At 41.8% G+C, this 66,624-nt stretch overlaps 1 protein-coding gene across 2 annotated transcripts; it reads right to left on the bottom strand.

Annotated features, from left to right (window-relative positions):
* Positions 1-18,056: 18,056 nt before the first annotated feature.
* FRMD8 (FERM domain containing 8) lies at positions 18,057-56,377 on the bottom strand. 2 transcript variants are annotated; one of them, XM_075836938.1, is made up of 11 exons: positions 56,263-56,377; positions 52,765-52,846; positions 50,208-50,375; positions 49,997-50,098; positions 47,761-47,819; positions 44,191-44,357; positions 43,558-43,770; positions 33,204-33,327; positions 23,728-23,871; positions 23,116-23,299; positions 18,057-18,730 (listed from the first exon to the last, which is right to left on the bottom strand). In XM_075836938.1, the coding sequence occupies exons 1-11, from the start codon at positions 56,347-56,349 to the stop codon at positions 18,621-18,623; spliced, it is 1,440 nt and encodes a 479-aa protein (XP_075693053.1). In that variant the 5' UTR covers positions 56,350-56,377; the 3' UTR covers positions 18,057-18,620. The 2 variants fall into 2 exon arrangements, with proteins under 2 accessions (XP_075693053.1, XP_075693054.1); XM_075836939.1 differs by lacking the exon at positions 56,263-56,377 and adding an exon at positions 55,597-55,848.
* Positions 56,378-66,624: the final 10,247 nt, after the last annotated feature.

The raw sequence follows: 66,624 nt of genomic DNA on the forward strand, positions 1-66,624 counted from the left end.
CCGACAGTGTGAATCGGGAATGACAGTGACTTCATTTCACTCTGACAGGAAGCCTATCAGGAGGATGGTCCTGATAGGCTTCAATATGTGGCAGACACTTAGGTCATTGTTTAGCCTCCGGTCGCCGTGCTAACCATTGGCAAACCTCGCGATTTCATTGTAAGGTCTGCCGATGTGCTAGGAACCCCTAAAACGCGGCGATTGCAATCCGCTAATCTGCGACAGTGGGGAGTCAGCTGTCAGGTCAGGGGCATCGCGCAATGACTGTACGTCCTCGTGCGCTAAGACACTGGCGACCAGGATGTACAGTTGCGTCGTGGTGCACCTAGGGGGTTAAAAGAATTATAACTAAACCCGATCAAGGACATACAAAGTGATTTAAAATATTAATCCATAGACTCCTATTTTTGAAAATATGAATATTATATTTTGAATCTGCTAATCCGCATATATAGCTTGTAGAGGAGGGAGGAGAAAGTGTTTACATGTTTGTTTGTGGAATTAGCCTTTTGCTGTCACAGGAAGAGTATACTCGTCCAGAGCGGTGGGTGCTTGCCGCATTAGGACGAGCATTCTCGTTCTGCAGTTAAACTGTCACAGCATGTAAACACGCTGTGACAGAACAGTGACTTCAGCTGACATATGTTAGTGGCGGGGCCGATCATAGATTGGTCAGTCAATCAGCAAAATCTTAAATGGCATGGGGGGGGGTCGATTGCGGGCTCATTTGAATGCACTAGTGGGCACTATATATATTACAGTAGGTTAGGTGTAGTACAGTAGATTTAGGTTAGGTCTTTAAAGGCGTGTTATCTCCCGTCGTGCGCTCACGTTTCAGGCGCCGTTTTTGTTTTGTCATAAAAAGTTTAAAAAATAAATAAATAGATAAAAAATAAATTAAAATAAATAAATAAATATATATATTTGTATTGCAAGTTATATAAATTTAGTATAATCACTTAGGTAGCTTTTTTGTGCTGAGTTTTCAGGCGGGTTTCCAGTCAGAAAAATTAAATGTTGTCTGTTCTAGTATGGCTAAACAGATGTACACCGTGGAGGAGGCCTACACCATGCTGTGTTCAGACACAGATACCGCCAGTGATGATGAGGAACATTTCCTAATAATCTCCTCATCAAGTGATAGTGAAGAAACCCCACAAAAGGCAGAGTAGGCAGAGTTACAGTCAGTCAAGTGACTCCAATTGGGTGCCCCCAAATAGGTTTTCTTCCCAAATTCCAGAATTCATTTCTGCCCCGGGAATAAAAATGGACACCACCAGCGAACTGGATTTTTTAAAAAGCTTTTTCACAGAAGAGTTAGTGAACCTGATGGTTACACAAACCAATCTGTACGCATCATAATTTCTGGCAAGTCACTCCACCTCTTACTATGCAAGAAGCCAGATGTGGCATCCCACTGATGCCGCAGAAATACAAACTTTTGGGGGCTTTATCTAAATATGGGGCTTATTAAAAAAAAACACCATACGGTCCTAGTGGTCCAGACGTATTATATGATACGCCAATGTACAGGGCTGTAATGATGAGGACACGGATTGAAGCGCTGTTAAAATTTCTGCATTACACTGATAACAGCCAGTGCCCTGCCCCTGGTGTCCTTACCCACGAAAGACTATTTAAAATTAGGCCACTACTGACTCCTTTTAATGAGAAATTTTCAGAGGCATACACCCCACAAAAAAATATTGCCATCGTCACTCGTGCTGTTCAAGGGGAGGTTGGGATACCGGCAATATTTGCCAAATAAACGTGCAAGATACGGAATCAAAATTTACAAGCTCTGTGAGAGTGAAAGTGGGTAAACGCACAGATTCCATATCTACGGGGGAAAAGATTCCCAGATCTGTCCTCCAGAATGCCCCACCATCCCCAACATTAGTGCCAAAATTGTCTGGGACCTTTTATACCCCCTGCTAGGTAAAGGGTATCGCCTATACATAGACAATTTTTATACCAGCGTCCCTCTTTTCAAGTGTCTGTTTGAAAAAGTGATAGTGGCCTGTGGTACAGTAAGGAGGAATCAAAGTGGCCTCCCCAAAAATCTGGTGGATCAAAAATGGAGAACTGGCAAAAGCAGGTCCCTGTGTAATGCAAACATTATGCTGACTAAGTTTAGAGACAAAAAAGACGTCTTCATCCTCACGTCTTTTCACGTGGACAGTAGCATCCCTGCTCCTGTAAAAGGAATTAACCACAGCCCTCAAGCCTGTGTGCATACAAGAGTACAGCCAGCACATGGGAGGGGTGGACCTGGGTGACCAATTATTACAGCCATACAACGCGATGCGGAAGACACGCGTCTGGTATAAAATCGTAAAATGCATGTGTTAACGCGGCAAAACCGCACTCTGTGAACACACCCTAAGAATTTTTTTTTTGTTCAAATAAAAACTCCCCCACAGAACCCTCGTTAAACATTTTATAAAAAAACAAAAAAAAACGAAGTAGTCCAACTAATCTACGACATAGCCCAAACGGTCCAGCGGAAGCTACAAAAAAAAAAAATTAAGTTAGTAATATGAAAAAAACAAACAAAAAGAAACAAACCTACTCAGCTACAGCAGTCCTCTTTCTTCTCCCCTGCGCCGTAATGGAAAGTAGAGGCCACGTGTTTGACACTTTTTTGGTGCGTAATTAGGACACCCATTAATTATGGGAATATTTGGCGCACTTTACATGCAAAAGAATTGACCTGAAGCTTCTTTCTGCAAAACCTTTTTTTGAAAACGCTAGAGTAAACAAAGTCGCGTTGTATATACTAACTGCGTGCTTTCCCATTGATCTAAATGGGATGCTTAAATCAAGCATTTGACACGTTTTTCAGCGCCAAAAAACGCTTTAAATACGCGCCGTGTAAACCTGTCAACCGAAAAGTCATTCACCACACGGTCTTCACTCTTGAATTTCATCATTCTTAGGCTCCATGCACACAAACGTAAAATCGCCCGTAATTACGGGACCATTCATTTCTATGGCCGACGGACACCTTCCCGTAGGTCTACGGGAGGGTGTCCGTGCCGTAGAAACCTGCCGAAAAAGATAGGACACGTCTTATTTTACGGACAGTGCTCCTATACTTAATAATGGGAGCATGGCTCGTAAAAACGGCCGGCTGTGCCCGTAATTACGGGCACGGTCGTGTGCATGGAGCCTTAGCCTTTTGGTGTGCCCTATAGCTGCTGTTCTCAGCATTCTACCATTGTAGAATCATTTCAAAAATGGAGTTAGACAATACTTGGCAATTTGAAGACCCCTCATCCTGGCTTGTAGCCAAAAATAAGGAGGGGGATGAGTGTCCCTCCCACATTTACAGCAGCTGTAAGTAAAGTTGCTTTGCTTGATTCAAGGTTGCTTTGCTGTAATTCTGGGAAGTACTCTCTCTGGTGGCCAACATATGAAAAAATGTCAAATTATTATTTAATATTTAATACTTCCCACCTTGTGGAAGAAAAAAAAAACAAAAAAAAACCAAAACAAAAAACAAAAACAAAAGCCACACCAAAAAGAATAAAATAAAAAAAAATACGTAATTTACAAAGATTTTTTTTTTTTAAGAAGCCCTGTTCTAGGCCATGCATCCAGCAAGACTTACTGTTAATACAAGTGGGGTAATGCAATGCATTATATTTTCCATGGGGAAAATTATTTGTACAAAGGGAAATGTCTTTTCTTTTATGGCACTTTCCAGACAATCGTTCGATAAACAAAAAAACAACTCAGGCTTTAACCTGTCAAAAATATTTTCATATTTTCATAGATGGACCCCCCCCCCACCCATTACTATAGTTGGGGAAAAAAGCACTACTCCATGCATGAGAATTGAAAAAAAAATTGTGACTGCAGAAAGGGTTATAAAATAAAAAGCTAAATATTTATAACCTGTTAAATCGCCTGCTGCTCCAGCGCCAATGCTCTGGTGCGCTTTGTTTACATTCCAGGAGCGATGACGTGCCGTACATCCATGTGACTGCTGCATCCAATCACTGGCCTCAGCGGTCATGTGCCATATATTCTAGCATCACTGCGGAGGCCAGAGATTAACTGCAGCGGTCACTTGGATACAAGCAGGGCCGCCATCAGGGGGGTATTAGGGGTAGTGGTGTGAGGGGCCCGGCCAAACCTAACTGAAAGGGGGGCCCGGCAACTGCCGCAACATTCTTTTGGTAGGAAAAAACGGGCCCCTGTAATGGGGCCCGTTTTTTTCACCAAAAGAATGTCGTGAGCTGCTGCTGCTGCGGGCCCCCTCCCCTCGTCATGGGGGGCCGTCAAACAGTCCGCCCGCGCGCGCGCACCCGATCGCGCGCACAAGGAAACTCCCGCGCGTGCGCACTCGCGAGCGCACACCCACGAACGCCCGCACCCGCGATCGGCCGCGCGCGCACCCGCGAACGAAGCGCGCGCAGCCGCGGACACACATGGACAAAACTTACCTGGAGCCTGGCTGGAGGTGAAGGACTGGACGTCTGGACCGAAGACCTCGCCTGGAAGACATCGCAGGAAGAGGACTTGAGTGGGAGCAGCTCTTCTGACACGGTGAGTAAATTATCTCAAAGTGCTGTTTATGTATGGCCCTGTTCACACAGTATTTTGCAGGCAAAAAAAAATCTGCCTCAAAATTCCTTAAAGAATTTTGAGGCAGATTTTGACCTGCCCACACTATCTTGCCGCGTTTTTTTGCTGCGTTTTTTGCTCGCGGCGATTGAGGACAGCAGACAAAAAACGCAGCGAAAAATGCTTTTTCTGCCTCCCATTGATTTAGATGGGAGGTCAGAGGCGGAACCGCGGCAAGAAAGGACGTGCTGCTTTTTCTTTTTTCCGCAACTGGCTCCCATTGATTTCAGATTAAATCAATGGGAGGCGGTTTTGGACGTTTTTTGGTGCTGATTCTGACGCAGTGTCCGAGTCAATATCAAGGCCCAAAAACTCTGTGAACTTGGCCTTATTGTTAGGGCTTATTCAGACGAACGTGTAATACATCCGAGCAACGTGCGTGATTTTCACGTGCCTCGCACGGACCTATGTTACTCTATGGGGCCGTGCGGACTGTCAGTGATTTTCACGCAGCGTGTGTCCGCTGCGTAAAACTCACGACATGTCCTATATTTGTGCATTGTTCGCGCATCACGCACCCATTGAAGTCAATGGGTGGGTGAAAATCACGCCCAGCACTTTCGCAGCCGTATAAACTATGAATGAAAACAGAAAAGCACCACGTGCTACAAACATACAAACAGAGTGTCATAATGATGGCGGCTGCGCGAAAATCACGCAGCCGCGCATCATACGCTGCTGACACACGGAGCTGTTATGGACCTTTTGCATGCGCAAAACGCCACGTTTTTTGCGCGTGCAAAAAGCACATGCTCGTGTGAATCCGGCCTCAGGGTAGGAACACACTAGGCATGAACGCCGCGGATTTTATGCAACACATTTTATTGTGGATAATCCGCAGCGTATTACAGTCGCAGCAGAGTGGATGAGGTTTAAACAAATCTCAATCACACGCTGCAAAAATAATGGACCTGCAGTGTGGCTTTTGGCTTTTTAAGCCGCAGCGTGTCAATTTATTCTGTGGAATCGCCGCTCCTCTGTTGCGGAAATGCTGCGGTTCTGCCGCAAAAATCACAAATGAGAAAAAAAAAAGGTACTTTTTTAAATTGATAAAAAGTTTAGACTTGCCCCGGCCGTAGTCCTGGTGACGCGATCCTCTATTCTTAGCGCAGCCCGGCCTCCTGTCATGACGTTTCATCCCATGTGACTGCTGCAGCGGTCACATGGTCTACAGCGTCATCCCAGGAGGCGGGGCTACGTTCAGAAGAGAGAGATGCGTCACCAGGACTACGGCCAGGGCAAGTCTAAACTTTTTTTTCCCTGCAGGATTCCCGCAGCGGACACGCCTCACCAAACCTGCGCCACTATTTGGTGCGGTTTTGCTGGCAGAATTCCCTGCGGCTACCGGGGCGGATAAGCTGTGTAGTTTTACTCAGCATATCCGCCTAGTGTGTCCCTTATGATGTCGCTCCTGGAGCTGCTGCCGGTCTCTAAATAGGCAGTTGGTTCAGTAGAATTTGGAATTATTTTTTTTTGGGAACCAGCTTAAAATAATGCAAAACTTTTGTGTTAGGGCCTGTTCACATCACCGTTCGCTTCCGTTCCGGGGTTCCGTCTGAGGTTTCTGTCGGGTGAACCCCGCAACGGAAAGTGAAAGTGACAGCACAGCTTCCGTTTCCATCACCATTAGCGCAGTCGACTGCGCTATTGATTCCGTCCGAAAACCAGCCGGAATGGTGACGAACGGAAACCATTAGCGATGTTTCCGTCACCATTGAGATCAATGGTGACTGAAACGGAAGCTGTGCTGTCACTTTCACTTTCCGTTGCGGGGTTCACCCGACAGAAACCTCAGACGGAACGGAAGCGAACGGTGATGTGAACAGGCCCTAACACAAAAGTTTTGTATTTTTTTAAGCTGGTTCACAAAAAAAAATAATTCCAAATTCTACTGAACCAACTGCCTATTTAGAGACCGGCAGCAGCTCCAGGAGCGACATCATAAGGGACACACTAGGCGGATATGCTGAGTAAAACTACACAGCTTATCCGCCCCGGTAGCCGCAGGGAATTCTGCCAGCAAAACCGCACCAAATAGTGGCGCAGGTTTCGTGTGGCTTGTCCGCTGCGGGAATCCTGCAGGGAAAAAAACGTTTAGACTTGCCCCGGCCGTAGTTTAGGTGACGCATCTCTCTCTTCTGAACGTAGCCCCGCCTCCTGGGATGACGCTGTAGACCATGTGACCTGCAGCAGTCACATGGGATGAAACGTCATGACAGGAGGCCGAGCTGCGCTAAGAATAGAGGATCGCGTCACCAGGACTACGGCCGGGGCAAGTCTAAACTTTTTTATAAATTTTAAAAAGTGCCTTTTTTTTTTTTCTCATTTGTGATTTTTGCGGCAGAACCGCAGCATTTCCGCAACAGAGGAGCAGCGATTCCACAGAATACATTGACATGCTGCGGCTTAAAAAGCCAAAAGCCACACGGCAGGTCCATTATTTTTGCAGCGTGTGGATGAGATTTGTTTAAACCTCATCCACTCTGCTGCGACTGTAATACGCTGAGGATTATCCACAATAAAATGTGTTGCATAAAATCCGCAGTGTTCATGCCTAGTGTGTTCCTACCCTAAGGCCGGATTTACACAAGCGTGTGCTTTTTGCACGCGCAAAAACGTGGCGTTTTGCGCTTGCAAAAGGTCCATAACCGCTCCGTGTGTCAGCAGCGTATGATGCGTGGCGGCGTGATTTTCGCGCAGCCGCCATCATTATGACACTCTGTTTGTATGTTTGTAGCACGTGGTGCTTTTCTGTTTTCATTCATAGTTTATACGGCTGCGGAAGTGCTGGCCGTGATTTTCACCCACCCATTGACTTCAATGGGTGCGTGATGCGCGAACAATGCACAAATATCGGACATGTCGTGAGTTTTACGCAGCGGACTCACGCTGCGTGAAAATTACTGACAGTCTGAACGGCCCCATAGAGTAACACAGGTCCGTGCGAGGCGAGTGAAAATCACTGACAGTCTGCACGGCCCCATAGAGTAACATAGGTCCGTGCGAGGCGCGTGAAAATCACGCGCGTTGCACGGACGTATTACACGTTCGTCTGAATAAGCCCTAACAATAAGGCCCAGTTCACAGTTTTTGGGCCTTGATATTGACTCGGACACTGCGTCAGAATCAGCACCAAAGAACTTCCAATACCGCCTCCCATTGATTTAATCTGAAATCAATGGGAGCCAGTCGCGGAAAAAAGAAAAAGCAGCACGTCCTTTCTTGCCGCGGTTCTGCCTCTGACCTGCCATCGAAATCAATGGGAGGCAGAAAATGCATTTTTCGCTGCGTTTTCTGTCTGCTGTCCTCAATCGCCGCAGGCAAAAAACGCGGCAAGATAGTGTGGGCAGGTCAAAATCTGCCTCAAAATTCGGTGCGCGGTTCCAGGCGGTCGCCGGTGCGCATGCGCGGGAGTTTGCGAGTGCGCGTGATCGGTCGCACGGTGTTTGACGGCCCCCATGACGACCCCCATGCTACCCAGGGGGGGTATTAGGGGTACTGATGTGAGAGGCCCGGCCAAACCTAATTGAAAGGGGGGCCCGCAGCTCATGACATTCTTTTGGTGAAAAAAACGGGCCCCATTGCAGGGGCCTGTTTTTTTTCTACCAAAGGCAAGTCGCGGCAGTTTGCCGGGCCCCCCTTTCAATTAGGTTTGGCCGGGCCTCTCACATCAGTACTCCTAATACCCCCCCCTGATGGCGGCCCTGGGTACCATGATATAGTGCTGGACGGAGTACCGTTAACAGGCGGTGCCACGGTAGGGGGGCCCCGAAAATTTATCTGTAGGGGGCCCTGAAATTCCTGATGGCGGCCCTGGATACAAGCACATAATTGCTCCAGGAAAACAATGACTGGTGGGATCGCCGGAGAGGCAGTGGAGAGTAATGTTTTTTTCTTTTTCTTGCGGCTACTTTAATTTTTTCAACTCTCAGACATCGCCTTGTAGGTTGTAGAAGAACAAAAAAGACTGAAATTCCCTTCCCTCCCCCTTCACTTCTAATCTCATGAAGGATGCTTGCTAGAGATCGTGGCTACAATTGTTTGACAGAAACTTTACTATTCCCTCTCCAAACTACCATCAGGGAAAACACTATCAGCCTTTGAGGTCAGATTGCATTTGAGTTTCTTTTCTTCCATACTGAATGGTTGTTGTAATGAGATTACAGCGACTTCTACTTTATAATATTTAAGATAAGGCTACACAATAACTTTGATCAGGCGACAAAAAAAGAGCAGCTCAAAATATTCTTCCATACTGAATGGTTGTTGTAATGAGATTACAGCGACTTCTACTTTATAATATTTAAGATAAGGCTACACAATAACTTTGATCAGGCGACAAAAAAAGAGCAGCTCAAGATATACGAGCGTCACAGACGAGGAGGAGCATTTACGGCTGAAACGACGCAGCTGTTTTCTTCTGAAAACAGGCTGTCATTTCAGCCGTAAATGCCTGCTATCATGTGAACATACCCTTACACTTGTCAGGGATCATTACTATGTATATTGTCTGAAAAATATTATCCTCACACATATGTATATACATTTCAGTTCTTTGTGTAATATACTGATATATATAACAAGTTCTTTGTTCATGTCGGACACACCTATGGAAGACACCGCCCCCTGGAATGCAAAGAGGAGTGTGCAGAAGAATGTATAGGAAAACTTATAGGGAGGGGCATGTGTCTTCTCTGTGTGTGTTTCTTTGTTCTGAATAAAGTTCAGTTGCTCCTGGCTGACATTGAAGCTGTACCTCAGACATTTGTGTGGTGTACTTCTCTCCAGGCATGCCTTCAGCTTTCAATTTACAGAGGTGGTTATTCGGTGTGAAATACGGACCTGACACACTGACAGGTATAATGCTCTGGTATACGAAGTATACCAGAGCATTATAGCAGCGATCTGAAGATCGCACAGTAAAGTCCCCTAGTGGGACTAATAAAATAAGTCATCAATGTGAAATAAAGATTATTAATAAAAATTACAGTAAAAAATATAGAAAAACGAATAAAATAGCTTGGTCAGTAGGGCCTAAAATGGGCTGGTCACTAAGGGGTTAAAAACTTTTGCAAGTTTAAGAAAACAGTTGACAGTGTTGAACTGCCAAATTATGCAAAATTTAGCAGGAACAGAGATAGAGAACTATGCTAAAAAAAAAAAGAAAATAGCGAACAGAGGCTAGGAACGAAAACACCACCAGGCAATAATAATATTTAAAAAGCCAACATATTCTGCCACGCTTTACGATTGGGGAACTAACAAGTAAAATGACAAATAATCAAAACAAAATGAACAAGCACTGAGACAGTAGTAGAGAGGTCCCTGTCCAAATGAGCTTACAATCTAAATGGCAATTAAAATAGGACTGTACTTCAGGGAGGATTGTAACTAGAACTTAAAGGGTAAATATGTTCGTGAAAACTTCGGTAACAGTGATCACAATATAGTTATATTTTACCTATACTGTAAAAAACAAACACAGGCTGGGAGGCCAAAAACACTTAATTTTAAGAAGGCCAATTTCCCCAGGATGAGGGCTGCAATTCAAGATATAGACTGGGAAGAACTAATGATAAATAATGCTATAAATGATAAATGGGAGATTTTCAAATCTACTTTGGGTAATTATAGTGCAAAATGTATTCCTATAGGTAACAAGTATAAACGACTAAAATTAAACCCCACATGGCTTACACCTTCTGTAAAAAGGGCAATACATGACAAAAAAAAGGGCATTTAAAAAATACAAATCTGAGGGTACAGCTGTAGCCTTTGTAAAATATAAAGAGCTTACTAAAATCTGTAAAAAGGTAATAAAATCAGCAAAAATACAAAATGAAAGGCAGGTGGCCAAGGATAGTAAAACAAATCCCCAAAAATTCTTCAAGTATATAAATGCAAAAAAGCCAAGGTCTGAACATGTAGGACCCCTAGATAGTGGTAATGGGGAGTTGGTCACAGGGGATCAAGAGAAGGCAGAGTTACTAAATGGGTTCTTCTGCTCTGTATATACAACAGAAGAAAGAGCAGCTGATGTAGCCGGTGCCAGTTCTGTTAATATATCAGTTGATATACTGAATTGGATAAATGTAGATATGGTCCAAGCTAAATGACATAACATAAATGTACACACGGCCCCGGGACCAGATGGGTTACACTCTAGAGTTCTTAAAGAGATTAGTTCAGTTATTTATGTCTCCCTCTTCATAATATTTAGAGTTTCTCTAGTGACTGGTATAGTGCCAAGGGACTGGCGCAGCGCAAATGTGGTGCCTATTTTCAAAAAGGGCACTAGGTCTTCCCCGGGTAATTATAGACCAGTAAGCTTAACATCCATTGTGGGGAAAATGTTTGAGGGGCTATTGAGGGACTATATACAGAATTATGTGACAATAAATAGTATTATAAGTGACAGCCAGCACGGTTTTACTAGGGACAGAAGCTGTCAAACCAACCTGATTTGTTTTTATGAAGAGGTGAGCAGAAGCCTAGACAGAGGGGTCGCTGTGGATATAGTGTTTTTGGACTTTGCAAAGGCATTTGACACTGTCCCTCACAGACGTCTAATGGGTAAATTAAGGACTATAGGTTTAGAAAGTATCGTTTGTAATTGGATTGAGAATTGGCTCAAGGACCGTATCCAGAGAGTTGTGGTCAATGATTCCTACTCTGAATGGTCCCTGGTAATAAGTGGTGTACCCCAGGGTTCCATGCTAGGACCACTATTATTCAACTTATTTATTAATGATATAGAGGATGGGATTAATAGCACTATTTCTATTTTTGCAGATGACACCAAGCTATGTAGAAATGTTCAGTCTATGGAAGATGTTCGTGAATTGCAAGCGGATTTAAACAAACTAAGTGTTTGGGCGTCCACTTGGCAAATGAGGTTTAATGTAGATAAATGTAAAGTTATGCATCTGGGTACAAACAACCTGCATGCATCATATGTCCTAGGGGGAGCTACACTGGGGGACTCACTTGTTGAGAAGGATCTGGGTGTACTTTTAAATCATAAACTAAATAACAGCATGTAATGTCAATCAGCTGCTACAAAAGGCCAGCAAGATAGTCGTGTATTAAAAGAGGCATGGACTTGCGGGACAGGGATGTAATATTACCACTTTACAAAGCATTAGTGAGGCCTCATCTAGAATATGCAGTTCAGTTCTGGGCTCCAGTTCATAGAAAGGATGCCCTGGAGTTGGAAAAAAATACAAAGAAGAGCAACGAAGCTAATAAGGGGCATGGAGAATCTAAGTTATGAGGAAAGATAAAAAGAATTAAACCTATTTAGCCTTGAAAAAAGATGACTAAGGGGGGACATGATTAACTTATATAAATATATTAATGGCACATACAAAAAATATGGTGAAATCCTGTTCCATGTAAAACCCCCTCAAAAAAGGGGGCACTGGTTCATCTGCAGAGGCGACAAGCCTTCTCTACTGTGAATCTATGGAATAGTCTACCGCATGAGCTGATCACAGCAGGGACAGTAAATGGCTTTAAAAAAGGCTTAGATCATTTCCTAGAACAAAAAAAATATAAGTTCTTATGTGTAGAATTTTTGCTTCCCTTTACCCATCCCTTGGTTGAACTTGATGGACATGTGTCTTTTTTCAACCGTACTTACTATGTAACTAAACCTTTAATCAAACTTCTGATATGTTATAATGACGTCAGAAGTTTTGATCAGTGGGGTCCAAGCACTGAGGCCCTCACCTATCGCTAGAATGAAGCGTCAGAAGTGCTCGGGTGAGCGCTAAGCCGCTTGGCTTCTCATTGGCTTTTCTCAGAAAGCCGAAGTAGCATTGTACGGACTCCATAGAAAGTCTATAGGCCCGTACACTGGCTTTCCGAAAAAAGTTGATCAGAAAGAGCGGCTCAGCGCACACCAGAGCGCTTCTGCCACTTCGTTCTAGCAATTGGTGGGGGTCCCAATGCTCGGAGCCCCACTGGTCAAAACTTCTGACATGTCACTATGACGTATCAGAAGTTTGTTGAAGGCTTAGTTACATTTGAATTATCATCTAATTTATCATATGTGAAATCCTGGGAATGCAGATTATTGATACTGCACATTCACACATAGCAATTTACATTTTATTTTTAATTATCCTTACAAACAATTAATAAGCTTCCAAAATATATTCTTTTTTTTTTTTTTTTTTACCAACTGGTAAGAGTGGAAAAGTACTAGCATAGCTTTCTCTGTATCTTGAGAAGCCAAACACTGTCACCTAGTGGACTGATCTTTACTTGATTCATTTACCCAATTGTGCATGGGCAAGGCCTCAACACTGAATACTGACGAAGCCGGTCACAGGGCGAAACGCGCGTCGAGGCGCTCATTCACCCATCCACTTCATTTGATCCTCCACGCTCCTCATCATGTCTCTGGGTATGTGCACAGGTTTTTTCAGCCCTTTGTAGCCTCCACAGTATTGTGCTATTTCAGCTAGTCATACTTCTCTTGGCTATTTGAGCCTTCAAACTACTTGCATATGTTTTCCAGTTTAAACTTGTCACGTACTATCTACTATTTTGTATAGATTGCGCACGTACTGTCACATGCACCATATACTGTGTAGGCTACGCATACTGACATACTTTACACGTTGTTCATCTAGCTGATTACTTGGCACTATGTATGGGATTAACCTCCCCATACCCCCGGGTTTACTAACTACTTACCTATAACTGAGCGTGTGTTAGGTCTTTAGTGGACGGTTGATTCTGTTGGTTCTGGTCTTTTTCATCTGACCCTGTTGTATATATCTCCGTGTTTATTGTATCAGATCTCTTTTCTCATTATTTGTTATTGTTACTATATTTAATAAAGATTTTTTGTACTTTTATCTTTGGAGTACATTACTTGCTTTAGGGTCATGTCCCTTCTTCGGTTCGTTTTTAGGTCTATACATTAAAAGGGACCCCAGTACACGCCACTCTTGGTGTGAGGTTGTTGTTTAGGTTGTCTGAATACTGAAAAGCCAGAGTTTTTTGTTTTTTCTCCAAACCCAAGAGTGGATCCCAGAACGAATGAAACTGTAGTTTATTAAAGGAGGCTCTGTCACCACATTATAAGTGCCCTATCTCCGATATAATGTGATCGGCGCTGTAATGTAGAAAACAGCAGTGGTTTTTATTTAGAAAAACGATCAAATTTTGACCAAGTTATGACCTATTTTAGCTTTATGCTAATTACTTTCTTAATAGACAAGTGGGCATTGTAAAGAGAAGTGTATGACGCTGACCAATCAGCGTCATACACTTCTCTCCATTCATGTACTCAGCACATAGTGATCTTGCGAGAATACGATGTGCTGTCACATACTCACACATTAACTTTACTGAAGTGTCTTGAGAGTGAATAGACATCACCTCCAGCCAGGACGCAATGTCTATTCACAATCCTGACACTTCGGTAACATTTGTGTGTCACTTACTCACACAGCACATTGAGATCACGCTGTGTCATTAAGTCCCACACAAATGTTACCCACGTGTCGGGATTGTGAATAGACATTGCGTCCTGGTTGGAGGTGCTGTCTATTCACTCTCAAGACACTTCAGTAAAGTTAATGTGTGAGTAAGTGACAGCACATCGTGATCTCGCAAGATCACGATGTGCTGAGTACATGAATGGAGAGAAGTGTATGACGCTGATTGGTCAGCGTCACACTTCTTTTTACAACGCTCACTTGGTCAAGAGGTTAAAAACACGCCCAGTTTGTCTATTAAGAAAGTCATTAGCATACATCTAAAATAGGTCATAACATGGTCAAAATCGTTTTTCTAAATAAAAAACACTGCTGTTCTCTACATTACAGCGCCGATCACATTATGTAGGAGATAGGGCACTTATAATGTGGTGACAGAGCCTCTTCAATAACTAGGACTATATTGGCCTTAATGACCAAGCATTATTTTTTACGGTCGCATTCCAAGAGTAATTTATTTTTCCGTCGACACAGCCATATGAAGGCTTGTTTTTTGCAGGACAAGTTGTATTGTTCAATTGCACCATTTTTGGGTGCATATAATATATTGATTAACTTTTATTGACTGTTTTGGAAGGGAATTGAAAAAACCCCCAGCTATTCCAGCATTGGTTTTCATGTTTTACATTTACGCCGTTCAATATGCAGCGCAAATAACATCTTACCTTTATTCTATGGGTCGGTGTGATCACAGCAATACCAAATATGTATAGGTTTTTTTTAGGTTTGACTGCATTTGCACAATAAAAACCCTTAAAAAAAAACACATTTAATTTTTGCATCACATTTCTGTCAATGTAGTCGTATGTGGGCTTATTTTTTTGCTGGACAAGGTGTAGTTTTTATTGGTACTATTTTGGGGTACATGGGACTTATTGATTAACTTATATTTAATTTTTATATGGGGTGGATGGAAGAAAAAAAAAGGAAGTGCTATCCAATTCCAGCAATTGCTTGGCTGTGTAGAACAGCCGTGCTTCCTGATCTTGTTGGTACAGTACAGTGGCAGTACCCACGAGATCCGAATGACTGATACATCACGATGTGGGAACTAGCACACAAATAAATAAAAAAAGCAAAAAGCACGGCGCCACATAGTGCAGGTCAGCAGGACTAAAAAGAAGTAGAGAACGTAGTTAATATGCTCACCACGTGGAAGTTGGTAAAGGCAATAGGTAAATCCACTAGTGCTGCTGCCAGTATCCAAGCCGGTGAAACAACCAGTCACCGCTAATTAGAACACATGGAGAAAATGAAAAAAGAAGGATCCTATAGGGCGCTGCTGCGTGGCTGGAGTAGATAATCAATAAAAGTAGGAAATATGTAAAAAGATATTTATTGAACACATGAAGGGCTACGCGTTTCAACACTGAACCAGTGTCTTCCTCAGGCCGTTAAAAGCATATACAGAGGGGTTACTTATATACCTCCTATCTGGAAGGACCAAGGGCGCCAAGGAGGACCTTCCAGATAGGAGGTATATAAGTAACCCCTCTGTATATGCCCTATAGGATCCTTCTTTTTTCATTTTCTCCATGGGAACTAGCATACGAGTGTGAAGGATATTTCCATTGCTTGTCATTTAGGTGTTAAAGGGGTATTTCCATCTTATAAAGTTATAGAACATCAGATCCTGTCCTTTCAGATAAAGAAAGTCTCTCTCAAAGCAAGCTGCTTGCATAAACTGCTTCATTAGTGTAGTATGGGAGGATAGGGCCAGAAACCCTAATAAATATTAATTAGCAGCCATTTTGATTAGATACGTAGATGAAATTTAGGAGGATCGCTGTGCAAATCACAGGACACGCAGGTAAATTTACATACGGCAGATTTACATAGTTACATAGTTCGTACGGTTGAAAAAAGACATGTCCATAAAGTTCAACCAAGGGATGGGAAAAATTTCTACACATTGACATAGGAGCTGATATTTTTTCGTTCTAGGAAATTATCTAAGCCTTTTTTAGTCAATCTACTGTCCCTGCTGTGACCAGCTCCTGCGGGAGACTATTCCATAGATTCAGTTCTCACAGTAAAAAAGGCTGGTCGCCTCTTTAGATTGAACCTTTTTCTCCAGATGCAAGGCATGCCCCCTTGTTTTTTGAGGGGGGGGGTTTTACATGGAACAGGATTTCACCATATTTTTTGTATGTGCCATTAATATATTTATATAAGTTAAAGAGACTCTGTCACCACATTATAAGTGCCCTATATCCTACATAAGGAGATCGGCGCTATAATGTAGGTGACGGCAGTGCTTTTTATTTAGAAAAACAATCTATTTTCACCACATTAGGAGCGATTTTAGCTTTATGCTAATTAATGCCCAAGTGGGCGCGTTTCTACTTTAGACCAAGTGGGCGTTGTACAGAGGAGTGTATGACGCTGACCAATCAGCGTCATGCACTTCTCTCCATTCATTTAGTCAGTGCACAGTGACACTGGGTTGTTCACTATGTGCTGTCTTATACAGACATATTAACATTACTGAAGTGTTTAGACCGTGACTAGACATTCCTTCCAGCCAGGACGGGATGTCTATTCACAATCTCTGCACTTCGTTAACGTTGGTTTGGTATTTACAGCGGAGCAAAGTGTAATCTCGCTGTAACCTGTCATTTACAGCGAGATTACGCTTGTTTACAGCAGAGCAAACGTTAACGAAGTGCAGAGATTGTGAATAGACATCCCGTCCTGTCTGGAAGGAATGTCTAAACACTTTAGTAATGTTAATATGTCAGTATAAGACAGCACATCGTGAACAACCCAGTGTCACTATGCACTGACTAAATGAATGGAGAGAAGTGCATGACGCTGATTGGTCAGCGTCATACACTCCTCTGTACAACGCCCACTTGGGCATTAATAAGCTAATTAGCATAAAGCTAAAATTGCTCCTAATGTGGTGAAAATAGATAGTTTTTCTAAATAAAAAGCACTGCTGTCACCTACATTATAGCGCCGATCTCCTTCTATAGGAGATAGGGCACTTATAATGTGGAGACAGAGTCCCTTTAATCATGTCCCCCCCCCCTTACTCGTCCCTTTTCAAGGTTAAATAGGTTTAATTCTATTAATCTTTCCTCATAACTTAGATTCTCCATGCCCCTTATTAGTTTCGTTGCTCTTCTTTGTATTTTTTCCAACTCCAGGGCATCCTTTCTATAAGCTGAAGCCCAGAACTGAACTGCATATTCTAGAGGAGGCTGCACAAATGCTTTGTAAAGTGGTATTCTATCTCTGTCCCGCGAGTCCATGCCTCTTTTAATACACGATTTACAAGTACACCCAGATCCTTCTCAACAAGTGACTCCCCTGAGGACATATGATGCATGCAGGTTGTTGGTACCCAGATGCATAACTTTACATTTATCTACATTAAACTTCATTTGCCAAGCGGATGTCCAAACACTCAGTGCGTCCAAATCAGATTGCAATTTACGAACATCTTCCATAGACTAAACAATACTTGGTGTCATCTTCAAAAATAGAAATAGTGCTATTAATCCCATCCTCTATATCATTAATAAATAAGTTGAATAATAGAGGTCCCAGCACTGAACCCTGGGGTACACCACTTATTACCAGGGACCATTCAGAGTAGGATTTATTGACCACAACTGTCTGGATACGGTCCCTGAGCCAATTCTCAATCCAATTACAAACTATACTTTCTAAACCTATAGTCCTTAATTTACCCATTACACGCAGAAATTAAATTTATTGCAGGAATTTGTGAGACTAAAAATCTGTTCCATACATCTAAATGAGCTGTTTCTGCAGAATGTGCATGGATTTCTGCAAGCTAAATTCAGATCAAAGACTCCGTCGCAAAAATTTCAGATGACAGATACATACTGAGGAATGTTGAGAGATATATTGGTAAAATAATGGACAACACTTGAAAATAGCAACAGTGATAAGCAATTTATTGCAGCATTTATATATCTTTATATGAAAAGCAGGAGTGTATAATTGAAGCTGCAATTCAGAATCAATTGAATATCATGTTATTTTTACATAGTAAAAATGAACTAGTGCACCAGTTTATTTATAAATTCCTTAATGCGTCGGACAAAATGTGATGAATTTAATATTTATTAGCCTCTACATTCCCAGGTATGGTCTTATAATAAATTCTTTCACGGTTTCTGGGATATATTTTATGTATGACACAAAAACAAACACACATGAGACTACTTGAGATATATAGTAACACAATTGTTCACAGGACAGATATTTTTGCTTTAAGATCTGAAGGCACTTTCTACATAAGAAAATGAACAGCTAACGTTACAGAGTAAGTGCTACTTTCTGGCAACCTTGAAGGTCCATCCCTTTGGACATAGCAGTGAAATCATTAGGCACATTTGTTAATGTTCTTCATTTTTGGCTTGGTCCATACAGTGGATATTAAAGATTCAGTGCTTTAAAAGTCTTTTGGTCTTTGGCTTTGCAATCTACAGTATCAAAAGGTCAGTTCTGCCCGTGGGTCTCCGAAGGCTGCACAGAGGCATAGCCGTGAGTAGACTGTCGGTTGAAAAATGATGCCGCTCTTTTAGGCTTCACACGTTTAATTTCAGTACCTGAAAAGGAAAGTGAAGTCATAGTTAGTAAAACATGGCATATTGAGCATTTGTAATAGTTTTCACCAATGTACAAGTTTTATACCACAGCTCCACCGAATGGCTAGATGACATACCGGAGCTTCAATTATATAAGCATGTTCCACTCCAAAGTGTAAAAAATAAAAGTAAAAAATAAAAGTTTCAAGTAATAAAATAAAACACAATAGACCCTTTTTCCCTTATCAGAGTCATTTATTATTGAAAAAAAATAAAATAAACCATACATTTGATATCGCCGCGTCTGTAACGACCTGAACTATAAAAATATTATGTTATTAGTCCTGCGCAGTGAACACTGAGGGAAAAAAAACCAAAAAGCTACAATATACTGCCAGAATTGCTGTTTTTTTTGTAACTTTGTTTTCCAAAAATTGAAATACAAAGTGATCAAAAAGTCATATATCCAAAAATGGTTCCTATAAAAACTATAGCCCGTCTCGCAAAAAAACAAACCCTCATACAGCGGTCGACGAAAAAAAATAAAAAAGTTATGGCTCTTACAACATGGCGACAGAAAAAATAGAAAGGAATTTTATTGTGCAAAAAGTTGTAAAACATAAAAAAAAAAGTGCCATAAATTGGTGGCACAAGCTGGGCACCACATATTGGCATATCTATAGAAAAATTCCTATTTTCACTCTGCAACATCTAGTGCACAACAATTTCTTGAAAAAAAAACCTTTAGAGACGCCTCCCCTGACGAGCTAGTGGGAAAATCTGTCAGGGGAGGCGACATCTCTATAATAGGAAGCAAAAGGGAGGATCCTATAGGGCGCTGCTGCATGGTTGTTTAAAGGTGGTCAATGATGATAGATACGAAAATATATAAGTAGATATTTATTAAATCATACAGGCTACGCGTTTCGACACTGTACCAGCGTCTTCCTCAGGCCGTAAAATATACATACAACGAGGTTATTTATATACTAACAAGGATCGAACAAACAGGAAGGGAATAAAGGTCATACAGGGGAAAGGTCAAAAGGTAAAAGTGACGTCATAGGTAGTACAGGTATCGGGGGATTATTTTAAAAGTTGTTAGCAAACAAATAACTGATTGTACCTAAGGGGAAGGAGATGAAAAGGATATTGATGTTGGTACCCTGAACAAATTCAAAAAATCGACATTCATAATTTAACATACATATAGTTACGATTGCGGTTAATTACAATCCATGTAGTGCGTCCTAAAAATGCCATTTAAAAAGTTATTTGGAGATTCATTAAAAGAAATTCATTTGCAAATTCGTTGAAAATACGTAACTTATGGGAACGGGAACAGTAATGGATGATAAAAAAAATATATATAATTAAATAAATAAATAAACACAGATGAATATATAAAGAAATTGCCAAATATTAGTATAATAAATAATTAATGAACAACAAAGTGACCTGTCGAGCAGGGGTTTTACTTAGTTTGTATGTTGTTAGAAAGAAGAAATTTTATGTATAATAAACAATGAAACCACTCAGGCACAAAAAACGGGTAAACGTACACGCAAGGTGTGACTGACAGCCGAATTCACCCAATGTGCGCCCTCACAGCCAGGACAGCAACGCGGGGCGAATGTACAGGCATCCACCAATACTCAGAAAGGATGGTTGTTGTATAAAAATATAATTATATATGAATTAAAAGTGCTTAAAAAAGAAAAAAGTATAAGAGGATCTTCACAGCTTCCGTTAGTAATTTGTTGGGATAGCACGGAAGTTGTCCTTGTTAACGGGATCAGAAAACAGCGATGTAAGTCAGGTTCACATTATTAACATTAGCGGTAGTATTTGTCTGTCATAAATAGCAGACAAATAAGAGTATTTTTAAAAAAGAATTATACATGTATAAAGGGAGATGAGATGATTATATCTCCCTGGCCGTTCTATATTTGGACAGCACTTTTGGGCGTCTCTGTTATCCAGACAAACACCCGTGAGGTAGGATCCCGATAATATGTTAATAGGAAAGTCGTATGCACTGTTACTTTGAGGGGTATAAAGTAAAAAAGTGCTGTCCAAATATAGAACGGCCAGGGAGATATAATCATCTCATCTCCCTTTATACATGTATAATTCTTTTTTAAAAATACTCTTATTTGTCTGCTATTTATGACAGACAAATACTACCGCTAATGTTAATAATGTGAACCTGACTTACATCGCTGTTTTCTGATCCCGTTAACAAGGACAACTTCCGTGCTATCCAAACAAATTACTAACGGAAGCTGTGAAGCTCCTCTTATACGTTTTTCTTTTTTAAGCACTTTTAATTCATATATAATTATATTTTTATACAACAACCATCCTTTCTGAGTATTGGTGGATGCCTGTACATTCGCCCCGCGTTGCTGTCCTGGCTGTGAGGGCGCACATTGGGTGAATTCGGCTGTCAGTCACACCTTGCGTGTACGTTTACCCGTTTTTTGTGCCTGAGTGGTTTCATTGTTTATTATACATAAAATTTCTTCTTTCTAACAACATACAAACTAAGTAAAACCCCTGCTCGACAGGTCACTTTGTTGTTCATTAATTATTTATTATACTAATATTTGGCAATTTCTTTATATATTCATCTGTGTTTATTTATTTATTTAATTATATATATTTTTTTTATCATCCATTACTGTTCCCGTTCCCATAAGTTACGTATTTTCAACGAATTTGCAAATGAATTTCTTTTAATGAATCTCCAAATAACTTTTTAAATGGCATTTTTAGGACGCACTACATGGATTGTAATTAACCGCAATCGTAACTATATGTATGTTAAATTATGAATGTCGATTTTTTGAATTTGTTCAGGGTACCAACATCAATATCCTTTTCATCTCCTTCCCCTTAGGTACAATCAGTTATTTGTTTGCTAACAACTTTTAAAATAATCCCCCGATACCTGTACTACCTATGACGTCACTTTTACCTTTTGACCTTTCCCCTGTATGACCTTTATTCCCTTCCTGTTTGTTCGATCCTTGTTAGTATATAAATAACCTCGTTGTATGTATATTTTACGGCCTGAGGAAGACGCTGGTAGTGTCGAAACGCGTAGCCTGTATGATTTAATAAATATCTACTTATATATTTTCATATCTATCATCATTGACCACCTTTAAACAACCACGCAGCAGCGCCCTATAGGATCCTCCCTTTTGCTTCCTTTTTGTCCACGTTTGATTAGCGGTAACCGGTCTGGTTTATAGGCTTTGGATCCTGGCAGCAGCACGAAGTGGACTGATTATTCTCTGCCTTTATCACATACTTACAAGGTGAGCATAACCGATCATGTTTATGACTCTCCTGTTATCCCATTGACCTGCACCTTGTGGCGCCGTGCCTTTTGCTTCTCTATTCATTTCTATAATAGGGAAGCCTATTGGATTCTCTGACTGGATACTAGTTACCCCCAAGGGGTTAAATTGGAGGGGAGATCTCCTATATCTATACTAGATATAAAGCTTGCCTTTGAAGGGAATTTTTTTTTCCTGTGTGTAATTTTTACTGACTGCTTTCCAAAATGAGATATTCAAAATAATTAAACCGACAAATTCCATCTAAAATGTATGTAATATTCCAAGGCTTTTTTGTATAATTTTGCATGTCAGTGACATAATTTCTTATATATATATATAAATTGTATCTCCAAGTGTAAATTAGATCCATTACTCAGTAATTTTTTAATAATATTTATATACCTTGGTTATGCATATTTAGAACCTAAATATACATATTAATTATTTTTTGTTACATTTCTTTGTCAATTGATATATTTTGCAACTTCTTTAGTTTGAAATTATATTTACCTACTGGTCTGTCTCTTAAAGGGGTTTGTCCATCAGAGATATTTATGACATCCATAGGATACCTCTGGTACCCGAACCCACCTCTAGAACGGGGCCCCCTAAACCCCATTCTACCTTTATCTGTTCCCACTGCCACTTGTAATTTCCAACCATTTAATCAGAAAACCAGGGGTTAGCAACCTGCAGTTGTTGTAAAATTGCAATTCACAGCTTTTGCCTGGAATAATAAGACCATTGGCTGTCAGAGCATGCTGGGAGTTGAAGTTTCAGAACAGCTGGATTGCTGAAGGATGCCGACCCATAAACTACACAGTAGGGAGTCTGTCAGAAAGGCATAGGTTAGCGATTTGCAAATCTTCAACTGTCGAGTCAGTAACATCATGCTGTTGTGTTTGAGAAGCCTTTTGTTAAAAATAAAATATTAGGGAATGAAGCAGTTTCCAAATAATTTGTGAGGAGTGCGGCTCCAGAGTTGAGCTGCACTTCACATGACAAAGCTGAGACATGGCAATAAAGAGGCACAGTAATGGCTAACTTTTGACTTACCATCATCCACATAATCTATTGTAGTAAGATTTTTAATGCGATTACACAAGACACTTTCCTGTCTGCGTAGCTTGGTGCGTTTCTCAGAAACTTGTGAATTCCCAGGAGTTGAGTCTGGAGAGGGCAAGTCAATACCTTGACTTAGCTCTATGCAATAATCTATCAAGCCACTCATCAACTCCGCCTGTAACAAAAAAAACAAACCCTAGCGTCATTTAATTTTTTAATAGAATATGGTTAAAACTATCTGTTGGAAATAGTATTGAATTTCAAACTGCTATAAAACCACAAAGTTATATATTAAATGCCCTACTTAAATGGGTTTTCTCATCATCATCATTTATTACCTATACACGGAGGTTCCAGAGTGCCCAATGTGAATAAACCTGTACTGCACATGCTCGGTCACCACCTAATTCACATTCTGTGGGGATGCCAGGACCAATGTGGGTCCCAGCGGTCAGACCCAAACCAATCAGACATTTACGGCATAGCTTGTGGATATGCTATAAATGTCGGTCGTGACACAACCCCTTTAATACATCTGTAGTTGATTATGAAGAATCCCCTGATCTAAGCCTAGATATTACTGATATTTCAAATGATTAATACCTGCTTAGAATATATTTTCAGTAATTTATTTACTGGCGTTCCTTCATTGTCTCCATCAAATTCAAGCCATAGAATGTGTTCTTCCTCATCTGGATATGTGTGATCCCAGGACAGCTCGGAAAACTTCAAACTTAGAAGGACGTGCTAGAAGACAGTAAAATCCAAAACTCAGAACCTAAAAAAAAATTATTTAACGAAGATAAAAACGGATGGAAACAATAGGCGAAAATATGGATTAAACATGCCAATATTGTATTTCCTCAATAGAAATCTCACTGTGCCTTACAAGCTTTGATTTTCTAACCTGAACAGTAAGGCCCCATGCACACGACCGTATTTTTGTCCACCCGTAAATACGGGTATTTGGTCACCCGTATTCCACCCGTATTTCCGGGCACGTTTTTGGCTGCAAAATTGCACTGCACTAATCGGCAGCCCTTCTCTCTATCAGTGCAGGATAGAGAAGGGCAGCCCTTTCCGTAATAAAAGTAAAAGAAATTCATACTTACCCGGCCGTTGTCTGGGTGACGCGTCCCTCTCTTAACATCCAGTCCGACCTCCCTGGATAACGCGCAGTCCATGTGACCGTGACAGCCAGGACGTCAACCCAGGAGGCCAGACTAGAGGAAGAAGCAGGGAGTTCTGGGTAAGTATGAACTTCTATTTTTTTTTTACAGCTTTATCTATATTGTGATCAGTAGCCACTGTCCAGGGTGCTGAAACAGTTACTGCCGATCGTTTAACTCTTTCAGCACCCTGGACAGTGACTATTTACTGACGTCGCCTAGCAACGCTCCCGTAATTACGGGTGTACACACGTAGTCACCCGTAATTACGGGAGCCCCATAGACTTCTTACGGCCTGAAATAGGACATGTTCTATCTTTTTCAACGGCACGGGCACCTTCCCGTAAGCATACGGGGAGGTACCCGTGGCCAATAGAAGTCTATGGGCCCGTAATTACGGGAGTTTTTACGGTCATGTGCATGGGGCCTAAGGCTGGGGTTCAGAGAGTGCAGATTTTGTAAGCCAAAACCAGAATTGGATCCAGGAGAACAGACCTAGAAGGCTTTTATTTATATATTTATTTTGGTTCAGTGCCATTCCTGCTTTTGGCTTAAAAAAAAACAACACGTGCAAAATCTGCAGCAAATCTGCACTGTGGGTACCTAGCCTTAAAATTTTCACAAGTAATTTTACACATACGATGTCAAAGAGGAAACATTCCTCGGAATATATCCAACAATTCCCTTAACCCTTTCACTGACGCGATAATTTTGACACTTGACAAATACGCAAATAAAGCCTGAATTATAAAATAAAAAAAATCATAGGACATCCCATACTCATATTTTCTGGAAGTAGACACCCGACACATTGTGAAAACGCCACCCAGCCCTTTACAGTCACGAGCGCGTTTATGCAATTTTGCATCAAAATGTAATGTTTTGTAAAAATTGCATACAAAATTCAAGTTCATAGCTAAAAATTTGGCCTAGGGGGGCGTGGCTTAGCGGCGTATGTGAGAGGAAGCAGGAACCGGAGCTCCCGCTGCCGATACCCTGGAAATCATCCTGAGACTCCACTATACTAACGCGGACATACCTGTAGTGACAGGGGAGAAGACGGTGATCCTCCAGGTACAATTCTGGAGCTGATTGAGGCTGTTATGACCCGGTCCAGGAAATCTAAGGCGGCAGAGGACGGTGAGCTGGGGCTGCAAGATGGCGCCGACATGTGCTCGTATACAGAGAGCAGAGATGTGAGAGGGGCGGCAGCATCCAGGCTGGAACGCTTTGCCAGGAAGGCCCCTATGAAACCTGAGGCAGCTGGAGGAATGTTGGATGGAGGGAAGGAGCAGGCTGGCAGCTCAGGCTCGAGATATGAGCCGCTGCGAGCACAGATGGAGTCAGAGGAGGAGGAGGAAAATGGAGGAGACGCTCCAGGAGGTTCAGGAGGAGGATTGAATGGAGGCACGCAGAACTTGGACAAGTCGGGCCCCACGCTGGCAGATGTTTTTTCGGCGGTAAGCCTGAGTAATACTACGCTGGCTAAGCTTACTTGCCAGGTGGGGGGAATCAAGGAGGATTTGTCTATCATACGCCATGATTTGCAGAAGGTGGCAGAGCGCACAACAGCGGTGGAGGGCCGAGTCAGCAACTTGGAAGATGGCATGCTGCCCATGAGACGGGATGTAAATGCGGTGGCGGAGGATGTAAAGTATCTCTTGTCTAAAACTGATGACTTGGAGAATCGTTTAAGACGAAATAATGTGAGGATGGTGGGAATCCCTGAAAAAGTGGAAGGGTCTAATCCGGATTCCTTTTTTGAAAAATGGCTATTGGAGGTCTTTGGAAAAGAGTCACTGACCCCATTATTTGCAGTGGAAAGAGCTCATAGAGTACCCACACGTCCTGGTCCACCTGGGCGGCCACCGAGACCTGTTTTGGTAAAGCTGCTCCATTATAAAGATAGAGACATAATTCTTCGAAAAGCCCGGGAAAGGCAAGATATTCGGGTGAACGGTGTGAAGGTGTCTTTTTATCCGGATTTCTCTTCAGAAGTTCAGAAGAGGAGGATGCAATTTCTGGACATAAAAAGGCGGCTGAGGAATCATCGAGTTCCATATTCTATGCTGTATCCTGCAAAGCTACGGGTGGCGGCATTGGGATCCGTGCAATTCTTTGAAAGTCCGAAGGATGCACTCAGATGGCTGGACAGTCATGATGATCGCCTACGGCACGATCGAGAGGAAGCGGCAGCGTGATCAACAGGCGGATGGTTAAAGAAGGGACTCTGCTATGAAAAGAGGAAGATGAGTTACATGAGGGCATAAGGCCTTGTTTTTATGCAGTTTTATGTTGGTCTAAGGTTAGGCTGCAGTTCATGTGTCATTGATGGTTGGAGGGGAGGGAAGTGCTGTCAGTTCAAGGGCAGACTGAGATGTTGGAGTCATTTAAAAATACTAACTGTTTATTGAGGAGGAGGTAGCGGGAAGCTCTCGGTTTTTGAGGTTAACACAGTAGAGGGAAAAAGAATGTGTTTTTACAAAGTGAGTGGGAAGCTGTATAGAGGTGAAGTTTTCTTCACCAGCCCGGGCCCTCTTAGAAGGGTATGTTTATGGATAGTTGGGGGGGGTTAGGGTGGGGGGAGGGGAGAGGTTTTGGAGGGAAAGGGAGTTTGCAACGCAGTACACTCAGATAGCCACTGGAGGTAATAGGAATAGCCACTGTCAAAAGCAAGAAATGTCCAGATGGGGGGTAGGGTAAATCTGTTGTCCTGGAATGTGAGAGGTATGGGGGAGGTAGTTAAAAGGCGGGCTATATTTGATTATTTGAAAGGGAAGGCCGCTGGAGTGATAGGCTTACAGGAAACTCATCTTACGGCGGATACGGTGCAACAGATACATAGGGTATGGATACGACACAGCTTTCATTCTTTTCATTCTACATACTCGAGGGGGGTTAGCCTCCTAGTGCATAGAGATGTACCGTTTAGCTGTTTAGATTCCTTTAAAGATAGGGATGGGAGATATGTGGGGGTGCATTGTAAATTGTTTAATTGGGAATGTATACTTGTGGTGATGTATGTGCCACCCCCGTACTCTGTGGTACCAATGAGAGAGGTGTTGGAGAAACTGGCTGGCTGGCCTATGGTACCGACCATATTGATGGGAGATTTTAATAATATAATGGATAAAGGGTGGGATAAATTTCCAAACGGGGGGGGGGGGGAGATGTTTGTCTGACAAGGTTTGGCAAATACATGACGGAAGTTGGGCTCACGGATATCTGGCGGGCAAAGTGGCCGCATACTACGCAATACTCATGTGTATCATCTACATATGGATCGCTGTCCCGAATAGATTTAATGTTTAATAATGGAATAGGGATGGAATGTGTGGAGGGGGTGGAATATTTGTCACGATCGCTGTCTGATCATTCTCCAATGTTGCTAAAGCTCCGAATAGGTGTACAGACGGGGGGGGGGCTGAGAATGCACTGGAGGCTCAACCCATTTTGGATACGCTTGGTGGGGGAGGAGACCATAACTATGAGCTTGAGAGAGTACTTCGAATTTAATAAGGGTACGGTTCCTACAGACATTCTGTGGGATGCTATGAAGGCGAATATAAGAGGGGTGTATATAAGGGAGATCACCCACATAAAAACTAAGACAAGGCGAATGGGTCAACATTTGACGGATCGGGTGACAATAACAGAGGTGAGCCACATTACCAATAACAATGCGGAAACTTTAGCTCAATGGAAGGCGGCTCAAAAATTGCTTAAGGAACATCAGATAGAGCAGGCAGCTAATAAAAGATTGTTTTTGCAGCAAAAATACTATGAGGAGGGCGAAATGGCGGGTAGGTTGTTAGCAAATATCGCACGGCCGGCGCGGGAGAGTGCGTTCATACATCAGTTAAGGACAGCAAGTGGGGCTCTGGTGGAGGAAACAGGAGATATACTAGGAGTGTTGACATCATTTTATAAGGAACTATATCGCACTAAGGTGGACTATCCGGAGGATCTTCTGTCAGCATATATGGCAGAAATGACATGGGTTACTTTGGGAGAGGAAGAGAAGGAGGGGTTGGAGGAATCTATTACTTTAGAGGAAATACAGGAAGCGGTGAGTTCTATGGCAAATGAAAAGGCCCCAGGGATAGATGGTATACCCACTGAACTGTATAAAACATATGGAGATGCGGTTCTGCCAGAGTTACTGGAGGTGTTCCAGGATAGTTTCGCCAGAGGGCGTTTACCGCAGACAATGTATGAAGCTGCTATAGTTGTGATTCCTAAAGATGGGAAAGATCGGACACAACCTGACTCTTACAGACCGATATCTCTGTTGACTACAGACATAAAAATCTTAGCTAAAGTGCTGGCTAATAGGTTGTCGCGAGTAGTGACTACAATAGTAGGGATGGATCAGTCGGGATTTATGCCAGCACGTTCTACAGCAGTTAACTTACGTAGACTTTTCTTAAATTTGCAGACAGATGCTCCGGATAGGCGGTGTAGAGCAGTGTTGTCGTTAGATGCTGCCAAGGCGTTTGATAGTGTGGAATGGAGCTACTTATGGGCTGTATTGGAGCGGATGGGCTTTGGAAGGAATTTTATTAAATGGGTACAATTATTGTATAAGGAACCGGTGGCTCGGGTAAGAGCAAATGGAAGGATGTCGGACTCTTTTAGGTTGGAGAGGGGGACGAGACAGGGGTGCCCACTTTCTCCGTTACTGTTTGCGCTAGCGATTGAGCCACTAGCAAATATGATAAGACAACATCCGGGGATAGAAGGGTTTCGTTGTGGAGAGTTGGAGGAGCGTATAGCACTATATGCGGATGATATACTGCTGTTCCTGGGGGAAATAGATCATTCACTACCAGTGATAATGGCGATATTGGAGAGGTTTGGTAGGTTTTCAGGGTTGAAAATTAATTGGAGTAAGTCGGCGTTGTTACCACTCCAGCCAGTGAATACACCATTGATGATTGGAGGAACTGAAGTACCGTGTGTACGGAAATTTAAATATCTGGGGATTACGGTATCAGCGAGGGTGCAGGACTTTGTTGAGTTGAACGTGATACCATTAATGAATAAATTAACAGATAGGACCAAAGTCTGGCTTGGGTTGCCGCTGTCAGCACTGGGACGAGCAAATCTCATCAAAATGATCCTGATGCCCCAGGTTCTCTATATTATGCACAATGCCCCAGTGTGGTTGCCTAAATACTGGTTCAGGAGAATACATAATTTGTTTAGGGACTTAGTGTGGAAAAGGGGGGTCCCCAGGATAAAAATGGAAAAGTTACAATTACCAGCAGAACAGGGGGGGTTAGCTATTCCAAATGCGTGGATATACTATCTTGCAGCCCAAATACAACACTTTAAAGGATGGAAGAATAGGGAGGACTGGAACTCTAGTGGGAAACTGGTATACTATCTGGGTCAAAGAACGAATGTATTAGAGGCCATGGAATCGCATAAATTACTGAGGGAGGCGAGAGGGAAACCGACTCTGCTACTACTACATAAAGTTTGGTGGGAAAGTAAGAAGATATTGGGGATTGCAGGATGCTCCAATTATATGCCTTTATGGGATAATCCATATCTATGGGAGGTTAATATTTTGGAAGGATTTCAGGATTGGGAACAAGCAGGGATCAGATATGTGCACCAGATATATGAAGGAGGTACTTTTAAGCTTTTTGCGCAGCTACAGGAAGAGTTTGGACTCTCACATAGGCGGTTCTACCAATATCTTCAGCTCAGGCATGCGATGCAGGCACAAGAGAGGATGGTGGATTTGAGTTGCTCCACTATGGGAGGGATGGAACGAGTGCTAGAGGCCCAGGACACTAGGGGACTTATTTCGGTGCTATATAGTATGCTACTTACTAAATTCCTAGGAGATCCGTTGGAGGAGACTAGACGTAAATGGGAAGAGGATGTAGGGATGATAACAGATGAAGAATGGGAGGAATTAATCGGATCGCCCAAAATAATCTCTATTAGTGTAGCACACAGGAGGTCGCAACTCTTTCTGCTGCATAGGGTGTATAGGACGCCTAAGGTGTTGTGGCAAATGCAAATTAGAACAACAAAAGAGTGTCCCAGATGTATGTTTGATGGAGCAGATATAAAACATATGTTTTGGGGTTGCCCGAGGCTGAATGTATATTGGAATGCAGTTAAAGGAATGGTAGCTAGGGTATATGGTAGAGATTTCCCACTGGAACCTAAGATCTTTTTATTGGGTTGTATGGGGGAGGAAGGAGGAGATGGGGTAGAATTACTGGCTATAAAAAAGGTTCTGTATCATGCTAGGAAATTAATTGCAAAATATTGGCTGCAGGCGGATCCCCCGGAGGTGGCTGAGCTAGTAGGATATGTTAATCACACGGTATCACTGGAACACCGAATATATCTAAAAAGAGGGGCAATGCATAAATATGAGAAGCAATGGAGTAAATGGGTGAACACCTATAGTAATGTGCCACATTAGATGAGATTTGAAGGTGGACTGACGCATATATATGTTTACGGTATGGTGAGATCACGAGCTGGCATACAGGAAGGAGGGAAGAGGTGGAGGGATTTGGCGAATTAAGGAACAGAGGAGGTACTGCGAGAGGGGGGGGGAGTTCGGGTGTTAGGGTTAGGGAAAGGGATAAATATACTGGTACAACTAATGATGATGAAAGGCAAAGTGTAACGTAAATTACAGGAATCCTGTTCTAAGCACAAGATGTTATGCTGTTACTTTGATTTTTCTCCTGTTGACTGATTTCTTTGTACTGTATCAGAAATGAAAAGAATGTATAATTCATGTTGTATTTTCAATAAAAACTTGTCTGATTTAAAAAAAAAAAAAAATTTGGCCTAGGCAGTCTTAGGCTCTCAACATCCTGAAAATAAAATGAAAGTACAAGATGGGCAGAGTTCATACATATCTTCACAGAAGTCGACAAAATGACCTGATTAGATGCACAAAAGGAGATTATATATACACACACACACACACACACACATACATATATATATATATATATATATATATATATATCCCCTACTTGTTACTTGCAAAAGCATTCAGACAATTCAGGGGGTGGTTGGGTGTAAGAGGTGGCAAAGTTTTGTACCTGGTCAAAGGAAAAAACTGTCTGGTGTTAAAGCTTCACGGTCACCAGATTATAAATGCCCTATCTCCTACATAATCTGATCGGCGCTGTAATGTAGAGAACAGTGGTTTTTATTTTGAACAACGATCATTCTTTAGCAAGTTATGAGCGATTTTAGATTTATGCTAATTAGTTCTTGACCAACTGGGCGTGATTTTACTTTTTACCAAGTGGGCGTTGTAAAGACAAGTGTATGATGCTGACCAATCAGCGTCATACACTTCTCATTGTTCCAGTGTGAATGTGCAGTGAAAGAAGCTGGGCTGGAACAATGAGAAGTGTATGACTCTGATTGGTCAGCCTCATACACTTCTCTTTACAACGCCCACTTGGTAAAAAGTAAAACACGCCCAGTGGTCTATTAAGAATCTAATTAGCATAAATCTAAAATGGTTCATAACTTGCTCAAAAATTATCGTTTCTCAAAATAAAAAACAGTTATCTACATTACAGCGCCACTCAGATTATTTAGGAGAGATAGGGCATTTATAATGTGGCGACAGTGCATCTTTAGATGTTGGAAAAACGCAAGAGATGGTAATGGACTTCAGTAGGAGGAGTCCGGAAATTAATTCGATTACCATTAATGGACAGAAGGTGTCAAGAGTGGACAATTATAAATACTTAAAGGGAATCTGTCACCATCATTTCACCTATTAAACCAGCACTACCTAGTGGTAGTGGGTGACAAATCATTTCTATATAACCTATAATTGTCTTCTTAGTCGGCTCTGTAGCTTTAGTATTCAGTTTTTTAGTGTTCCCACACCGTATGCTAATGAGCAGAAAAGAGTCATATCTTCATTCCCCAAGTCTTTCCGAGTTTACCCCGCCTCCTTACATTTGATTGACAGCTCCGCGCCTTCCCCCAGCACACAAAATCCCACGCTTGTGCACTGATGTCCTCTTCTGATATGTGCGCACAACGGGACACCGGATTATTAGGATAAAAGGCGCAAAATGTATGCAGACCTTTATTTACAGTCGGAGGTGGAGTTTAGGAGAGGGGATAACGGCAATGAACTTTTTATAGCAGCGGCCAGTGAGGGAGAAGTAAAGATCAATAGGTGAAATGCTGGTGACAGGTTCCCTTTAAGGAGGTTTTACACTGGGAGATTAAAAATCGGGCAGAAATCATTCACAGAACGCTCATTACCGATAATTGCCTTGTGTAAACAGGGCAGTGATCAGCAGATGAACGCGCAAACGCTTGTTCCTCTGCTTGATCGTAAAGTTTAAAAAAAAACAAAAAAAAAAAACGAAAACACATCATCATTGTTGGCAGCACATCTACCTTTGTAAACATGGTGACGTACTGAAATCACCATCTTTATTATGCCTGTACAGAAATAAGTGTCACAGCACAGGTATAAAACACAGTGGGTACCACACCTGTACTGTGACATCACTTTTTTTTCCTGTAGTTGCTTACATTTTCTATGTTCTGTGACAAAACTGCAAAAATTTACATGTGCAGTGACATTGCTGTGCGCATTTTTCGGGGTGTAAGTATAGGAGGTGAAGAGGTTGCAGTCACACTGGTGCATAAGGTGGCCCAACAGTTCCCTAAAGACGATACCAGCTAAATTTCTTGTGAAGCGATTACAAATTTTGCACTAGGGCCCAGAAAAATCAAGTTATGCCTCTGAGTGTATAAATTACCTTGAAAAAGAAAAACGGTCAAACTTGCATTCTAGGTCGGAGATCGATCTATGTAATAATTTTTAGGACTTGTGTATAATATGAAATATCAGAGGACATGAAATTCTCGAATACAAAATACCTTTTCCTTGCGGTCTATAACAGACACGCCATCCATATTAATGGCCACTGATACAGTTTTACGGCCACTTCTGTTGAGGAATCCTTGAGGGGGCTTGTCCACTTCTCCTTGAAAAAATGCACATCTGGAAAAAACAACAATTCAACTTAAAATTTGCCAGTAGGATTGTAACCTCAGGTGCATGCATCAAATGACATTCCTTTTTATCAAAAAGCTCAAAATAGTGACTAAAGGTGCTTATTTGGATACCAACAAAGTCTCCACCGGCTGCTCTTCTCAACCATCATTCATAACAAACCGGATTCCAGCATTATGATCCTCCTGAACGTCCAATCCTATCGGAGGTTAGATTGGTATTATAACCATTGGCCATTTATTTGTATCCATTTTTGCAAAAAACTGTTCACACTTACACAGGGCCTTAAAAATACGATAAAATACAGTTCTGAAACTTGATCCAGAATTACATCTCCCCTCTCAATCTTTCTTTGCTCGCGATAAATGCCCATGGATGTCCTAACAGGGGCTCAGTGAGACATGACCTGTCCCTAACATTCTAAGTGGGAGGGGGATCTGAACCGATCCTTATCAGAAAAGTAAAATTATGAGATTATACAATTTTGGCCATGGCCCCTCTATATCCAGCCACATCCAAGAATCAGGCTATAAAATTCTCTCTAGATGGTATCGTGTCGCAGATAATTTGCATGCCATGATGCCCAACATCTCGTCACAGTGCTGGCAATGTCAACGTACTGAAGGCACCATCCTCCACACATTTTGGGACTGGACTGCGCAGTACTGCAATCTTTCTGGCAAGCATGGAGAATTACCTTCACCTTCTAAGACTTCTTTATCCCATTCACGCCAGCCATATTCCTGCTTTTGTCATAGTGACATTCCCATGAAAAAAATAAACGATACCGGTCCTACATCTGGTTAATGCTGCACGGGCCTGCATTCCGGCTCTGTGGAGACGTTCAGAACACCCGTCTCTCAAGCTCTGGTTTCCAAAAGTTGACGACTTCCAGCGCAAGGGGGACCTCACTCCTCAGATGAATGACCACGCATTTCTCCGTACCTGGCATCACTGGATAGTGTACCAAAATGCTCAGGAGTACGAATACCTAATAGCTCATCTTTTCCTCATTATTTCACTTGCCTACTTCCCATTCCCAGGATGACTTGACGTGCCCCCCAGGGCGAGATGGGTGTTTATGTATTCCCCATCTCCTTCCTTAACGGCCCCCTCCATTTTTTGTATCATTTGACTAATGATTGTTTATTGACCCTGATTGATGCAGGCTCCTCCCGTCCCCTCACCTCTTTTACATTATGTATGCATTGAAAAGGTTTGTTAAAATAAAGAATTTAACAAAAAAGAAAAGTGATCCACGTAAAACTCTTGTGCACGTTACATCTTAAAAGCTTATATACCAGTATAACTCAAGCGGAGGGAGTTGATGTAATCAGGGAAAAGCTATACTTTGAGCAAGGACAGGCTTATGTAAGTGATATCACTATTGGATTTCAATAGAAAAAATTATTTCAACTTTGATTAAAGATTTTGCTTGCAGCTCCAGGGGACTTTAATGGGGTTCTCTGCAGCTCTAACTTTTGCAAATATATTTAGGAATATGATTGAAACAAATTTTATTTAAGTCTGACCACATGATACATTTGAAACAGTGGCTAAGATTCGTCGATGATATTAGTAAGACAAGGGGAGAAATTTGAGACCACATTATAGAGTAAAAACACTGATCAGAACAACTTTCTTCAATGTAATAGTTTCCATGTTCCACTTATCTTTAAAAGTCTACCAAAGAGGCAATTTACAAGGGCTAAGAGAATATTTGTGACAAATATGAGAAAAAAAAAAAAAGAAGATTTCCAAAGAAGATGGTTTGAGTTCATTGGATCTCCGGTTACTTTGGAGACAATAGAGAAAAAAAAAAAAAAAAAAAAGAAGGAGAGAAATAACAAAATTAGGGTTTGTGACCACATATGATAGACACACAATGAAAATTAAGCGGAAAATATGGAAATGCTGGGGGCTTTGAAAACAAGAAACTAAATATGGATTGTTTAGAAAGGAAATGCGATTTGCATTACATAAAGATAGAGTCATAGGGGGGGGGGGGCGTGGCCTGATAGCTGCATGAGCAGACGCGAAGTGAGAGCTCCCGTGTGTAGCCTGCTATATCAGTTATCCTGACCTTAACCCCAGACCGACCGATCTCCCGGAGTACTCTTGCGGTCTAGCACCGTGGGTCCCACGAAAGTGTCATCAGCGGCGGAGAAATTGAAAGATGGTCAGGGACAGTACTCAAAATGGCTCCGCGGCCTCCCAAATGCAGCGATCTAGACCACCACGCGGTCAGAGTGCTTCTACGTACCAACCTGAGGAGACTGATACTGGCCCTGATCTAACGCTATAGCAGGTAAATGAACAACTGCTGCAGGCTATTAATTTGTCTACCACCTCGCTGACTTGAAAGATAGAAGAGGTGAGGGTGGATCTTGAATTGCTCCACCATGATGTTCAGAAGCTCAGGGACAGTGTGAAGGAGACGAAACATCGCATTTTTACTATTGAAGACAACACTGCCCGCATCCCTGATCACTTGTCGGCGGTGGAGAAAAAAAAAAAAAGTGGAGCTGTGGCAGCAGAAATGTGACGATTTCGAAAATCGTTCGAGCAGAAACAATCTTCGGATTATAGGGCTCCCGCAATGGGTAGAGGGATCAACGCCTAGAACCTTTATTGAGCAATGGCTCCAGAGCACCTTTCCGGTGGCACATTTCTCGTTGGTTTTTGCATTAGAACGAGCCCATAGAGTTCCGTATAAACCACCACAGCCTGGCTTACCACCAAGACTTATGTTAGCACGTCTCTTAAAAATTGGAAAGATTGGGATATGATCCTACAGATGACTCGGAAACAGCAGGATATTCAATATGAGAACTCACACGTTTCGATATTTCCTGGATTTTTCGGCTGAATTGCAGAAGCAGCGGGCAACATTTATTACTGTGAAAAAACGAATGTGGGATTTAAACATCCCTTATTCAATAGCTTATCCAGCTCATCTCCGGATATCTAATGGGGGTAAAACAGTCTTCTTTGGGGACCCAAAGAAAGCTGAAGAATAGCTAACTATGTGGCCAGGAGGCTCACGCCATTGCGACCAGTTACCTTTCAAATGCTGCATCCACTGCTATTGATCGGGAACATGTAACGTTATGATGACTATGATATTTTCCTGACCTGAGAGTAAGGATGGGTAACCACTATAGTTCTTGTACTTTTCCTGGCTGACATTTGTAATGATGGTTCCTGTCTATCGTTGGATTAAATTTTTCTTATACATAACCTGTGAATTGGTCTAACTAATAAATTAGCTGGGGAAGATTATGTTGCAGTCTTATTTCTATGCAGATTAAAATTACCATCTTGTACACACACACACACCACACACACGCCAAGGTACTCAAGTTAAAACCACACGTCTAATGGCTATTACAGTTCCTAAATGTGGGAGGACATCCCTCCCAAAGTTACCCTTACAGGGGTTAGTTTTGTTGTATTGGATACTAGTTAGAACGCTTGCTAATTTTTTAACACACTGCAAATGTTCTAAACCCCCCCGCCCCCCTTGTACCATGTATGCCGTGTGCAGTAACTATGGAGATAGCCTTGCTGGATACTGTATGTGTAATCTTCCATGCCTGAACTAAAAGTGATGTCGTGGAATATCCGTGGTATTGGTAAATCCCGTAGACTTGTGGTAATTGTGCACCTTAAGAAATTTGGCTCACACGTTATGTCTCCAGGAGACGCATCTGAATGCAGACGGTCAATAGATTAGAGAAACCGTGGGTTCAATGGGCAAGACACTCTTGGCATTCGTCCTACTCTCGAGGAGTCTCATTGTTAATTCATCACGATGGGATGCATCTAGGTCACTTGTGGACCCAGAAGGTAGAGATGTTTTTGTGCATGCTTATATAAATTGTATATCTCTTGGGATCTTGGGTCTGTATGTTCCACCTCCTGCTAACATGGAGACGCTGCAACTGGCTGCCAATTTTGCTTCCAATTATCCAGAGCTTAAAATTCTATGTATGTGGAACTTTAATATGCTCTTGATAAATTTGTGCCCCAGGGTAGTATTCCAGTGCCAAGATCTTCCTCAAACTTGCATTTGTTGGTGGAGGAGATGGAATGGATGGAATTGTGGAGAGTAAGACACCCTCATTCTTTGGAATTCTCATGCTTTACTCCATCTATAGGAGCACTATCTAGAATGGATATGTTTGGTTCGACCGCTTTATGCTGTCCAATATTGACTATGCCCCACCTAATGTTTCGGATCATGCACCTCTACAGGCAATACTTCAATTATATGATCGAGGAGCCAGTAAAACTGGAGAGTTCATCCCTTTTGGATATCTCTGATCGGTCCAAATGATCGCATTCCTGATCAGTTGACCCAATTTCTGGATATCCATCATGATGAGACTAATAGCTTACTTAAGTGGGATACTTTTAAAGCATACCTGAGGGGGTGTCTGAAATCCACAATTTCCTTCATCAAAAAAAGAATCTAGATCGGTTGAGGAGGGACTAGCCGCATCTTGTAAATTACTAGAAGCATCCTTTACTACTGACCCATCTGGGGAGAATAGACTAAAGTGAATGTAGGCGGGTAGATTATATTTGTTACAACTTAAAGAAAAAAAAAAAAGTGATAGGAAATTGTTGTTCCTTAAACAAAATGCCTTTGAATTGGGGAATCGGTCGAGTATTGGCACATTTAGTGCATAATAATCAATCTTCACCAGTCATTCTTAAAATCTTAAATCAGAATGGTCAAGAGCTTAGTAGTGCAGAGCAGATTAGGAACAGATTCCATAGGTTCTACGCTGACCTGTATGCTTCTCAAGGCAGGTATTTGGATGGAGCACTGTTTGAGTAGCTGGAGGGGATCACTTTCCCGCAGTTATCCTCAGAACATAGGGATCAACTGTCACGATGGGTGTGTGGACCCACTGGGACGTATCGCTGTAGCGGGATAGTAGCTGGCCAAACAGGATACCAAGGCAAAGTCAATAGTTCGAATAAGGGTACCTGTGGCAATACAGACAGTAGCGATGGCAGGCTCTGTTGGGACCTTGGCAGCAGGCACACCGCAGGCGCGGTGAAATACAGCAGGCGTATTATACGACAACTCCAACTCTCTACGGAACAGGAACAAGGTAGCACGGGATACAGCTAGCAGGAATGGGAACACTGGGAACTGGAAAACACTAAGGGACCATTTGCAAAGACTAACACGAGTAAACACAACAATGCTCAGACAATGAAGGAAGGAGCAGGGCCCTTCTTGTAGTCCAGGGTGATCAGGGAGCAATCAGTCAATCTAAAGTATGTGTATGCTCTGGCCTATTAAGGCCAGGAATGAGCCCGAGCGCGCATCCCAGTGGTCACTGCAGGATAGGGCGGCCGCATCTGCTGGCATCTCTGGGCAGGAAGACGACTGCAGGATGATAGGAGTCTGCGACTGCGGACGTTACATCACCTTGACAGTGGCATTACTTTGGAAGAATTGAAAAGGGCTGTAGGGGACATGTCTAATGGGAAATAGCCTAGACAAGATGGCTTCCCTTTGGAAGTTTATTCTAAATGCCTTGAGATCATTGGCCCTGAATTGCTTAAGATGTACCAAATGAATTAAAGTAAATTTTGAATTGGTTAAATTTACCTATATCTTTATACAAACCCACTATTATAATTCTGCTAAAACCTGACAAAAACCCCATGGAATGCGGGTCGTATAGACAGATTTCTCTACTTAATCTAGATTATAAATTACTGGCCTAAATTTTGGCGAACAGACTTCATGCTATTATCACCTCCTTGATACATGAGGATCAGTCGGGTTTTATTCCCGGGAAAACCACATCTGAAGATATCCGTAGGATTCTGGTGGTTTCAAAAGGTGGGAAGAGATTTGAAAAAGTATGGCAGCACTAAGGCTCAGGGGTTAGCACTGTTGCCTTGCAACACTGGGGTCCTGGGTTCAAAATCCAACCAATGGGCATTGGCTTCTCTTGTCGCGGCCAAAGTCTTCGATACCGTGGAATGGAGATACTTACATGCGGTGTTGGATAGATTTGGCCTCTGTTTTTCTAAATGGCTATCCATTTTATAGAATAATCCGTAAGCAAGCATACTGGTAAATGGAATTGGTTCGACCTTTTTTGCGTTAAGTAGGGGGAACTAGACAGGGGTGCCCATTATCCCCTCTCGTTCGCTTTGGCCATAAAACCCCTTGCTACTCAGATTCGCCAAGACCCCGTATTTAAAGGAGTGACAATCGTACATAGGGAGAGTAGAATTTGTCTGTATGCGGATAACCTGGTTCTTTTTTGGTCTGCAGTACACACTACACTTCCTAGGGCCATTAATATTGTAAGTCAATTTGGGTCCTTCTCTGGTCTCCTGATCAATTGGACCAAGTCTGCTCTAATGCCTCTGTGGGAGGCAGATTGGCTGGATATTTATTATAATCACCCAGTTGTTATATATAATATATTCCCAGATATTTAACATATCTATAAACGAAAAACCCTACTCGTTTACATGCTAAAAATATATACCGTCCAGAGGATCTCTTTATTCAGAAATTCAGGGCGTGGAAGACATTGCCTCTCTCAGTAGCCGGCAGGGTAAATTTGGTAAAAATTATCCTTTTACCAAAAGGCCTGTATTTACGGGAGCATGCAAACGGTACTCTTCCCAGATCTGTCTTTGATAAATTGCATTCCTTGATGTCCATTTTGTCTGGGGAAACTCTCGTAGGAAACTTGCCCTTACTCCACTATAGCATCCACTACACTATAGCATCCAAAAAAAAAAAAAAAAAAAAAAAAAAAAAAAAAAAAAAGGTTTGGGGCTACCGGATTTTTATATTTATTTCTTGTGAGGTCAGCTTCGCTACTTGAAGACATGGCTCACCTCGATACAAGAACCCCTTTCCGAATATGCTTTGGGGCATGTAATAAAGCATTCTACCATTTGGCCTATCCTGTAAAGTCCCGCACAGTTTAGAGGGAAATTACGATTGCTTCAGAGACTTGCACATCAAGTGTGGAAGGCAGCCAAGTTGATATTTTGGTTAGGGATTTGGCAGTAGATACCCCGATGTGGGACAACCCAATGTTTCCCCAGAAATCTAGAGAAATTCTCTGCCTAGTTGATGTATATAAGGAAAACATACTTATGTCATTTACACAAATGGTTTACAGCTATAAATCTGGACTACACCCTAAGGCCTCATTTACACGAGCGTAATATACGCGCGTGCGACGCTCGTGCTTTTCACGCGTGTCGTACGCACCTATATTACTCTATGGGGCAGTAAAGACGATGCGTGAATTTTGCGCAGCGCGAGTGCGTTGCGTAAAACTCGCGACATGTTCTAAAATTCTGAGTTTTTCGCGCATCACGCACCCATTGAAGTCAATGGGTGCGTGAAAACCACGAAGGTCGCACGGAAGAGCTGTCAAACTGAATGTAAACAGAAAAGCACCATGTGCTTTTCTGTTTACAAACATCCGAACGGAGTGTCTTACACATGAGCGAACAGACCTTTACCGGGTTCGGCCGAACTCGTTTTGACCGAACCCGGCAGGAGACAGTCACTGTGCAGGGTGCTGAAAGAGTTAAACTGTTTCAGCACCCTGGACAGTGACTTCCGATTCCAATATACGTGAACGTGTAAAAAAAAAAAAAGTTCCGACTTACCGATAACTCCCGGCTTCTTCCTCCAGTCTGACCTCCCGGGATGACAATTCAGTCCAAGTGACAGCTGCAGCCAATCACAAGCCAAGCACAGGCTGCAGCGGTCACATGGACTGCCGCGTCATCCAGGGAGGTGGGGCCAGATGTCGAGAGGCGCGTCACCAAGGACGCGTCACCAAGGCAACGGCCGGGAAGTTCTCGGTAAGTACGAACCTCTTATTTTTTTAAACAGGTTACTCGATATGGTCATCGGAATGCACTGTCGAGGGTGCGGAAAGAGTTACTGCCGATCAGATTACTCTTTCAGCACCATGGACAGTGACTGACGTCGACTAGCCTCATCTCTATGATGGCGGCTGCGCGAAAATCATGCAGCCGCGCATCATACACGGATGACACACGGAGCTGTCAAGTGCCTTTTGCGCACGCAAAACGCTGCGTTTTTTGTGCGCGCAAAACGCACACGCTCGTGTAAATGAGGCCTAAGACATGCGTTATCGCAATTTCATGTAGAGACTATCTTTATTGAAGTTTCCTTTGATAGTGATCCCTAAAACCCAGGGACCCAAAAGCATTATTTCAGCAATATACACACACCACCTTAATGCAAAAATTTACTCTAAAAATCTCCCTGTACAGGCTGCCTAGAAAACGGCCATACCCTCCTTACTTGAGGAGAGGTCTGAGGCACTGGATTCACATTTATTTGCTTCTTCTTTAGTAAATAATAGATTATCCCAACTATACATAGCATATCAAAGCTATCTCACTCCTATTAGACCACACCGAATGGGCCGTTTGCCACACTCAGTGTCACAGATGTCACTCTCCCGAGGCAAATTTCATACATCTTATTTGGGAGCGTGCCTAGATCAGTTCCTTCTGGGAAGAAGTTATTTCTGTCCTGACTAGGATCACTTCATTGCCTGTACCAAAAACACCAGAGGTGTGCCTGTTGGGTTTGTTTTTCAGGAAGACTGTTGGAATGCACGAATTTTCCTTAGAGAAAAGCTGTTCATGGCTAGAAAGGTTATTGCCATGAGATGGATGGCGGAGAGGTCCCCCTCAATAGAACAATGGAAACCCCTAGTTAACAAAACAATTTCATTTGAAAGAGTAGTATTCCGTAATAGGAAATACCCCCTCAAGTTTGGAAAAATCTGGGATGGTTGGATCTCTTCCCCCTTGACTCTGGATTTGGAGAGAACAGTACATTTATAATTGAAATGTATGTTAGAGGATAATTGAGTGGGATGGGCCTTGTGGTAATTTGGCATAAAATATTTTTTTCTTGATGTTATGTACACTTATTGATCTGCTAAGGTACTTTTCAGTACATTTGTTTGAGACGTATTTTTGTACTGTATGCACATTGACCGGCGGGTACTTATAAGAAAGAAAGAGGAAGAAGGAAGAACCTTACAGCTATACATAATTTAGTCAAGGCAGATATAGCCAAGAAAGATCTTACCTCCAAACAAACAAGGTTGAGAACTTTGAAGAGAGCTACATTTCAAGGTCTTAACGGCCAAAATTGTAATTCTAACATTAAGGGCGATTGTGTACATCACCCATTTATTATTTTTAAAAAGGGCACAATGTCAGCGATTTACGCTGGCAAGTTCTTGAACGGGTTAATCCCATTTCAGGAAATGAAAACCTTAATACTAAGCGACTCTTGCAAAGGGAAGTGTTCCGGATCCAGCATTTGGAAATGTTAACTTTAAAAGGGTATGAATGAGATATGCAACTTTAAAGTTTACTGTAACTAGCTGTGATGCTGCAGGTTGTTTCTTAAAGTGGGTTCACACGAACATGTTACGTACGTAATGGAAGGACGTATTTCGGCCGCTAATCCCGGACCCAACACAGTGCCGGGAGCCGGGCTCCTAGCATCATAGTTATGTACAATGCTAGGAGTCCCTGCCTCGCTGCAGGACAACTGTCCCATACTGTAATCATGTTTTCAGTACGGGACAGTAGTTCCACGGAGAGGCAGGGACTCCTAGCGTCGTACATAACTATGATGCTAGGAGCCCGGCTCCCTGCACTGTGTTCGGTCCGGGATTAGCAGCCGAAATACGTTCCGTCCTTTACGGACGTAACACGGTCGTGTGAATCCTGCCTAATGCTTCTGTTTTAAGTGTGGGAGGGTTTTCGGTATCACAGGGGTTTAGCAGCACATAAAACATGTGCATCAGTGTGATGTGAACAAGCTTGAGATCGGGGACGTGACACCCACGAAACGTTGTGTGTTACTCTTACTTTCTAGACGCAAGTAAATGAATCATGGCTTTTATGTTGGGACTCGAGTGATGAGGAGCATTTGCACGCTCAAAAGGATATAAAAATCAATGAATATTACTGCTTCTCATTTGGAATGTGAAAACCTATGGACTAAGGTCTCTCTTTACTATTATAATTCTTATGCTTGCTGCCAATATTAAACCTTCTCAAATAAACATTTCTGGAAAGAGTCGATTATTAACTATTATGATGCTTGGATAAAGCTGGTTATTAACGATTCCTCCTGGTCACACCTACCCATAGTAAGGAAGCTCATGGCATTTCTTCAAATACTCTTTGCAGTGAATGACATCCCCGTCTTCAGATGTAACATTTTCAGTGGCCGATTTGTATGTGTTCACCAGAGTCTCTTCAAAACTTGCTTGCCGATTCCCTCTATTCCTAAATGCATTCAGTATCCGGTTCTTCTTTTTGCACATATATAGAGGAAGAAAGGACTCAAGCTGTGGCCTGTAAGAGTAACAGCACAATGCAGTGTTCTTATAGAAGACCAGTAAATATTACATTTCCAAACATCTTGGAAAACTTTTGCACAGTACAGAAAAAAATAGGAGTTTTATAAAGTGACATGTCAAATAAGTTTTGATCGGTGGGAGTCCGGGTGCTGAGACACAAACCAGCTGTAATGGTATAACTTCGGCTCACCTCGGGCACCTATTATAATATACTACAAGCATGCCCTAATAGACATATATAGAAGTATCAGCCTGGTGACCTAGGCTGTCTCCATCATGACGCTGGCACGGCGATTATGCTTCTGTGAGCGCTGATCATTACTAGGGGGCTTCCTCCCGTGTACAGTGCTGCCATCATGTTTAGACATAAAACACATATGGTAATATGAATAAAGACGCATACACACCAACATACCTTAGTGTAGAGGGTGTATGTTTTTCTTGCTTGTATGGCCCTAGCTCCAAACAGCAAGACAGACCACCCAATAGTTCACAGTCCTCTAGATCACATGGATACCTGCCCTCCAGAACATTATATTTTGCCTCTTCATACAACAGCCGCAATATGTCCTCATTAGAAATCTGCATAAACAGTCAAGTTGACAAAGTTAGGCCCAAAGTTCAATTCAATTTCAAACGTTTTTGTATATCTTTAGGGCAACAAGCTCACGTTTAAAGTATGTTATTTTACAACACTCATTACACCAATTATTTGAGATAATCATGTTTTTGGTGGTTATTAAAAGCGACATATCAACTTCATAGGGTTTATACAACAATCTAAGTATTTCCCATGTGGCACAATGCAGGCCAACAATTTTTGTAACAATATTATAAATTGTATACAATAGCACTACAAACGTTCAGAATTCAGCTTTCCAATAAAAATATCAGACATAGGTCTGATAAAAAGTAAGCACATTAAAGGGAACCAGCATTTTAGCTATAAAGCCAGCAATACCTGGTGAAAGTGGGTGAAAAATCATTGTCATCTAAGCTATAAATGTATGTTCTAAGTGAGCTCTGTAGCTTTAGTATTCCGTTTTTCAGTGGTCCCACGCCATATGCAAATGAGCAGAAAAGAGTCAAATCTTCATCTGAAAAGTCAGATTTTCATTCCTCCAGCATCTCAGAGTGGACTCCACCTCCTTCTTTTTGATTGACAGCTCCTTAGCCAGTCAGGGCCAGAAAGGTGGCAATGGTGGGCGGGGTTAAGAAGCTGCATCCCAGAGGGAAAAATAATTACCATAAAAGGCGGGAAAAGTTTAAACGACGATATTTACAGACAGAGGAGGACTTCAGGAAAGAAGAGAACAGGAACGAACTCTGGACAGCTGCGGCCATTGAGGGGTCAGGCGAGTTTAACAGGTAAGATGTTGATGACAGGATCCCTTTAACTTGAACAACTATGGGCATCCTTTGTCATTGCGTTATTAGGCCCTGTTCACATATATCCGGCAATCTGGCATAGTTTCCCTCCGGCATGGTACAGAAACGTCGGAGGGAAACAGATGCCAGAACTGATCCCATGCTTTCCAATGGGATCGTTTTTAGAATTAAGTGAATCTGTTGTAACACGAGATATATATATATATACGTTCCCTAGAAAGAAAAACGTTGCATACAGCGACTTGTTGTCCTTCTATTGCCCCACTATGAACGTTGCATACAGCGACTTGTTGTCCTTCTATAGCCCCACTATGAACGTTGCATACAGCGACTTGTTGTCCTTCTATAGCCCCACTATGAACGTTGGACAGGTGCACAAAAATACCATCAGTTGTGTCCGGCTCAGGCGAAAACAATTGGTTGGATGCAAATAATCTGTGTAAACCCAACCATACAACTTCAACAGCTATAGTCATGTATTGTATGAGCAATAAAGACCTATACTTTCTTAACATACATTTTATACATTTGCAGTAAACTTTCACTACTGCCTGTGCGGACAGGACCGTATAGTAACCAAACAATAGTATAAAAGCGATAAGTCTCTCTCTCAATTTGATAGATTATTGAGCGGACAGTCTGGTACATTCACTGCTAGACGACAAAGATGACCTTGTATCATCCAGCTAACAACTAACTTTTTTTCCTCTCTCTGTGGACCAGGCATTTTCTGTGCATATTAGAAAACACGGGGAAGATTTAGTAATACGAACACACCATCTAGGTCTGGCGCTAGTCTCTCCCCAAGAGCAGCACACCGTACAAAGATTGATATAGATTGTGCTAAAAACAACGCCAGGTCAATGAGGTGGTTTTTAGCAACTTTTCTAAATGGAAAAATAATGACAAATGAGTTACGTATACGAAAAAGTGTCAGCAAGAATGGAATAGGAGCTTCATAAGTATTAATATAGGTTTCTACACGAAACGGGCGTACAAACATTTATAAAACTGCTTCTGTGTGACCTCTCCTATATACACACACCTTGGTGTACAAACCAAAACAATGTAATTGGTAATAGGGGGTAATCACAGTAACCAATCTTTATGAAATCACCAACACAGCCACCTTTAGAGCCTCTGTCACCACATTATAAGTGGCCTATATTGTACATAATGTGATCGGCGCTGGAATGTAGATTACAGCAGTGTTTTTTATTTAGAAAAACAATCATTTTTGACGGAGTTATGACCTATATTAGCTTTATACTAATGAGTTTCTCAATGGACAACTGGGCGTGTTTTACTTTTTGGCCAAGTGGGCGTTCTACAGAGGAGTGTATGACGCTGACCAATCAGTGACCAATCAGCGTCATACAGTTCTCTCCATTCATTTACACAGCACATAGCGATATAGCTATATCGCTATGTACAATATATTCCTCGCACATTATACGCAATGCTTCTGTGAAAGTAATTAAAAAGTTTAAGTTATTAAATCTTGCATAGACTCCATCTTGTATGGTGGCGACCATTTTGGATAGTTGGAATCCATCTTGTGGACTAAGGAGCCATTTTGAGATTAATAAGTTATGATTGCTTTAAAAAGCTAATATATCCATGTCACCAGTTGTCTTGAAACAATTCTATGTTATGTGTTCTCGAATGAAGAATGACATTGGTTTACCATAAGGAAGGGGTCAGTCTGACTCTTAGGCTGGGTTCACACAGAGTTTTGGAATTTTGAGGCAGATTTTGCTCTACCTGCACGCCAATTTTCGCGGAGTTTTTCGCCTGCGGCCATTGAGCGCCTTCAGCAAAAAACGCCACAAAATACGCTTTCTCTGCCTCCCATTGATGTCAATGGGAGGTCAGAGGCGTAAACGCCCGAAGGGCATGTCCCTTCATTTTCCCGCGAGACAGTTTTTCCGCTCGCGGGAAAAAAACACCTCCGCCTCCCATTGAAATCAATGGGAGGCATTTTCGGCGCGTTTTCCAACGCGTTTTCAGTTTACAACAACTCAACAAAAAACTCTGTGTGAACTGACACTTAGCCTTGGAGAAGAGATTTGTTTAATATAAGGGAGGGGGTAGTCTGACTCCTAACATCTATGACGTGGTATGTCTTGGGAACTCATGGTTTTACATTTTAGACGCCTCCTGAGCCTATGATTGGTTCAGGACAAACATATTGTCATTATATGCAATCCAAATTAATGTCATACTGTAAACGTTGTAAATGATTGGCTGGAATCGAGCTGCTCCTACTTCGAAAGATATTATTGTAATGGTTTGATGAATAAACGACAAAGAAGGATTTTGAGCATACAAAGCATGGTCGATAGATAGAAGATTTACCTATGATTTGGAACTGGATAAATCACTGGAGGGCGGGTATCGGTTGACATACCCATTACAAATATCAGTCTAATATATTTTGGCCCATGATTGCGTTAACACTTCTAAGGGAGATTAGTTAGATCAATTGGCTTTCAATGCCATGATAGAAATTTAGGGGCACATGGAAGTACAGTATAGGTGCTCAAAAAACCTAGTTTTGTCAGTTTTACTGATAAAAATAATATTTTTAACTCACCTGAATTTCTCTACTTTTGGGAAAGAAGATATTCCTGCGAAACTGGAGTATTGGTTCATCTGAGATAAAAAATAACAGACCGTAAGTAAAATGTACTGCATATTATTACATTTTAATGCTTAAATGGGTTTTCCCATGAGAGACATTTATAACATATCCACAGGATATCCAAAAATAAAGTATATGAAGCAGCACAAATCCCGATATCAGGAGCGGTGTCACGCTGTAAAATCAGAAAAACCCAGTCTGACGTAATGTAATCCTCAGAAAAAGTGTGGTGAACAGCAGCACGTCTCCCAAATTTCAATCAATAGAATGTTTTATTGGTCAAACATCCAGTACAAAATGGCAACATTTCGGCCCGTGACAAGTGGAGGATCTTTCTTAAGCCTAGTCTTGAGAAAGACCCTCCAGTTGTCACGGGTCAAAACGTTGATTGTAATTTGGGAAACGTGTGCTGCTGTTTAACCATGCTTTATCTGATGATAGCCACAGGATATGTCATAAATGTCAGATAGATGTGGGCCCCACCTGTATCTAGAACTGGGCTCCCTAAACCCTGTTCTGACGCGGTGTTGCGGCTGAATTCAGCCCATAAAAAAGGTTTCATGGTCGAGAGTTATGAAAACAGCTTAACTCGCTGAGCTACGCTGTTTTCGTAAGTCCCATAGAACTGAATGGTAGTTACGGAAATAGCGTAGCTCGCATGCATACGATGCTTCCGTAACTACCATTCACTACAATGGGAGTTACGGAAACTAAGTAGCTCAGCGAGATACGCTGTTTTCGTAACTCCCGACCATATAATCAGTAAGTGGCCGGGAGGCAGTGAGAACAGAAAAGGTAGGACAGGGTTTAGGGAGCCCCGTTCTAGAGATAGGTGCGGGTCCCAAAGCTGGGATCCGCACCTATCCTTTGGATATGTCATAAATGTCTCTGATGGGAGAACTCCTTTAAGGGGATTAGAACAGGCATTTAACCCGTTAGGGTATGTTCACACAATATTTTTTGCAGGCAGAAAAGTCTGTTTCAAAATTCCTCAAGGATTTAGCCCTGCCTACACTTTCATTGCAGCGTTTTCTGGCCACAGGCAAAAAACCCTTTCTCTGCCTCCCATATTGATTTCGATAGGCGGTCAGAGACAGAACCGCGGGAAAAAAGGAGCAGGTCACTTTTTTTCCCTGCCAGGGTTTTTTTCCCGTTCACGGAAAAAACGCCTCCGTCTCCAATTGAAATCAATAGAAGGCTATTTCGGAAGGCTATCTCTGTGACCTAGCCCTTAAAGTGTATCTGTAATCAATTGTTGAGCTGTAATGTTGTTTCCTTATGGCTATTCAGATAAATAATATATTTACTTTTTTGTGTCGGTTAGCATCATTTTTAGTAACTTACACTTTGGAGGGAATGAGTCTAAGGCTAGGTCTACTGGACTGTAGCTTCCATAGAAAATGCTTTAAGTTACACAATTTATGCAACTTCATGCTTCTGATTGCACGAAAATTGCAGCTGGCAACAACCTTTATTTTTGTGTAAGTCACATTTCCCTCCGTTCAACGTATATGACTTTTCAATGAAGGAGAAAAAAAAAAAAAAAAAAAGGGATGCACGCCCATGTTGTAGGAAAGTAGCAGAACCACTAGTAAGTATTCATTCATTTTGAAACATACATAAAATTTAGGACAGCCACAGTACAAAATCAGTCACAAAGTGCAGAACATATGATTCTTCCAAAGACAAAACAGAACCGTGGTGACAGATAATCTTTAAAGGGTTATTCCTATCTTAAGCATTTATAGCATAGCCACAGGATACGGCACAAATGCTTGATACATACACGCCCCAACTCCGGTAACCCTCACTTATAGGGAGAACAGAGGTTAAGTGACTCCTGTTCGCCAATTGCTTGCCACTGCTAAATGAAGAGGTGGCCACAAGATAGCGCTCGGCAGCCCCATAGAAACTAATGGAGCGGTCGTCGTGCATGCAAACCACCTCTCCATTCCGATGGGGTTCCCAGTAACGGCAAGGTAAGCCCATTCTCGTGATCAGTGGGGGTCCCAGCGGTCAGACACCCACCGATTAGATATTTATCACCTATTCTTTGTATAGCTGATAAATAATGATTATGGGAAAACCCCTTTAATTTCCTATCACCGTCATTTTGTGACAAGGCAACATGAAATACATTGCAAATCACTTCACATTACAAAGGTAAGATGTTCAAACGATAATCTACCGTAGTGAAGATCCTCTGGTGTGCAATTTGTGAAACGTGCCAGAAGATCGTGCCACTGTCTACAGACTTTGTAAGGTTGATGTTTCGGCTTGAGCTGTACCTCTGCAAAAAAACAGGAAAGGAAAAAAAAAATAAAATATATATATATATATCTCAATTATTGCAATAAGTTTAGTTGTGCAAAATTAAATAAAATTTGGAAGATATTTACCTAAAAATGGAGAAATAAGCCACAGAGAAAACACTTCCTGAGCAATATCGGGGAGATGGAGAACTTCGAGAATTTTCCTGTGTAGCTCATGTGCGGTCGTGGCTGACAGGCCATCTACTGTAAGTGGGATTGCATTATCATTTAAAAAGTATACAATCACATCCACAGCTAAGGAGAGAAAAGAGAAGAAGATTTCAGCAAACATATTATTGTGAATGCCGAATAATCACATTTAGGCCTCATGCACACTTCCATCACCGTTTTCACGGCCGTTTTTGATGGATCCGTGTATCCGTTATGGTATCCTTGTAAAAAAACGGAAGGTATTAACCCCTTAATGACCAGCCTATTTTAAACCTTAATGACCAAGGTATTTTTTTAAGCTTTTCCATCGACTCATTCCAAGAGCAATAACTTTTTTATTTTTGGGTCGACATAGCTGTATAAGGGACAAGTTGCATTTTTTAATAGCACCATTTTGAGGTACATATTTATTGATTAACTTTTATTAACTTTTTTTTTGGAGGGGGGAATAGAAGAAAAACTGAAATTTCGCCACTCTTTCTCGCGTCCTAAATCTATGCAGTTTATCGTGTGGTATAATTAAACACAGTAACTTTATTCAGCGGGTTGTTACGATTGCAACGATACCAAATTTGAATAGTTTTTGTATGTTTTACTACTTTTACACAGTAAAAACGCTTTTTCTTTTCAAAATTATTTGTTTTTGTGTCTCCGTATTTGAAGACCCATAACTTTTTTATTGTTCCGCCGATGCAGTTGTGTGAGGGCTTTTTTTTTGCGGGAAGACTTGTAGTTTTTATTGGTACCATTTTGGAGTAAGTGCGACTTTTTGATCACATTTTTTTTTTTAAAGTCAGTATTCACAGAAAACAATTCTTCCATAGTTTTTTACGGCGTTCACCATGCAGGTTAAATAACATAATAGATTTATAGTCAGGGTCGTTACGGACACGGCAATACCAAATATGCGTAACTTTTAATTTATTTTGGGTTTTTTTAATAGTAAAAAGGGGAAAAAGTGGGTTTTTCATTTTTTTTTTTCTCCATATTTTTTTTAAATTAACTTTATTCAACTTTTTTACTGGTTCCACTAGGGGACTTTAATATGCTATCATCCGATCGCTATTATAATACACGGCATTACTTTTGTATTGCAGCGTATTACTGCCTGTCCGTTTAAAACGGACAGGCATCTGCTAGGACATGCCTCCGGCATGACCTAGCAGGCATTCACTACAGGCAGACTTGGGGGCCTTTATTAGGCCCCCGGCTGCCATGGGAGACACAGACACTCGGCGATCTTCTCGCCAGGTGTCGGTGGGGGGGAGAGGGAGCACCCCCCCTCTCTCAGATGCGGCGCACACTATTGAGCACCGCATCTGAGCGGTTAAACGGGTGAGATCGATACTTATATCGATCTCACACGTTCGAGAAAGGATGCCCCCAGCTCTCCGCTACATCTGGCAGCTGAGAGCAGGGAGATTTGACAGCTCCCTGCTCTGTTTATTTATCCTGATGCAGCGCTGTAAAAAGGCTTATGCATCAGAATAAAGCCCATTAGTGGCCGCCGTGAAAAGGTGTATTGGCGGTCACTAACGGGTCAAGCTTTGAACTTGTTACATGTCCCAGGAAACATCCATAATAAGGTCACATGAAGTTTTTAGTGAACTTTGGCATGCCCTACCGTCGCTAGGACAACGGATCCGTCAAAAACGGACGGCACACGGAAGCCTTCCGTGTGCCGTCCGTTTTTTTCACGGACCCATTGACTTCTATGGGCCCCACAGTCACGGACAAAAAGTAGGACATGCTCTACTTTTGACGGAACAACGGATAAGTGAAAATAACGGAAGTGTGCATGGGCCCATTAAAATGAATGGGTCAGGGTGCTATCAGTGGAAAAAAACGGATCTCACCCTGAAGAAAAAACTGGGGGCATGAGGCCTAAGGATTTTGGCTCATTAATAACACAGATGTAATATGTACTTTGCATTAGTAAAAATGAGTGTTTTCATTCGCTGTCAGCAAGCAGACATCATCAAAAGATGTGGGAGTACAAGTTGCATTGAATACAACAGAAGTGTGGCGGTGAACGATTAATAGTAGCTGCGCTGTATTCCGCTATCGACATGAACCGTAAGATACCAGTAAGGACAAAACATTCCTTTCTGCCCAATGAAAATAGTTCTTAGGGGCTGTATTCTACTTAGTGTGTGCGCGCGCGCCCACACTTTTTTTTTTTTTATGCAAGTACAATTTTTGGGTGGTGAGAAAAACAAACACAGAAATACAGTTAGGGTATGATCAGATGTCATGGATTTATTGTGTTTTTGGTGTGGATTTAACAAGTTTACAGTACACAACTAGTAAACTAGTTTCCACTGCAGATTTTAGGGCATGCTATGGATCGTCAAAACTACAGCATGTCCTATTTGTCACGTATATTCCCCTATGCTGCAAAATCTGCATGTTTAAAATCCACTAAATCTACTACTAGATGGTTTTCATCCAGTAATGCAGATTATATACATACACCGTGCTCCTGAAGAAGAGACACTGCCTCGTAAAAGATATTCATTTATCACTGATGGTGGCGATGTTCCACTTCTATCCATCTGTAAAAAAAATAGGAAGAGAGAACAAAAATTACAGTAACGAGATACAAACTCCACCTTTGTTATCCTATGATAGAAATTAATGAATGACAATTATTGCATCAGTAAATCTGCACAGAACTTATCATACCTTCATCTTCTCCAAGACCTGCCCATCAAACCTGTGTAAGGGGGTTTCTGGCTAAAAACTTGTTTCTGTAATTTTAATGTCCTTAAAGAGGCTCTGTCACCAGATTATAAGTGCCCTATCTCTTAAATAATGTGATTGGCGCTGTAACGTAGATAACAGCAGTGGTTTTTTATCAAGAAACACAATCTATTTTCACCAAGTTATGAGCGATTTTAGCTTTATGCCAATTACTTTCTTAATGCCCAACTGGGCGTGTTTTTACTTTTGACCAAGTGGGCGTTGTGGAGAGAAGTGTATGACGCTGACCAATCAGCGTCATACACTTCTCCCTATTCATGTAATCAGCGCATAGTGATCCTGCGTTGTTCACTATGTGCAGTCACATACACACACATTAACGTTACTGAAGCGTCTTGACAGTAAATAGACATCGCGTCCAAAAGTACACATATTTGGTATCACCGTGTTTGTAACTATCCCAACTATGTTATTTTTACCGCACGATGAACACCCCCCCCCCCCCCAAAAAAAAATAAAAAAAAATAAAAAAAAACTACGGCGGAATTGCTATTTTTTGTCACCATCCCTCCCAAAATAAAAGAATGCAAAGTGATCAAAAAGTGGCATGTACCCAAAAATAGTACCAATAAAAACTTCAATCCGTCCCGCAAAAAACAAGCCCTTACACAGCTTTTTGGACCAAAAAAATAAAAAAAAATGATGGCTCTCAGAATATGGTGACACAGAAAATTATTTTAATTGATTTTATTGTGCAAACGCCACATATCTATGAAATATTATTTATTTACCTCATTATTATACCCTCTTACTATGCCCTGATGTACTCCGCACAGATTACATATGCCCCCAAAGTAGGGATGTCACGATACCAGAATTTGGACTTCGATACCGTCATAATGGGTTAAAGAGGCTCTGTCCCCAGATTATCAAATCCCTATCTCCTATTGAATGTGATTGGCGCTGCAATGTAGATAACAGCAAAGTTGTTTGTTTTTTAAAAAAAACTATCATTTTTGCCCAAGTTATGAGCAATTTTATATTTATATTTCTAAAAACTGCAGAATTTGGGCAATAAAATATTGAGTTGCATTTCTCGGGTAAAACCTTCTGTGGTACAATTATTTTATTTTTTTATTAGAAATAAATTTCGGCAAAAAAAATAAAATTTGTAAATTTCACCTCTACTTTGCTTTAATTCCTGTGAAAAGCCTAAAAGGTTAAAACACTTTCTGAATGCGGTTTTGAATACTTTGAGGGATGCAGTTTTCAAAATGGGGTGACTTATGGGGACTTTCTAATATATAAAGCCCTCAAAGCCACTTCACAACTGAACTGCCCCCTGTAAAAATAGCCTTTTGAAGTTTTCTTTAAAATATGAGAAATTGCTGCTAAAGTTCTAAGTCTTGTAACGTCCTAGAAAAATAAAAGGACGTTCAAAAAACAATGCAAACAAAGTAGACATATAGGAAATGTTTACTAGTAAATATTTTGGGTGGTATTACTATCTGTTTTACAAGCAGATACGTTTAAACTTAGAAAAATGCTAATTTTTGCAAATTCTCTAAATTTTGGTGTTTTTCAGAAATAAATACCAAATTTATCGACCAACATAAAGTCCAATGTGTCACGAGAAAACAATCTCAGAATCGCTTGGATAGGTAAAAGCATTCGGACGTTATTACCACATAAAGTAACACGCCAGATTTGAAAAAAAAAAAAATCGGCTGTGTCCTGAAGGCCAAAACAGGCTGCGTCCTTAAGTGGTTAAATATGCTTTTTGCAGAATAACATTGAAGGTTACCCCATTTATTGGCCGACTGTTTTCATAACTCCCATACAAGTGAATGGACAGAGCAGTGGCCACCTCTGCATTCACTATTTGCCTGTCCCCAGGACAGACAGTGGTTGGGGGACCCGCACCGATCAGACATTTACGGCATATCTTTTAAATATGCAATCAATGTCTGAGATGGGATTAGCCAATTAACAAAAAACTGATTTTTATAACGTAACATGTTTGCCCCATAGAAACATTAGTTTGAACAGTGTGAAAGAAGCGGGGCGATATCGGTGAGGCTCTGATCACACTTGGGTACATTATTTCGTCAGGTTCCTGTTGCGCTTTGACAGTCAGAATAGTGTAGCATGCTGCGCTATTCTATCCAGTGGAAAAAAACAAAAAACAGATAAATAATGGAAATCACAGAGACCCATAAAAGGGGCCTAACAAAATAATTATTCATGATGGATGATGAATCATGACTGCAGTGACCCAATTAGTAATTGTCTGACAACCATATTCACTGTTTACAAATAGCAGTGATCTAATAATAAATTTGCAATGAAGCAAATGGAAAATTCCCTGCCTGACTCCGACAACAAAACGCAGGCTTTCTATATGGAATCGGCTTTAGAAAAAAATATCCAATTTGTCTCACGGACTATTGAGAACTCTGCACTTATTAAACTTATCTTACAGCACTGCTGCCCACAAAACGGAACAAAAACGAATCTGAGTGAAATGTCGTAAAATCATGTCAATAACTAGACTGCAGCTCAGGTAAATCGCTGAATATAAATAAAGCATAGGGGAGCTCACCTTAATGAAAAGCCCGCATCAACTCTCGTCTACTCGCTCCCCACTTTGGTATAACCAGGAAGCTGACATCACGAAGCATCCACAGCTACCCGCCAATGACAACGTGGCGTCTGCGTTCCATACCTCACTATGGTTCTGTAACTACATGAGGCTTTAGCCAATAGTTAGGATGTCACCGCCCCTTTCCGGTTGGTGCCCAGCAGGACTGTTGTGGAAAACGCCGGCAGTTTAGTTCCAGCTGCCAGCCTTTCTGCAGAGTGACGTCACCGGGCAGAACAGTACAGTGCGCAGGTGTCATGTCGCCTTCCCGCCTAATCTGTTTGGAATGTGTGGAAAGTATCCAGGATACAGAGACTCAGAGGAAAATAACATGTGCCAAGGAGCGAGGTCACCCATAGTTTATAGCTATTAATTAAAGGGCATTTTCCATATGCTGGGTAGAGGGCAATGTTATGTTGCTATGGCATTGCTGGTGAATTTACATGTTTTATGTTACAGAATGTCCCATCCTCCCAAAAAATAATAAAATAATCTGGTTGCTGTCCTCTTTTAAAAATTTATTGAAAATTCTACTAATTTATATGTTTCTGGGAGTGCTGAGCTAGAAGCAATATGTACAAAGTGCTTAAAACTCTTATACAATTTTCCAATATACTTTCTGCATACCTCCCAACCATCCCAGATCCGGCAGGGCAGTCCCGGTTTCTCACCGCTGTCCCGGGCGGTCTGTAAATGTCCCGCTGGGCGCTGCATCAGAACAGCTGATCGCTGCTGACTGCAGCAGTGATCAGAAGAAGGCAGGAGTCTTGCGGCAGTGTTCTCATTGGGATCGATGCCGGCCCGTGAGTGGACCAGTCCAGTCACCTGACCTCACCGGTCATGTGACTGGACTGGTTCACTCTTGGGCCGGCATCGTCACCAGTGAGAACGCCGCTGCAAGACTCCTGCCTTCTTCTGACGGTGGGTGACGTGTCCCGAGTGACGGCCGTGTCTTCCGTCGCTCGCGCTCTCTCTCCTCACAGTGCAGAGTGCATGTGAGGAGGAGGGTCTTTTTTTGCTCCCTGTAGGAGTCGGAATCCCCAATCCCCGGCCGCCGATTGTGGATTCCGCTACAGGAGAAGTGAGTGACTACACTGTCCATATATGGACACAGCGACGTCACTCACTTCTGATGCAGAATCCCCAACCCTGTGGCCGGGGATCCGCTACAGTAGAAGCGAGTGACGTCACTCACTTCTGAAGCGGAATCCCCGACCCTGTGGCCGGGGATTCCTCTCCAGGAGAAGTCAGTCACTACACTGTCTACTGCCGACTTCCTTCTACTGTGCTTGAACTACACTGTCCATATATGGACATTGAAGTCAGTGACTTCTCCGGGAAGGGGGGGATGGGTGCAACCTACAGGGGGCAGTGTGGCATTACCTACAGGGGGCTGGGTGGCATTACCTGCAGGGGGCTGGGTGGCATTACCTACAGGAGGCTGGGTGGCATTACCTACAGGGGGCTGTGTGGCATTACCTAAGAGGGGGGCTGTGGCACCAAACATCTGCCCATTGATTTCAATGGGAAAAACGGCGTTCTGTTCCGATGGCCCGTTTTGAAAAACGGCCGCGTAAAAAAAAGCCCACGAAACAGAAGTGCAGGTCACTTCTTGGGACGTTTTTGGAGCCGAAAATCGCAAGTGGCATAAAAACGTCTGAAAATTAGGAGCTGTTTTCCCTAGAAAACAGCTCCGTATTTTGAGACGTTTTTGAGTTTGTGTGTGAACATACCCTTAGGCCTCATGCACACTTCAGTTTTTTCCTTCAGGGTGCTATCCGTTTTTGTCACTGATAGCACCCTGAACCCATTCATTGCAATGGCCCCATGCACACTTCCGTTATTTAAACGGATCCGTTGTTCCGTTCCGTGCAAAGTAGAGCATGTCCTACTTTGCTTAGTGATTCAGTGACCGTGTGGCCCATAGAAGTCAATGGGTCAGTGAAAAAAACGGATGGCACACTGAAGGCTTCCGTGTGCTGTCCGTTTTTGACTGATCCGTTGCCATAGCAACGGCTGGGTGGGACAAAGTTCACATACTCACAGTCTACAGTAGCCAGTCAGTTCTGAAGATGGATGTGGAAAGAATGATAGCATTGGTGCAGGATCACCCAGAACTGTGGGATACGCGCACAGAATGCTACCACGACCGTTATAAAAAGGACGCCGCGTGGGAGGAGCTTGACAAGGAGCTTTTGACACGTAGATGGCAGAAGGGAACTAGTGCCCAGCGTCACAAAATAAGTAAGTAAATGCACACATTGCACTGCTTGTTTTCTGAACATGCTTTTCTTTTGTTCCATTGTATGTAATTCTCAGTAGGTAAACTTTACACACCCACAGTAACGTTATTTTCGCATTGACCTGCTGTCTTATAACATGTGCTTTGCAATCCAAAAATTCTGACCGGTATAGACTTTGCGCAGTTTCAAGTGTGTCAGAGGGTAGCGTAGACCTTGCACAGTTGTATTCTGCATTATTTCTAGTAGAGATGAGCGAACTTATGAAAAGTTTGGTTCGGCTAGTTCGCCGAATTTCACGAAAAAGTTTGATTCGGACCGAACTAGTTCTGACCGAACCTGTAATTTCCGTGCGCCGAGCATGGTACTGTCCAGGGTGCTGATAGAGTTAATGGGCTGCACTAACTCTTTCAGCAACCTTGACAGTACCATGCTCGGCGCGCGGAAAATAAAATTTTAATGTAATAAAAAAAAATATATAAATACGTTCATACTTACATTCCTCCTGCCCAGCCTCCAGCGATGACGTTTCATACATGTCACCGCTCGCTGCAGCCAATCACAGGCTGTAGTGGCGGTCACGCTCGTCACGTGACCGCCTCTGCAGCCAATCACAGGCTGCCGCGGCCTCTGCAGCCAATCACAGGCTGCCGCGGCCTCTGCAGCCAATCACACGCTCCTCTCCTGAAATACTCTGTGCTGCCTTAATCTCTGGACAGGTCAGGATCCTGTTTCTTTTAAATGCTGCACTGTATAGCAGCCTTATATCGTGGATCGAGCGGTTTCCCCAGCAGCATTTAAAAGAAACAGGATCCTGACCTGTCCACAGAGTTTAAGGCAGCACAGAGTATTTCAGGAGATCAGCACGGCCGGCCACGGGCAGCCGGTCGTTTTTCCGAGCCGTGCTCCCATTATAAAGTATAGGAGCACGGCCCGTAAAATAAAAAAATAGAACATGTTCTAGCTTTTTAACGGCTCGGGCACCTTCCCGTGAGAAAACGGGAAGGTACCCGTGGCTAACAGAAGTCTATGGGCCCGCTATTTCGGGTCGTAATTACGACCCGTAAATCCAAAGTAAGCCAAGCAGAGTAATCTCAAACTGTTCTCTATGCTCTGAAAGCTAAGAAAACAGCACCAAAAACTTCTTGTAACCTTTCTATGGGTGTTTCCTGGGACATGTGACAGGTTCAAGTGAAGTTCACATCCATTTTTAAACGGAAACACGGAACGGAAACGGAGTGCACACGGAAACAAAAACGGACACACGGATCCATCAAAAACGGCCGCTAAAACGGTGATGGAAGTGTGCATGAGGCCAAAGGGTATGTTCACACGATGAGAGGCATTTACGTGTGAAAAGACAGACTGTTAACAGCTGCCTCGTTTCACACGTAAATGCTCCTCCTCGTAATTTACGAGGCGTCTGAGACGCCCTGAGACGCTCGTAAATCTTGAGCTGTGCTTCATTGAGTTCAATGAAGAACAGCTCAAATTACATGGCAAAGAAGTGCCCTGCACTTCTTTGCCGAGGCAGTCAATTTACGCGTCGTCATTATCCATGCCAAGTCCCGTGACTACTTCAGTATTCGTGTCTGTCAAGTCCAGTGTCCGTGGCGACTTCAGTATTCGTGTCAAGTCCAGTGTTCGTGATGACTTCAGTATCCGTGTCCGGTGTCCATGTCAAGTCCAGTGTCCATGACGACTTAAGTAACTGTGTCCGGTGCGGTGTCCGTGCCAACTGCAGTTCCCGTGTCCTGTATCTGAGACAAATCCAATTATCCAGAACAAGCCAGCTTCCGATTATCCAGCACAAGCCAGCTTCTGATAGACCAGCACAAGCCAGTTTATGATAGTTCATCACAAGCCAGCTTCGGATTATACAGCACAAGCCAGTTATCCAGGTACTCTTGCCCTAGTGACTATCATTGACATTTTGTTTTACCAGCTGCTACTCCGTTACGGCAGAATGGTCAAGTGGGTACACATTTCCCACAGTCATGACAATAGGTACTCCTTAACCCCTTTTCACTGCGCTGCATCAGAATAAATAAACAGAGCAGGCAGCCATTAAACCTCCCTGCTCACAGCTACTAGCTACCAGAGATCGTCATTAGAATCTATCTCACCCGTTTAACCCCTCAGATGCGGCGCACAAAAGCGAGCGCCGCATCTGAGTGGTTTTGGAGAGAGGGAGGGAGCTCCCTCTCATCCCACCGGCACCCGGCGATAAAATCGCGGAGTGTCTGTGTCTCCGATGGCAGCCGGGGGACTAATAAAGGCCCCCAGGTCTGCCTGTAGTGAATGCCTGCTAGGTCATGTCAGAGGCATGGCCTAGCAGATGCCTGTCCGTTTTAAACGGACAGGCAGTAATACACTGCAATACAAAAGTATTGCAGTGTATAATAAATGCGATCGGAGGATTGCATATTAAAGTCTCCTAGTGGGCATAGTAAAAAAGTAAAAAAAAAGTTTAATAAAGTTAATTAAAAAAAATGAAAAACTCACTTTTTCCCCTTACAAAATGCTTCAACTATTAAAAAAAAACAAAGGAAAGCAAAAAAGTTACACATATTTGGTATGACCATGTCCCTAACAACCCCGACTATAAAGCTATTACATTATTTAACCCGCACGGTGAACGCCGTAAAAAATAAAATACAAAACAATGGAAAAATTGCTGTTTTCTGTGAATCCTGACTTTAAAAAAATTTGATAAAAAGTGATCAAAAATTCGCATCTACTCCAAAATGGTGCTATTATAAAATACAACTTGTCCCGCAAAAAATAAGACCTTACACAGCTATGTGGACACAAAAATAAAAAAGTTATAGCTCTCCGAATGTGACGATGGAAAAACTATAAAAATTGCTTGGTCATTAGGGCCCAGAATGCAAGCAGGGGGAAGGGGATTAAAGACTCTCTGTAGCCCTACTACAATACTCTCCACTTTTTCTATTGTAACCTATTTTATTTGGTCAATATATATTTGTTTTTAGTTGTAACTGTTTATAGTGATCAGTAAATCATGGATAATCTTGTTAACTACTACACTCCTTCAAATGCAGCTATTGTAAGATGTGGTTTTATTATTTTGTATCGTGTTTTACAAGTCTTCTTGTTAAAGAAGTAATAAGGCTATGGCTACACGGCGACCTTAACCACATTATACGTCGCATGGCCAATGATCGCGGTGCCTGCATCGCAAGTATGGAAAGTGAATGTGGATACTTTGCGATGTGCAAGTGACCATAACATTACAGTTGCATGAAATCCGTTTCTATTCCAATCGGCTTTCCTCTGAATTGTGTACGGGCTTAATAGAAACTCTATGAGTTCGTACACCGCTCGCTCGGCTTTCAGAGGAAAGTCGATCAGAAACAAAGTGGCACAGCTTTCACACGAGCGCTTCTGCGGCTAAATTTTAGTGATCGGTGGGGATCTCAGTGCTCTGACTCATCCACTATGACTTGTCAAAAGTTTTTTAAAATTTAGATACACTTTAAAAACATCCTGTGAACCTGAAATATTGTACCAAGCTTTGTCATTTAGAATGGACAGGCCATAGCAACCGATATTTACATGTTGCTGAATGGATAGATTCAGATGGTTGTGTGAACAGCTGTTGGAACGACACACACTAAAAATGACTTAGTCCAGACGTCAGCACTACTATTTATGTTTTTGATAATTAACGCCTTAAGGACACAACCTGTTTTCAACTTCAGGACGCAGCCCATTTTTCAAATCTGATGTGTCACTTTTATGTGGTAATTTTAGGATGTTATAAAATGTTTACCATTTATTTTTACATTTTCAACAAAAGTAGCAAAATAACTTTTTTTAGCCCCCACTTCAGTTCTCATGTGGCTTTCAGGGGCCTATCTAGTAGAAGCCCCCCATAAATCACCCCATTTTAAAACTGCACTCCTCAATGTATTAACCCCTTCCCGCCGTAGCCCTTTTTCAGATTTTCATTTTAGTTTTTTCCTCCCCACCTTCCAAAAGCCATAACTTTTTTATTTTTCCGTCGATATAGTCCTATGAGGGCTTGATTTGTAGTTGTAGTTTTTTGTAGCACCATTTATTGTGCCATATAATGTACTAGGAAACGGGGAAAAAATTATTTGTGGGGTAGAAAATGAAAAAAAAACAGCGATTCCTCCATTGTTTTTTGCGCGTCGTTTTTACGGAATTTTACAGAACATGTTAACTTTATTCTGTGGGTCAATAAGATTATGGTGATGCCAAACATATATAGTTTTTTTCTATATTTTACTACTTTTACAAGTAAAAACCTAAGTGTCAAAAATAAAATGTATTTTGTGTCGCCAAATTCCGAGAGCCATAACTTTTTTATTTTTCCGTAGATTAAGTGGTATGATAGCTTATTTTTTCTGGGATAAGCTGTTGTTTTTAATGATACCATTTTGGGGTACATGCGATGTTTTGATCACTTTTTATTAAATTTTTTTGTGGGAGATGAGGTGACCAAAAAATAGCGATTCTGGCGTCTCCAATTTTTTTTTTACGCCGTACACCGTGCGGGTTAAATAATGATATATTGTAATAGTTCAGACTTTGGCGATACCAATTATGTTTATTTTTTTTTACTATGCTCTAGGGGGAAAATGGGAAAAGGTTTTTTTTTTTACTTTTAATTTTAATTTTTACATAAAAAACAACGACTTTATTTTACTCATTTTACTCATACTTTTTTTATTAGTCCCCCTAGGGGACTTCAACCAGCGATCGTTAGTGTATTATCCGTGAGCCCGTTCCATACTTCCCCTACACGACTTTGGCGTATGGATACGTCAAATGTCGGGAAGGGGTTAAAAACAGCATTTAGGAAGTTTGGTAACCCTTTACGAGTTTCACAGGGATTAAAGCAAATTGGAGGTAAAATATCCAAATGTAATTTTTTTGCAAATATTCAATTTTAATAAATTTATTTCTGTAAAACAGCAGGTGTTAACAGGAAAACATAACTCAATATTTATTACCCAGATTCTGCAGTTTTTCAGAAATATCCCATACGTTATTTGGCCCCAGGGTGTTACTTGACTCAAAAATAGGCCTCAGGACTATGTCCTTCTCACTCTGCTTTCCAGGATCAAACCTGTGGCTGTAGAGGACATGTTCATTCCTGATTACGCACCAGTGTGGTACTAATCCTATTTGGTTCCTTCCCCAAAGGAAGCAACTTTATCTGGTGGTTTCCTTTCTTTTTAGTTAAAGGAACAGTGTCATCACAAATAATTTTTTTATATGTTAAAGATGTTAGTGCTTTATTAAAAACGTTTGTGTTTTACTTTTTCTTATTTTTACACTTTTTCTTCCCTATGGGGGCTGCCATTTTTTGTTCCATTTCTGTATGTGTCGATTAACGACACATAGAGACATGGAATACGGCAGCCACAGTCCCATAGGGACTGCGAACGGCTCCCGTCCCATTCACTTGTGTGTACGGCGTCTGTGTGGGAACTGCGCATGCGCCGCTCCCACACAGTCCAATTTGAAATTGGCGCCGTCCGGCGCCATTTTCCTGTGGACCGGAAGTCGCGGCCGGACAGTAATAGTACTACTTCCGGTCTCGGCTTCCGGACTTGTGCACTTGGACCAGCGGCAGCAGACGGAGCGGACGGGCCGGAGGGAGCCGCGGCGGCAGGAGCAGGTAAGAGATTTCAATGTATGTTCGTGTTTGTGTGTGTTTACTACTGTATGTAAACCTACTACACTGTGTGTTAGCTCAAAAAATGGCGACACACAGTGTAGGAGGTTACACCGTTCAAACCCCTCGTTTATCCCGGCACTAGCCAGGATAAAGGAGGGGGGGATGCTGAGAGCTCACTAGAGCGAGGGCTTTTTACCCAATTTTGCAATGCTGCAATTTTGGGAATAGCTCCATCTAGTGACCAGAAATGGGTAATACTATAAATTAGAATTAATTTATAATATTTCCTGACTCGTGAAAAAAATAAAAAAAAATTTGAACAATGTTTAATCACCCACACACTAAATGTTTAATTTTAAAAAAACAAACATGTTTTTCTGGCAACACATTCCCTTTAAATAGAAATTTGTCACCCTGTTGGGGAGCTGGTGGTCAGAACTTGTTGACACTAATCACTCTCATATTGACCACCAAATGCTTTTTTGGAAAACCACAAAATCATTGATAATGGGACATAGCACATGTACAGTCTTTAAAGAAGGTCCCTAAATATCAATATACTTTGGCCCTTGGTTCAGATATGTATAATGGTGAGTTATATAAAGCTTTAAATGTACAGATTATGTCTGTGTTAACTGCTTTGTTTAATGCTATACTGATTAAAAATAGTCTTGTGCTTTATTTTAACACTACTTATATTAAATTGCTACCTAAAGAGGGAAAGGATCCTGAACAAGTTGGTTTGTACCAAACCATCTCTCTGATCAATCAGGGTCTGAAAATCCTTGCTAAATGAATAGCTAATAGGTTGGTCACCATTAGGCACCAATTGATCTTGCTAACACTAATATAATTTATACAAGGAAGATTTCCAGTCAGTAACATTGGAAAAGTCCTTCTGACTTTTGGACACGACGTACATGTCCATCGGGGGTTCCATTTCACCTGCTATAGTCACTGTCGACCCAGAAAAAGCCAATGTTCGTTGGAGCTTAGTGGTGCATTTCGGGTCTACCTAAATAAATTATATGCTAATTTGCAGGCTAGTATGTATACGTCTGGGTTTGTCAGCCGCTTTCTCCCTTGAGAAGGGTTCTAGACATGGAACTCCCTTATCGCCCATGTTATTTCTAGACTTTTGGAGATTAAGAATGTATTTTAGGACATCCATATTCCGTAGAAGGTGCTTCACACAGCAGTGGATCACTTTATTTTGTTTAAGGCTAATCCGTACGCGAACTTGTCGAATGTCTCAAACATAATGGCCAATTTTATACAGTTCTCCAGATTTTGAATGAACGAATCGAAATGTGAAATCCTCGTTTTGGGCACTGAAGACCCAGGAAGGGGGGATCCTGACCATGACCTAGATATTTTAAAAGCTAGGACATTTATAACATACCTGTGTATAAAAATTAGCTGCACCCTGTAATCTATGTTAAGAGTGAACTTCCCATCCCTTATATAAAAGATGATGCAAGTATTACACCGTTGGCAGACTCTTTCCCTGTTACTCTTGGGCCGTAATCATTTGCTCAAGGTGATGAGTATTTTCAAAATACTATACCCGTTACAAACGATCCTATCAGCAGACAAGATAAAGCTATTTCACAATTCTTATGGGGGAGGGGTAGGTGCTCCCGTATACACTAACATAAGCTAAAGACAACTAGGGAAAAAGGAGGAATCAGTCTTCCTAACATCTGTGGATACAACCTGATGTGCCTTACTAGACATGTGATTGACTGGGTAAATGATTCAATCTATTACTCAGACTATGAGCCAAAATCTATGTGCCCTGTTACACACCAATGTGAGGGCCCTACCATCAGAGGTTAAGAGATCCTTAGTGCTCAGACATGATTGCCTCGTGGAAGATGTACCAATTTCAGTTGTCCTTTCAAATATCTATATACTTGCCATTGTGGAACCATCCCGAATTTCCCCAAGGTAGGGAGAGCAAACTTCTGGGCGCACTTCAATATCATTGTTGTATGATCGCTTGAGAGGGGTACTCTTTAACTTTTTCTTACGAATCCTTCTTTGATGCATGGGCTAAACAGTTTAATATAAGATCCTACATGGGTTAGAAAATGGTACACCGCCACGTTTTGAATTAAGTTTTGAGAGACACTCATTTTAGAATTATGCATAGAGGGATCTATGCATTTCATTTACCTCCAACTCTGTTCAAACCGGGTAGGATAACCGATTGCCCTAAATATAATATTGTGGCATGGTCCAATTTTTTTAGACTCAAGTCAAGGCATTAATCCCCAAGGAATTCTTTTTGGAATTATCACCCCTCTGGACAAATAATTTTATTCTGGATTTATGGGATGTTGATCTAGCTAAATTCTGTCAGAAAAGAGGTGTCTTTAATATCTCAGATGTATACAGAGGAGTAAAATTAGAGAGTTGGGAAAAATACTTGTAGGTGAAGTGAAATCACATGGAACACTAAATTTAGATATACACAATTATCTCATTCACGTAACCACATTATAAGCGGGGAAAAAGGAAATAATTAGTAAATTTGTAGCTTATGAAATCTAAGTGGCTTGGCCAAAAAAGGGCTTTATTTCTAAGCTATATGATCATTTGATGGTCAATAAATCACAAGAGGTATATATTAATTCACGTTCTAAATGGATAGAAGATTTAAGGATTGTCTCAGATGAGGAATTGACACGAATGTATAAAATTTCACATAAGGTTATTGTAAATGGGGCACATAAAATGACTGAATATTTGATCACACATCGCCTTTACTATAATATAAATATTATTTACACAGAATAGGTGTCACGTTGGGTGCGTGGACCCACTTGGCCGTACCGCTTTGACGGTATAGCAGCAGGCCAACAGGATACAAGTCAAAGTCAATAGTTTGGATAGGTGTACCTGTGGTAACTTCTGACAGTAGCAAAGACAAGCTCGGATGGGACCTTGGCAACAGGCAGACACCAGGCGTGGTGTAACCAGGAAGGCGTAGTACACAGCACAACAGGACTCCAACTCTAAACGGCACTTGAACCACGATAGCATGGGATACAGGTAGCAGGAACGGGAACA

Source organism: Rhinoderma darwinii, chromosome 9, assembly GCF_050947455.1.
Source record: "Rhinoderma darwinii isolate aRhiDar2 chromosome 9, aRhiDar2.hap1, whole genome shotgun sequence".
In the NCBI taxonomy this organism is placed as follows: Eukaryota; Metazoa; Chordata; class Amphibia; order Anura; family Rhinodermatidae; genus Rhinoderma; species Rhinoderma darwinii.

Coding starts and splice junctions, on each gene's coding strand:
- FRMD8 (XM_075836938.1), bottom strand. CDS start 56,349: ATGCAGCGCCCAGCGGGACATTTACAGACCGCCCGGGACAGCGGTGAG. Junction 50,099..50,207: donor GCTTATTTCTCCATTTTTAG/GTAAATATCTTC, acceptor GTTTTTTTGCAG/AGGTACAGCTCAAGCCGAAA. Junction 43,771..44,190: donor CATACACCCTCTACACTAAG/GTATGTTGGTGT, acceptor TTACTCTTACAG/GCCACAGCTTGAGTCCTTTC.